Here is a 60948-nt window from a genome sequence, read left to right on the forward strand (position 1 = left end):
TGTGACTGTGACACCTGGTAAGAGATAGGTAAGAACGCCCGCCATTTTGTTTGCCAGTTAACGTGTCATATGATGAGATATTCTTTTTTACTAGAGGAGGAGACCTGCTGGATGTTGTGAATGTATTATGTGACTTATGTTATATAATATTATACTGTTTACTTTGTTGTTCCATCCAGGTGGTTGCCAGTTGGTTGGTAACATGGAGCGCCCTGTTGCTCTGGATATGAGTAGGGGGCTAAGCTGTGAGGTCCCTTGGATCTTCAGGCAGATAGCAATTGGTGCGTGCCATCACGTGAAAGGAAGGAGCTCGTAAGTCTATAAAAACAGACGGGTTTACCGCCCAGGGTTGTTGAACTCTAGTGTTGCAGAGACTACTGTCAGAGGTGGAGGCGTAACCTGCCCTGTTGGGAAACTCTAGGTGGGCCACGACTCCAAGATGGGCACCATGTGTTCCCAAGGCAAAACGGACTGCTGGAGGGTCTGAGACTGCAAGTGAGGCAGTGACCGGAGAGCAGAGAAAGTGATATATCCCCGACAGCAGAAACACACACAAAGAGAAAGAGAGCAGGAAGTCTAGCAAGGTAAAGCATAAGCCGCAACTGCGAGAACAAATCAACCGTATTGTGCCTCTGTGTGTGAACTGTATACACTGGAAACAACAAGCTCATTGCCTCCAAAGGAAGTAAACAGTTACGTTTTAGTAAAGGACTGTGCCTGTCTTTCATATGTGATTCTTCTTGCGTGGTTACCATCAGACCACCTTGTCTGGCAAGGGGTCTGCAGGCTCCTTGTCCTACAGGCTCAATCAAATTCTTATGGGACGATTACCCTTAAGATACAACGGGTCTTAAAATGGCAGAAATATTGTTGTATTCCCGCAGCATTTGGTCTTGCACAGAGCACAGTAGATTTACCTGATTTTGCTGACATATCTTCTAAAATTGAAGGAAAATTTCCAGCTCTGTCTAATATCTCCCACTGAGACTCTCTGGCGGACACCACTGGGAGATTAGATATTTTTCCTTTCCTGCTAAGAGATTGACAATACCAGCAAGTGTTACTTACCCTTTTTTCAGTGTCTGAGCCAACCAAGTGTCCTTTTCATTGAAATCAATCCGTACAACATATTTTGGGATTAGGGTATTGATTTTTGTATATGCAGGTTGTAGTTTAAGCCCTGCCGGCCCCACGATTCACATACATAAATAGGGTCTCCAGCTGTTTCTAGTGTTCATGTTTAATGTATGTAGCTGTCCATCAGGAGGATTTCTTAGGCTATCTTACATAAGGTGTGAAAAATGAGTGCATTTCGTTTTAAAGGTACAGTTATATTTTCTTTTTAACCTTATATATATAAAAAAATACTTTTCAAGTTAAGGTCTAGTTAAAGGAGTTATTCCAACTGGACAATCCCATTGCATATGCTCAGTTAGGGCATATGGATATCAGAAAGAGAGATCCCCACTCAGCATACCCTCTGTAAACCAGATTGGAGAGCTGCTGAAAAAAATATTCCTGCTCTAGTGGACTCAGCATGGCTGTTAATAATTATTTAGAAATCGATGAGAAGAATCAACCTTTCTTGTTTAGGTGGCTTAAAGTGGGTCAGGTATTTGTTCTCAGCCAAGAGGGATGCTCTGTTTTAGATATAGCTAGTTCTGTTTTGCATCCCCAGTTGCGAATTCTGAGTGTTGTCACACTGACTAGACCAGGGTTATTAGGGCATGATAGAAATGCCATAATTTAACCCCTTGGAGAAACAGCCCATTTTTTCAAATCTGCCATGTGTCACTTTTTTTTTTTAACACAATTTTTATTAAAGGTTTTTCAAAGTTATACAAAAATAAACAAGACATTAACATTGGAAATATTGAAATGTTTTTTTCCAAATTTATGAAATCGCAAAAAGCATAAAGATTTAAAGTTAATCTAATAGTCAGTATACACATACATGTATTAGAAACATACTGGGTACATAATAAGATAATCATAGTGTCGTTAATTAATAATGTAACCAGAGTTGAACTTCCATAAGTTTAATTTTTACTGGGGAGGGAACCTCCAGCTCACCTCAACACTCCAGTGTGGTGTAGATTGTAGGCTGCGCTCGGGTCCTCGTGTCGGCACAACGGCAGGTTAACGAGCAAGGGAGAAGGTAGGATCCAGCGCTGGGTGTAATTAAAATGGATTTTCTTTTCCAAGTTTATTTGGAATGAATTAAAAGGAAGTCCAGTTGCTTGTAGTCCTGGGTGTGTGAAATGTGGAGGTGCGTGTCCTCGGGGGCCTACGCGTTTCGGACGACTGCCGCGTCCTTAAACTTGGCTGTAGTGATTTTAAATGTAGCGCGCTGTCAGTTTTATACTCAGTCCTTCCTGCACTTTCCCCACTTGATCCTCATTCATATACAGAGCGCGCTGTAATATAGTACTACAATAACAGGTTTTAAATATACTTCAATATCTAACGGAATATACCAGTCATGATTCAACTTTTATGGCCATCTCCATACGTCAAAATAATCCATCATAGCCATCTTTCTCGGGCATCCAATTAGAATCGACAACTTTACTTAAGGTCAATAAGAATGTTAATGATAGTCTTTGGAAGACATAACAGGCCCGGATATACATTTTGAGCCGGACATAGTCAGCGTCATAAACCTACATAGACTCCAAAATGTTATAATCAAACCAAAACACAATCACTGCTAATTTACAGTACTTATCATAAATAAGATCAAACACATTATACTAATCAATTTTTCAAAGTCAAAATTCAAGAATAACACCAGTACTCACAGATGAGGTCCGACAGAAAATAATTACAGGACGTAATGACCATTTCCGGTTTGCGTTCCAACACAACATTAGTGTTGACACGCATAAACAATCAGCTGACTGAATACAAAACTGATCATTTCCGGTTTGCGGTCCAACTTATCCTAGACGACGATACGCAAAGACAATCACCTGACTGAGTATAAAACTGACAGCGCGCTACATTTAAAATCACTACAGCCAAGTTTAAGGACGCGGCAGTCGTCCGAAACGCGTAGGCCCCCGAGGACACGCACCTCCACATTTCACACACCCAGGACTACAAGCAACTGGACTTCCTTTTAATTCATTCCAAATAAACTTGGAAAAGAAAATCCATTTTAATTACACCCAGCGCTGGATCCTACCTTCTCCCTTGCTCGTTAACCTGCCGTTGTGCCGACACGAGGACCCGAGCGCAGCCTACAATCTACACCACACTGGAGTGTTGAGGTGAGCTGGAGGTTCCCTCCCCAGTTTCTATCTGTTTGCAAGTTCGGTTACGTATGCCTCACGAGCTCCCTTAACACGAGTTGTTCAAACTAGAACAACAGTAAGTCCGGACAGTCGTCCTAAATACAAGTCCCAACTCATGTGGGTGTTGTGTTAAGTGAAGTGGAAAACAGCAGCTACTCAGACGAAGTGGCCACAACTATTCAATAAGTAAATATCATTACTATCAATGTATACAAACATCATGTTATAACAAGCTGGTTGATCTACAAAGTAAAACTTTGAGTTTTTGATTTTAACTCACTGGCACATTGCACTCTACCTTGATCAACATAAGCCTAATTTGACTTACTCTCAAAGAACTATGACTCATGACACTCAAACTTCTCGCATAGAACTGGCGGAAAAAGTTTTCGGTAACCATGACTACCATACGGAAGAAAACCAAGATATGGAAGACCTATTCCACAAACTGGAAAAAAACTTAGCCCAACAAGCAAAAATCTGGTGGGATCTCACCACGCTTAAAAATTATATCGCAAAGGACATGATACCTAGAGGGCTACGGCTACGAAAAACACCCAGTTTCATCTACACAGAGGACTTTCAAAAGGATTGGAATGAAATTTTGTCTACATGCTCGATAAATTTAATGAAACTAATTACGAAACAGGAGGAACTCAAATTAAAAGAATTAGACACCAACATTTCGGACATTAAAAAATCACTAGAAGTTTTTTCAGACTCACCTTCTTTCACTCTCCTTCATACCAGGACGTCATCTGCTACTGACAAACTTGATCATGCTATTGCAGACATAAAGAAAAATAAATTTCAAAGAGATATCAAAGATTACTCATGCAACGAGGTCTACAACTGGAGCCAAAAAACTAGGAACTATAATAGACCAAGACCTATTCTGAAAAGAAGAACCCAGACTTACAAACATTTTAGGGACCTACCGAACAGGGTCAGTTTCAGTTCCACTGAACCAGAATCTGCTGATGGTATCTCAGAGGATGAAAACATCCGAATACGTCCCCACGCAAATTTCAGATCAGACAACACTTTGTTCCAGTCAAAAAACGGGGAAGGAGGGGCGGCAGAAAACATAAGTCGATCAAACACAGAACAAAACCGCCGCCTCCGCTCAAGGAAATTTCAGCAACATTAACAACAAATGTCACCAATCTTTCCTCCACACCCCTAACTGCTGAACAAAATGAGGTCTTGTCCCTAGGCCTCAATTATGCCCCCAAAAAAAATTTCAATCTTTTTAATACTATACTTGATATTAACAAATTCATTCGAAATTTGACAGTAAAAAAGCATTTCTTTCTTCTTCAAAATGAAGCAAAACTAAGAGATCCTAGGACATTGTTATCATCCTCAACTACAGACACCGAAGGACATGCAAAATCGTCACCTGAAATGGTGTCTCAGTTGTCTAATTTGTCATTTGAAGAACTCACCACGATAGTAAGCCTTGATCATATGCGAATTGAAACACCAAATCAAACAGTGACCACAGCTCTCAACTTCAAAACATCGAACCCCAAATTTTACCCTACCGGCTCACGCACAGATTCCATGGATCGGTTTCAAATGGTCATTGAAAAAGAACTTCACCACCTCGCTGACAACCTCAAAGGCCAGCGTCCTATTAACAATATGCCAACCAAACTCAAAGAAGCAGCGAAATCATTGCAAGAAAATAAAGAATTAATCATAAAAATGTCTGATAAAGGGGGCAATGTCACAGTATTAAACAAAGAAGATTACCAACATTCCATTTTAAATATGCTGTCAGATGAAACCACCTACAAAAAATTGGACAAAAATCCAACAGAAATAATTAAATTGTCAATGAAAAAATTACTCAACGATGGCCTTCAAGGAGGTTTCATCAACCAAAAACAAATGGATTTTATTTACATCGACCAACCCATTACCCCAATCATTCACGCACTTCCAAAAATTCACAAACAGATATTCCCTCCACCAATGAGACCGATCGTCTCAGGTATTGGATCGATCCTAGAGAGACTCTCAGAATGGTTAGATACGCTGTTACAACCATTGGCACAAACAACACCTGGCTTTCTTAGAGACACCAAACATGTCCTGAATTTATTAGACAACAAACGTTGGGATAAAAGTTACAGCTGGCTCACATGTGACGTCGTGTCACTATACACATCAATCCCACACCGAATTGCCCATGCTGCCCTTGAATATCACCTTACTAAACACAGCACATATGACATAAACTTCCAATTGTACATATTGGAGGTACTCAATTTTCTCCTAACGCATAATTACTTCCAATTTGATTCCAAATACTATTTACAACTGAAAGGAGTATCCATGGGGGCAAAATTCTCCCCCTCAGTAGCAAACTTGGTCATGGCATGGTGGGAACAATTTTACATTTTTTCGACAGAAAATACTTATAGCCACTGCATAGAATGGTACGGTAGATATATTGACGATATATTGATTATATGGAAAGAAGACATTAATATCATCCCCAAGTTCGTGCAATTCATTAATAACAATGATTGCAACCTTAAATTTACGTACCATTTTGATGTCACCAACATCATCTTTCTGGATCTGGAGCTTAAAGGTGTCAATGGCCAAAAAATCTCGAGCAAAACACACCGGAAACTCACGGCCACCAACAACTTATTACATGCAAACAGCAGTCATACCAAGCACACCATCAAAGCCATACCGGTGGGTGAAATGCACCGTGCTAAGAGGAACTGTACATCTCAAAGTCAATTCGAAATAGAACAAGATCTTATTAAAACAAGACTCCAAGAAAGAGGCTATCCAAAATGGTCACTCAATCGGGCCAGTAACATCATGACCAAAAAAACCAGATCTCAACTTCTAAGTCACCATAGTAAAACAGCTAACCCCATACACAGTACCCAATCTGTGGACAATCAACCAACGTTGATCTTACAACAGAGCAATCAGTTCATGCAAATTAAAAAAATAGTAACTGATTACTTACCGATTCTCATGGAGGATGATACTCTGCGCACGGTGTTATCCGGAGGATGTAGAATAGTAGCAAGGAAAGCCTCCACGCTAGGTAGTGCCTTGTCTCCATCTCTTTTTTCTGCCAATGAAAAAACAAAAACAACATGGTTAGAGACTACGGGCTTCTACAAATGCGGGCAGCACCCATGCAAAGTGTGCTCCCATGTCCAGATAACCAAAACTTTCAGCGACTCTACACAAACTGACAAGTTCAACATTCAAAATTATATCAACTGCAATTCTGAGTCTGTTATTTACATCATAGAGTGCATTGAATGTAACCTGAAATACGTAGGTTGTACAAATAGAAAATTTAAAATAAGAATTCTGGAACATCTTAGCTATATCAGAAACGAGAATATTTTAAACATATCCAATGCTTCTAAGCATTTCATCTCCCAACATCATAGATCCACCAAATCTTTCTGCTGCTATGCTATTGAAAAAATTCATCCCTGCAAACGGGGAGGTGACATTAAACACAAAACCCACCTCAGGGAAGCATACTGGATATATAGACTCAATACAAGGTACCCAAATGGCTTAAATCTAAGGAAAGAACTAATGTATCTATACTAGATTACTGAACAGTCACTATACATATAAGCATTACCAGTTATTTAATAATTTAACAATTTATAACATATAGAAGTAACATCAGCTATATAAGAGTACAACTCAGAACCAAGTCAAGGCTCACAAAACTCAAATTTAATTAATCATATATTGTCACCCAAGGTATCTGACACACTTAAGCGGTGCATGCATAACATATGCTTTTTGTCATGCACACTTTTTTACTCACACACCACCCAGTCTTGTTGTTCCATTCTATGTTTCCAAATCCCCACTAATACCAGTTGTGTCCTTCCTGCACTTTCCCCACTTGATCCTCATTCATATACAGAGCGCGCTGTAATATAGTACTACAATAACAGGTTTTAAATATACTTCAATATCTAACGGAATATACCAATCATGATTCAACTTTTATGGCCATCTCCATACGTCAAAATAATCCATCATAGCCATCTTTCTCGGGCATCCAATTAGAATCGACAACTTTACTTAAGGTCAATAAGAATGTTAATGATAGTCTTTGGAAGACATAACAGGCCCGGATATACATTTTGAGCCGGACATAGTCAGCGTCATAAACCTACATAGACTCCAAAATGTTATAATCAAACCAAAACACAATCACTGCTAATTTACAGTACTTATCATAAATAAGATCAAACACATTATACTAATCAATTTTTCAAAGTCAAAATTCAAGAATAACACCAGTACTCACAGATGAGGTCCGACAGAAAATAATTACAGGACGTAATGACCATTTCCGGTTTGCGTTCCAACACAACATTAGTGTTGACACGCATAAACAATCAGCTGACTGAATACAAAACTGATCATTTCCGGTTTGCGGTCCAACTTATCCTAGACGACGATACGCAAAGACAATCACCTGACTGAGTATAAAACTGACAGCGCGCTACATTTAAAATCACTACAGCCAAGTTTAAGGACGCGGCAGTCGTCCGAAACGCGTAGGCCCCCGAGGACACGCACCTCCACATTTCACACACCCAGGACTACAAGCAACTGGACTTCCTTTTAATTCATTCCAAATAAACTTGGAAAAGAAAATCCATTTTAATTACACCCAGCGCTGGATCCTACCTTCTCCCTTGCTCTTTAATTTTTACTATTTTACACCTTTCCAATGTAAAAAAAACAAAACACAAAAAACATAAAAACATACAGACAAACATAAAGTCCCTGCCCTAGGATTTAGAATATACATAAGGACCCTAATACACTTTTATGAGGTCTTTCTATAAAGGAAGCTGTGAGCCATTAACCCCTTCCCCATGCTGGCATTCTGGGCCCTAATGTCCAAGCCATTTTTTAGATTTTTCCATTGTCACATTCGAAGAGCTGTAACTTTTTTATTTTTGCGTCGGCATAGCTGTATAAGGTCTTGTTTTTTGCGGGACGACTTGCAGTTTTTATTTGTACCATTTGAGAGTAGATGCGACTTTTTGATCACTTTCTATCACATTTTTTTTAAGTCAGGATTAACAGAAAACAGCAATTTTTCCATTGTTTTTTATTTTATTTTTTACGGCGTTCACAGTGCGGGTTAAATAATGTAACAGCTTTATAGTCGGGGTCGTTACGGACGCGGCGATACCAAATATGTGTAACTTTTTTGCTTTATTGTAGTTTTTTTTAATAGTAAAGCAGTTTGTAAGGGGAAAAGCTGGGTTTTTCATTTTTTTTTTTTCACTTTTTTTTTTTATTAACTTTATTAAACTTTTTTTACTTTTTTACTAGTCCCACTAGGGGACTTCCCTATCCTCCGATCGCTATTATAATACACTGCAATACTTTTGTATTGCAGTGTATTACTGCCTGTCCGTTTAAAACGGACAGGCATCTGCTAGGTCATGCCTGCGGCATGATCTAGCAGGCATTCGCTGCAGGCAGACCTGGGGGTCTTTATTAGACCCCCGGCTGCCATAGAAGACACAGACACTCGGCGATTTTATCGCCGGGTGTCAGTGAGATGAGAGGGAGCTCCCTCCCTCTCTCCAAAACCATTCAGATGCGGTGCACGCTATTGTGCACCGCATCTGAAGGGTTAAACAGGTGAGATCGATACTAATATCGATCTCACCCGGCAGAGCAGCTACGCCCCCAGCCCTCAGCTGCTTCTGGCAGCTGAGAGCAGGGAGATTTCACGGCTCCCTGCTCTGTTTACTTTATTCTACAGCAGCGACGTAGTTTGTCGGCGCTCTAGAATAAAGCCCACTAATGACCGCCGTAAAAAGACGTATCGGCGGTCATTAAGGGGTTAAAAGCAAGCCATTTAGACCATTTGTAAACAAATTCCTGTGTCTTATGTAGTCTTGTGGAAATTAAATGTTCCATTTCTACCTTAGACGGAATAGAAGCGCTTTTCCATCTCTGAGCAATACTTGTTCTCGCTACAGTTAGCACATGTACCATAACCGTACTATTCTCAATGCCTATATCCTCTAATTTCAAAGAAAGCAGTGCTACTTCTGGTCCCCAAGGAACCGGAAAACCGATTATGCTGGTTAACATTCATTGTATCTCTACCCAAAACGGAGCGATGACATCACAACTCCACCAAATATGTAATAATGAGCCAACAGAAGCGTTGCATCGCCAACAGATATAGGACACCATAGGAAACATTTTGGATAGGCGGTATGGAGTCATGCACCATCTATAAAGCAATTTTCGAGAGGCTTCCAGATGATTTACACAGTGGGAAGACTTAGAACAGATTTTAAAAGCCGCCTCCCACTGTTCAATACTATATGTACCTCCCAACTCCAATTCCCATTTTTGTATAAAATTAAGGGTAGGCAAAGAAGATTCATCCTGATGAATTGCCCCATAGGCTTTAGATATTCCTTTAGTTATCAACTTGGGGTTATAAAAATATTTTTCATAATTAGAAGTGGGGGCATTGACTGTAAACTTAACAGTGGAAACAAAATGTCTCAACTGAAAATATTTATAAAAATCCTTAGGGTTTAGATCATATTTAGAAGAGATTATAGAATAGGGTAACAATAAATTGTTATCGTATAATAATTCCAATGAACTAATACCTTTAGTAGTCCATTCTGAAAAATTTGAATTAGGTATGCAACGTTGCACCATAGCTAAGGAAACCATACTATGTCTAAGAGGAAGGATAGAGGCATTATCAGACACACCCTTCCAAATCTGAATAGATGCTTCAATTGTAGGGGATAATTTACCCAATATGTGTTCCCCCATCCTCACAGAGCCCAACACATCCTTTAAGTCTGAACTATGTAATATATGCGCTTCTAACTCCACCCAGCGCTTATTTTTATCATATAACCACCAGCCATGTGTCACTTTAAGTGTAAATAACTTTGCAATGATTTTACTTATCCAAGCGATACTGAGACTATTTTCTCGTGACATATTGTACTTTATGTTAGTGGAAAAATTTGGTTGATAAATTCAGTATTTATTTGTAAAAAAAAAAAACAACACCAAAATCTAGAGAAAATTTGCAAAAATTTGCATTTTTATTAATGTAAATGTATCTAATTGTAAGACAGATAGTAATACCACACAAAATAGTTACTAGTTAACATTTCCCATATGTCTACTTTATGTTTGCATTGGTTTTTGAACATCCTTTTATTTTTCTAGGATGTTAGGAGGCTTAGAACTTTAGCAGCAATTTCTCACATTTTCAAGAAAATTTCTAAAACCAATTTTTTCAGGGACTAGTTCAGTTCTGAAGTGGTTTTGAGTGCCTTATATATTAGAAACCCCCCATAAGTTACCCCATTTTAAAAACTGTACCCCTCAAACTATTCAAAACAGCATTTAGAAAGATTCTTAACCCTTTAGGTGTTTCACAGGAATTACAGCAAAGTGGAGGCCAAATTTACAAAGTTCATTTTTTCTTTAAGAAAATAAAAAAAAATCTGTAACACGGAAGGTATTACCAGAGAAACGCAACTCAATATTTATTGCCCAGGTTCTGCAGTTTTTGGAACTATCCCCATGTGGCCCTAGTGTGCTACATGACTGAAATACTGGCCTCAGAAGCGCCTTGTTGATTTTGTGGCCCCCCTTTTCTTAGAATATATTTTAGGCATCATGTCAGGTTTGAAGAGGTCTTGTGATGCCAAAACATAGGAAACACCCCCAAAAAGAGACCATTTTGGAAACTACACCCCCCCAGGGAATTTATCTAAGGGTATAGTAAGCAATTTTACCTCACAGGTTTTTTGCTAAATATATTGAAATTAGGCCGTAAAAATCAAATTTACTATTTTTTTCTCATAAAATGACGTTTTAGCTCCGATTTTTTTCATTTCAATAATGAATAAAGGAGAAAAAGCACCCCAACATTTGTAAAGGCAATACCACATATGTTCTCATTAACTGCTCCTTGGACGCAGGGCAGAGCTCAAATTTTGCTGTAATGGTTTTCGGGTGTCATGTCGCATTTGCAAAGCCCCTGAGGGGCCAAAATAGTGGAAACACCTGAAAAGTGACTCCATTTGGAAAACTAAACCACTTAAAGAATTCATCTATGGGTATTGTGAGCATTTTCACCCAACAGGTTTGTTGTTTTTTGTTTGTTTTTTTGCTGAATTCATTTGAATTAGGCAGTGAAAACAGTTTTTTCCATAAAATTTGTAAAGCAATTTCTCCAGAGTATGGCAATACCCCAAATGTGGTCGTAAACTGTTGTTTGGGCACATGGCAGGGCGCAGAAAGGAAGGAGCACCATTTTGCTTTTGGAGCTCAAATGTTGCTGGGGTGTTTTTCGGGTGCAAAGTCCCTGATGGACCAAAACAGTGAAAACCCCCAAAAAGTGACCCCCATCTGGCAAACTACACCCCTCAAGGAATCTATCTAGGGGTATAGTGAACATTTAGACCCACAGGTCTTTTGCAGAATTTGTTGGAATTAGGCCAATAATTAGGCCCCTTTTTCCCATCCCTTGGTTGAACTTGATGGACATATGTCTTTTTTCAACCGTACTATTTAACTATTTAAAATGAAAGGCTATATTTTTTTCCACTAAATTGTAGAACTTTTTCATTTTTACAAGCGATAAAGGAGAAAAAGAATCCCAACATTTGTAAAGCAATCTCTCCCGAGTATGGCAATACCCCATATGTGGTTTTAAACTGCTGTTTGGGCCCACGGCAGGGCTCAGACAGGCAGGAGCGCTACTTGGCATGCACATTTTGCAGGACTGTTTTTTAGGCACCTTGTCGCATTTGCAGAACCCATGAAGTACGAGTGCAGTAGAAACCCCGGAGAAGTGACTCCATTTTGGAAACTATACCCCTCAGGGCATTCATCTAGGAGTCTAGTAAGCATTTAGATTTTTCAAAATATCTAGATTTAGCTCCCAATTTTTCCTTTTCACAAGGCGTAATATGAGTATGGCAATACCCTAAATATGGACGTAAACGGCTGTTTTGGCACATGGCAGGGCTTAGAAAGGAAGGAGCGCCATTTGGCATTTGGAGCTCAGATTTTACTGGATTGCTGTTTGAGCGCCATGCTACATTTGCAAAGCACGTGAGCCAGTGGCGTAGCTATAGTGGTCGCAGCGGGCGCAATCGCGACTGGGCCCCAAAGCTAGGGGGCCCGCGGCCCCCCGCACCACATCAATAAAAAGTTACTATAGTGACTTGGGTCGCGGGCCCCTGTTACTATAGTAACTGACAGTACTTACCTTCCTGGTTCCGGAGCGCAGCGGAGGTTCTGATGTCACATCGCTGTGCGCAGTGCATGACGTCACAACGCTATGCGCCGCGCACAACATCGTTATCCTGGATAGAGTCAGGACAGAACTTCCGCCGCGGCTGAAGAGGAGTGTAAGATAAATATCCCTGTCTGCTGAAGCTGATTGGCGGAGTCCGACTCCCGGGAGCCGGCCAATCAGCTGTTTTGAAGGGGCCGCAGCACTCATACGAGAGCTGCTTCTCCTTCATTCCGGTCACTTGCACACACTGTGAATCCGTGTCGGCGATTCTCAGTGTGAGCGAGTAAGGGAAATTAAGGGGAAGCAGCTGTCGTACGAGTGCTGCGGCCACTTCAAAACAGCTGATTGTCCGGCTCCCGGGAGTCGGACCCCAACACATCAGCTATTGGTGGCCTATCCTGAGGATAGGCCATCAATCTTTAGGGACTGGACAACCCCTTTAAGCCTACGATGTAGCAGGTTTAGAGGGCCCATGAGACAGGATCACAGATTGTGTGATGCTGTCTGCTGGGCCCTGTATCTAAGCCAATCACATGGTAGGCTTAGATACATGGCCCATGTGTGATCTTGTCTGATGGGCCCTGTATTTAAGCCTACCACACAGTAAGTTTAGATACAGGGCCCCAGCACACAGTAATCTTATACTGTATAAGATTACGGTCTGCTGGACTCTGTATCTAAGCCTACCTTATGGTAGGCTTAGATACAGGGTCCCACAGACAGTATCACACATGGGCCCTGTATCTAAGCCTAACACGTGTTACTAATTGTTTTTTGTGTGTTTTCTTACTGGTTCGGTCGATGAACTACGTCAGATTCGAGGACTACTTCGATGACGGCTTTTTTTATTATCAATAAAATCGTTAATGAGGGTTGTGTGTTTTTTTTTATTTCAATAAAATATTTTTTCTATGTCTGTTTTTTTTTTTTTTTAAACTATATTACTACCGCCTTAGTAATGGCTGCCGGCTGATTGACAGCGTACATTGCTAAGGTGGGGCTTAGTGTTAGCTGGTGCAGAGATTAACACTAACCCCCTTTATTACCCCGGTACCCACCGCCAGGGGTGCTGGAAAGAGCCGGGTACGATCCAGTACCTGACCATCTGTAGTGATTGTCGGGCAATGGGGCGGCCGCAGGCTGGTATTATTAGGCAGGGACAGGCCAGAAACAGTGGCCTTTCCCATCCTGGTTATGCTAGGCTGCTGCTGCTTTATTGTATCTAGCTGGTTATGAAAAATGGGAAGGGCGCAACGTCATTTAAAAAAATAAAATAATTGGAAAGAACGATGCGGGGTCCCCCCAATTTTCATAACCAGCCAGATACAACACAGCAGCAGCAGGCAGCATTACCAGGGTGGGAAGGGCCACTGTTTTCGGCCTATCCCAGCCTAATACTACCAACCTGCGGCTGCCCCGGTGCCTGACCGTCACTACAGATGGTCGGGTACTGGTTTGTACCTGGCTCTTCCCGGTATCCCTAGTGGCAGTGGATACCGGGGTAATAATAGGGGTTAGTGTTAGCCTCTGCACCTGCTAATATTAAGCCCCGCCTCAGTAATGGAGGTTGTCAATGAGCCAGCGCCAATTACTAAGGCGGTAATAATAAAGTTTAAAAAAATACAAGCACATAGAAAAAATATTTTATTGAAATAAAAAAACACAACCCCCATTAACGATTTTATTGAGAATAAAAAAACGCTGTAATTGAAGTAGTCCTCGAATCCGAAGTAGTCCAACAAACGAACTTATAAAATAACACAAACACACAAAAATAATTAGTAACAAATAAAGAAGCAAAACAATTATTATTCTTACCTTTCCTGGGTCCAGCGCTGGAGCCGCAATGTCAGCGAGCTGGGCCCTATATCTAATCCAATCATGTGTGATACTGTCGGCTGGGCCCTATCTCTAATCCTATCATGTGTAATACTGTCTGCTGAGCCACTGTATCTAATCCTATAATGTGTGATACTGTCTGCTGAGCTGTGTATCTAATCCCATCATGTGTGAAACTGTCTGCTGGGCCTTATATCTAATCCTATCCTGTGTGATACTGTCTGCTGAGCCACTGTATCTAATCCTATCATGTATGATACTGTCTGCTGGGCCACTGTATCTAATCCTATCATGTGTGATGCTGTCTGCTGAGCCAATGTATCTAATCCTATCCATAGTTTATAGGGTCGTAGTGCTATAGATATGCTATGCTGTCTCCTATACACACACACACACATTTTTTTGGGCGGACACATATGTATTGGAGCTATTTCCGCTGACATGTTAAGACCTTAGTGACGCCCCTGGCTGCTAATGCTGCATTGTTGGGTCACTTAGGAGACCCAGCGATGCAGCTGAAAGCTGTGGACCGTCAGCCATGAGAAGTTTGCGGGGGGGGGGGCAATAAGACCTTTTGCATCTGGGTCCATGAGCCTTTAGCTACGCCTCTGACCTGAGGTACCAGAGTACAGTGGAAACCCCCAAAAAGTGACCCCGTTTTGGAAACTACATCCCTCAAGGCATTTATCATTTGCCTGAATATATAACAGGGCTCAGAAGCGAAAACTCACCATGCACTTTTCACAGCATTGGCCCACAATTGCAGGGCTCTGTCAAATATTGTCAAATAGTGAGACAAACCCCCCAGAAGTGATGCCATTTTGGAGACTACACCCCTCAAGGCATTTTTTAAGGGGTGTGGTGAGCATTTTCACCCCACAGGTCTTTTCCATAGGTGTTTTTTTTTATTAGACATGAATACACAGTGGATTGTGCAAAGCGAAAATTTATTTTTATCCACAGATATGTAATTTCAATGCCCGATATGTGGTGCCCAGCTTTTGCCACTATGAAAAGACAGCTCTCTAAATATTTAAATTTTATGTCGTGTTTCCTGGCTTTAGATACACCCTACATTTTGCCCTAATCTTTTGCCTGGACATATGACAGGGTTCAGGAGTGAAAAAGCACCGTGTGCATTTGAAGTCATTTGGCGATTTATGCAGCATTCGCCAACAATTGAAGGGCTCTGAGGTCAAATCATAAAAATAAACCCCCAAGAAGTGACCCCATTTTGGAAACTACACCCCTCAAGGTATTTACCAAGAAAGAAATCATGCGCAGCGGATAGTGCAAAGTGAAAATTGCAATTTTCCACTGATATGCCATTTTAGTGCACAATATTTTGTGCTCAGTTTGTGCCACTGAAATCAAATATCACATAAACTGTTAAACGGGTTCTCCTGGGTATGGCAATGCCATATATGTGGACATAAACTGCTGTATGGGTACGCTGTAGGGTTCAGAAGGGAGGGAGCACCATTTGGCTTTTAGAGTGCAGATTTTGCTTTATAGTTGTTCTATTTGGTATTTTGCTGGTTTTTCAGTTTATAATGTGGGGGCATATGTGGGCTGTGCGGAGAACATCAGGGCATAATAAGAGGGTATAATAATGCGGTAAATAAATAATAATTCATAGATGTTTGGCCAGTGTCGCACTGATAAATGGAGCCCAATCTTATTCGCTTTTGGAACGCTCTGCACATTTTATGCCTTCATATTCTGAGAGCCAGAACTTTTTTAATTTTTCCTCCACCGGAGCTGTGTGAGGGCTTATTTCTTGTGGGACAATCTGTAGCTTACATTGGTACCATTTTGGAGTACGTGAGACTTTTTGATCACTTTTCTTAAATTTTTTGCGAAGCAAGCTGACCAAAAACCAACAATTCTGTTATTATTATTTTTTTATTTTTTTTTACGGCGTTCACAAATCGCTATAAATGACATATTGACTTTATTCTGCGGGTCGATACGCTTACGGCGATACCATATGTATATAGTTTGTTCATGTTTCACAGCGTGACCACAATAAAATCCCTTTTTTTTTTTTTTTTTAAATAGTTTATTTTTGTGTCACCATATTCCAAGAGCCATAACTTTTTTTATTTTTGAGTTGCTAAGGCTGTGTAAGGGCTTGTTTTTTTGCGGGACAAGCTGTAGTTTTTATTCTTACTATTTTGGGCTACATGTGACTTTTTGATCACTTTATGTTATATTTTTTGGGAGACGAGGTAACCAAAAAAAAGTCATTCCGGCATTGTTTTTTATTTTATTTTTTACGGCGTTCACCGTGCAGGGAAAATAATATGATAGTTTTATAGTTGAGGTCGTTACGGACACGGCGATACCAAATATGTGTAATTTTTTTAATGTTTTTTTCCTATTATAAAAGTTTTATTATGGGGAAAAAAAGGTGTTTTTTTGTTTATGTAACTTAAAACTTTTATTTTTATTCAACATTTTTATTAACTTTTTTAACTTTTGTTTTTGCCCCACTAGGGGACTTGAAGACCTGAAGCCCTGATCGCTATTCTAATACACTGCACTACATACATACATAGCGCAGTGTATTAGTGCATACACTGACTGCAATCCTGTTAGATCCTGCATCTGGGCGGAGCCTAATAGACTTCCATACTTGGCAGCCAGGAGGCCATTGTTAGGCCTCCGGTTGCCATAGCAACCATCGGCACCCCCACAATTGCGTCACAGGGGTGCATATGACGTACAAGCCAACTAAATGCTGTGGTCCCAATTGGCCGCAGCATTTAGGGGGTTAATTGGCGGGTATCGGACCTCAGTCCGGTCCCTGCCGTTACGGCAGAGTGTCAGCTGTGATATACCGCTGACACCTGCTGGTGATGAAGCAGGCTCAGCTTCTGAGCCTGCGCCATCACTGTCACGTACAGTTACATGACAATGCACTAAACCCTTGGTGATAGCAACGTAATAGTATGTGACATGTCGCCAAAGGGTTTAAGAGATGTCTTGGCTACAGACTGTCTTTAAAGTAAACCTATCACATTGGAAAGGCTGTCTAATCTGCGGGCAGCAGGTTATGGAGGATGAGGAGGAGATGAGTAGATTGATATATAGTTTTGATAAAAAAATATTTATTACAACTTGTATTCTAGTCATTTAAAAGGATTTTCTGATATCTTAAAATTCAGCAGCAGGGGATGGTATAAAATAATAAATTAGTAGATAATCACCCCCTGAAGACCCCCCTGCTCCAGCGCCCATTCCCCTGTTCTCCGCTGCTCTGGTATCGAAAGCGCCAACAGCAGTCACGTGGTGTTCATCCGTCACGTGGCGCTGCAGCCAATTGCTGGCCCTTGGTGGTGATGTTGCCATGAACAAGACGTGATTTCTCTTTCTATGCTTAGGAGTCCAGTAATCCATCCTACTCAATTATTTACAGTCTTCCCCTTAGATGTTTTGTATACGCAGATCACTCTCATCACTGATTAGAACTACCCACTGAACTCCTATGGACAGGATGAGCAGGAAATTAAATTGTAAAATACAAGTTATACTGAATATTTTCTCACAAATCTATATATTAATCTGATCAGCTAATCCACTTTATAACATGGGACATGTTCCCTTTTACCCTGTATTTAAAGGGGCATTCCCATCTTCAACATTTATGGCATATCCACAGGATATGCCCTAATGGGTTCCAAGGTGCATGTCCCACATATGGTGAGAACTGGGGTCCTGTGACCTCGTTTACCAATTCATGGCAGCCACTCTCACTATAGAGGTAAATGGAGGGATGATTATTTCAGCTCAGTGTAACAATATTGAATCACATGTAACAACAATGGCTGGCCGCAAAATGGCAGAACTAGGCTTCACCTAAAGCAAGCCCCAGGACTGACAGTAGGTCCAAATTGTGAACCAACCAGACGGTCTAAGCCAGGGAAGGGAATTTTGGAGCCTGTATGACATCAGTGACAGGCAAAAGGAATACAAGAAACAGGAACTTACCGATTGAAGACAGGGATGGTAACAAGATAATGACGTCAGATGGATCATAGGAACAAACAGATGATGATAACAGTCGGGTGATGGTAGACATGGACAATGGGCGATGAAAACAAGCTAACCTTTACTTGCTCTCGCTATATCTATCACTGGATTTGTCCCTAAGCACTGACTCTAACACCACACCACTAATCCTCACTGTCCCAAACATTGTCCCTAATAGAGTCCCTAATCTGCAGACACTGTCCCTAACACAGCCCCAGGAAAAACACAAGGAACCTGAGGCAATAAAAACAAACCTAATAGATCTAAAGCTCAGTGTAACAAGGCAAACAGAACTGGAAACAATTGACACAGGATAAAACTGAATAACTAAACAAGACCAAACACAAGCAAACAAGGACTGATGAAATACAAGACAGAGCTGAAAAAAATACAATACGTTGATGACCAGAGTAGTACATGCAAAAATCCTGTTAAAAAAAAAGTGAAATCTCCGCTACATGTGCAGCAAAATACCGAAAATTCTGGCGAAATGCAAACTTGGGAGAAGATATATTTTTCAGTCCAAAACTCAATCCAATTGAGAGTTTATGGTTGGACTTGACAGAGCTTGAACAGGTTTGACAGAGCTTGAACAGGTTTGCAAAGAAACGAGTGATAATCCGCAGTGTCAACATGTGTAAAACCCATCGCTGCAGTCTAAAGTCTGTAATGGCTGCCAAAATGAGCCTCTATTTAAAGGGGGTGTTTGTGAATACTTCCCCTGTCAATATGCCCTACTGAGGTATATATGGATGTCATAGGCTCAGCACCCCCTCTATGAGCTAGATCAGGGAGCTGGTCGGTAGTAGCGGCTCCTGCTCAGGCAGACTCAAGCCTTCCATGTATTTAAAGTAACACTACGGTGAATTTTTTATCGTGGCCCCCATTTGCAAAGTACACTTGGTAAAAGGTATTCCTACAGCTTCTGCTGTGTGGACCAGAAATCTCTTTTACTATGCATTTCTATAAGCCTCACATTGAGCATCTCATAGGAATACATAGTGAAAGAGACTTCCACGCTGTAGGAATCAGGCAGTCACATTGCGGTCACGTGACATAACGGTGGCCTGAGAATGGAGCATATAGTTAGACAAAAAAAGCGCCCGGTAAGAGGATGACCTGCCCTAGTGTACCTCCCAAACGGGGACCACGATAAAAAAAATTAATTGGAGTGTTCCTTTAATAACTTAATGAATCATGAATGAATTGACGTTAAATAGTCTTTTCCTATTGACATGAATGAACATTGAATGGTGGTGTCAAAAAAACTTAGAAAATGCATTAGTGTCTTGTATTGAAGTCTACATCATCACATCATTTAGATTTTGTCTAGTGAAAACACGTACACTACCGTTCAAAAGTTTGGGGTCACCCAGACAATTTTGTGTTTTCCATGAAAACTCACACTTATATTTATCAAATGAGTTGCAAAATGACTAGAAAATATAGTTAAGACATTGACAAGGTTAGAAATAATGATTTTTATTTGAAATAATAATTTTCTCCTTCAAACTTTGCTTTCGTCAAAAAATGCTCCATTTGCAGCAATTACAGCATTGCAGACCTTTGGCATTCTAGCTGTTAATTTGCTGAGATAATCGGGAGAAATTTCACCCCATGCTTCTAGAAGCCCCTCCCACAAGTTGGATTGTCTTGATGGGCACTTCTTGCGTACCATATGGTCAAGCTGCTCCCACAACAGCTCTATGGGGTTGAGATCTGGTGACTTCGCTGGCCACTCCATTAGAGATAGAATACCAGCTGCCTGCTTCTTCCCTAAATAGTTCTTGCATAATTTGGAGGTGTGCTTTGGGTCATTGTCCTGTTGTAGGATGAAATTGGCTCCAATCAAGCACTGTCCACAGGGTATGGCATTGCGTTGCAAAATGGAGTGATAGCCTTCCTTATTTAAAATCCCTTTTACCTTGTACAAATCTTGCACTTTACCAGCACCAAAGCAATCCCAGACCATCACATTACCCCCACCATGCTTGACAGATGGCCTCAGGCACTCTTCCAGCATCTTTTCAGTTGTTCTGCGTCTCACAAATGTTCTTCTGTGTGATCCAAACACCTCAAACTTCGATTCGTCTGTCCATAACACTTTTTTCCAATCTTCCTCTGTCCAATGTCTGTGTGCTTTTGCCCATATTAATATTTTCCTTTTATTAGCCAGTCTCAGATATGGCTTTTTCTTTGCCACTCTGCCCTGAAGGCCAGCATCCCAGAGTCGCCTCTTCACTGTAGACGTTGACACTGGCGTTTTGCGGCTACTATTTAATGAAGCTGCTAGTTGAGGACCTGTGAGGCGTCTATTTCTCAAACTAGAGACTCTAATGTACTTGTCTTGTTGCTCAGTTGTGCAGCGGAGCCTCCTACTTGTCTTTCTACTCTGGTTAGAGCCTGTTTGTGCTGTCCTCTGAAGGGAGTAGTACACACCGTTGTAGGAAATCTTCAGTTTCTTGGCAATTTCTCGCATGGAATAGCCTTCATTTCTAAGAACAAGAATAGACTGTCGAGTTTCACATGAAAGCTCTCTTTTTCTAGCCATTTTGAGAGTTTAATCGAACCCACAAATGTAATGCTCCAGATTCTCAACTAGCTCAAAGGAAGGTCAGTTTTATAGCTCCTCTAAACAGCAAAACTGTTTACAGCGGTGCTAGCATAATTGCACAAGGGTTTCGATTCGTCTGTCCATAACACTTTTTTCCAATCTTCCTCTGTCCAATGTCTGTGTGCTTTTGCCCATATTAATATTTTCCTTTTATTAGCCAGTCTCAGATATGGATTTTTCTTTGCCACTCTGCCCTGAAGGCCAGCATCCCAGAGTCGCCTCTTCACTGTAGACGTTGACACTGGCGTTTTGCGGCTACTATTTAATGAAGCTGCTAGTTGAGGACCTGTGAGGCGTCTATTTCTCAAACTAGAGACTCTAATGTACTTGTCTTGTTGCTCAGTTGTGCAGCGGAGCCTCCTACTTGTCTTTCTACTCTGGTTAGAGCCTGTTTGTGCTGTCCTCTGAAGGGAGTAGTACACACCGTTGTAGGAAATCTTCAGTTTCTTGGCAATTTCTCGCATGGAATAGCCTTCATTTCTAAGAACAAGAATAGACTGTCGAGTTTCACATGAAAGCTCTCTTTTTCTAGCCATTTTGAGAGTTTAATCGAACCCACAAATGTAATGCTCCAGATTCTCAACTAGCTCAAAGGAAGGTCAGTTTTATAGCTCCTCTAAACAGCAAAACTGTTTACAGCGGTGCTAACATAATTGCACAAGGGTTTTCAAGTGTTTTCTAATCATCCATTAGCCTTCTAACACAGTTAGCAAACACAATGTACCATTAGAACACTGGAGTGATGGTTGCTGGAAATGGGCCTCTATACACCTATGTAGATATTGCATTAAAAAACAGACGTTTGCAGCTAGAATAGTCATTTAGCACATTAACAATGTATAGAGTGTATTTCTGATTAATTTAATGTTATCTTCATTGAAAAAAACTGTGCTTTTCTTTCAAAAATAAGGAAATTTCTAAGTGACCCTAAACTTTTGAACGGTAGTGTACATTTAACCTAAACATAAAGTGGAATTCAGTTCACATAAATTATAAATTGAGTTTCTTTAAAAATTGACAGTTTGTTAAATAAGGGAGTAAAATAAGAGTCTGCTGAAAATATATGTAAATAGTATTACAGACGTGGTCTGAGGAGAAAGTTGTCTGGGGGAAAAAGAACATTACAAATATTTCTAATTTTGGGAACATGGTAGTGTAACGCTATTGCCATCTGGTGGTGTTTATGAGAAATGTATTTAATCACTGGACTACAGCAATGAGGTATAATAAGAATATTAAAAACCAACAGTGCCTTATTTGATTTGCTGATTCATTGGTCAAGAGAAATATATTTGGAGAATTCTATGTAATAATGTAACCATGATATTTTGTCATAAGACAATGTACAGTTTTGACACTGTAGACCACTAACTCCTTCTTAACATGCTCCACTGTATTGACCTTAAAGACACTTCTCTCTCTTGGTTTTCTTCCTATCTCTCTGAACGCTCGTGACTCAAATAAGTCGAGTCGCTTCTCCCCTTATGGAAATCTACCCTTTCCCAAAGCAGACACTGAAACAGAGTTGGATTTTAATGGCCACAGCAGCCGTTTATTATTTAAATAACAAGGAATTTTAAATACCATAACTTTTTGAATCCCCAAAAAGGAATTCATCATAACATTAAATAACCCACTGCGACCCTATCAGGGTCATAACATTATTAAACAACCAGAATGACAGGGGCAAGTTCTTGAAGCCACCGATATTTAATTTTGGCCATCTGCCCACCAATACCTTACCCCCAGCCGTAACCCGGCCCGGGGGCACCAATTACCATTTGCAGATGACCACCATATATATAACCCAGCTTTCAAAAGGGGTAACACCCTAAGTTGCCGACTAATTGGGGGTGCATCCCGTGATGCATTCCCCCCCACCACTTTTTACGACCTACTTCAAGGACTCCCCCCCGCCAAAGCGAAATAGGCCTTGACCACCTCAAGCCTGCGAGCTCCTCCACACACCCACCGCTCGCTCAATTCCATCAGTCAATGCCAGACTCCACATATCCATTCCAACGTCATTGAGGTGCACGCCATCCTCTCTCCAATACCTGCCTGTCCCAGCCTCCAGATCCCAGTGGCGCACCGCAACCCCACCATTACGCGCCACGAAGCTTGATATAGCCCTGTTAGCCTTAATGCGGGCCTTGTTAATTTTCGCCACAGAACGAGCCATGCGCCAGCTCTTCCTAGGGACCATCTCAGACCACAAAGTCACCAACTTAGGATAAGTTGCCCATAAGCAAAGCAAATCATGCTTGACATCCCGCACAAACTCCCGAAAAGGGCGTAGGCCCAAATCGTTGCCTCCCACATGCAACACCAGCACCTCAGGTGCCCTGTCCAGCAGTACAAAGTTATGAAACTCAGGCAACACCCTGTTCCATGTCATTCCCCGTATACCCATCCACCGCAGGACCGCCACGTCTCGCGGAATCCTGAGCTGTCGACCGTCCGGCCGTACGTCTGCGCGAAGGGCACCCCAGTACACAAAGGAGTGTCCCATAATCCACGCCATGCATGAGTCACGGCCTGTAAAACAAAGGGAAAACATACACGCACCTCCACTCACTGCCTCACACAAATATTACTCAGGCGGAACGCACACACCCGGAACATGTTACACATTACCATATCACATGTGCAAGCGGACATAAGAACGGAAACGCGCAGACTCCCAACGCCCTATCCGCCGCACACCTGCATCATCCAAACCCCATCTCACCGCCTCCGTCGCTGCCCCAATGCGGAATGAATGAGACGAGTATTGATCCGCCTGCACCCTACTAGCCACCAGACGTTTTCTGAATACCGAAATGAACTGATAACGCGACAAAAACTTGCCATCTGCATGCCGTAGCAACGGAGCATCCAAAAAGTCTAAACCCTCTAAATACTCCTTGAGACACAACACTGGACAAACCGGATTTCCTGGGACCGCAAACAACACCACCCGACGTCCCACCCCCGCCTGATCAGTTTTCGACCGTCGCAACACTATCTCCACCCTATCCTCGTACACATCAACATTATCCTGTAGCAAGCCCCCTAGTTTAACCGAACTAGACGAAACCAATTCCCCTACCCGAATAGCTCCAAAAAAGGCTAACGCAAAAGCCAACCGAAAAAGCTTGCTCTCATACACTGAACGACACACCTGCCACACGACCACCTCCAGCGACCACAACAATTGAAATGACACGGGGCGCCTCTTATCTCTCACCACTACACCCCGTCTCAAACCCCTCAATGCCTGGCCCACCAAGAAACGCTTTGTGATGTCCACTAACCCACGTAATTTAAAACCAAAAGCAATGGCCGCCACGAAGCACATGGAAACCGCACTGACGTAACAAGCGAACCACTGGAGGGGATGACGCCGAAGTATTATTTATAGCCATCACCACCCCCAGATTATCGCAATGAAAGCACACTTTCTTATCCCGGAACCTGTCTCCCCAAATGGTGACTGCCACCACGATGGGAAACAGTTCGAGCAGGGCCAAGTTACGCGTCAAGCCCGCCTCCACCCACGAAACCGGCCATTGCCCTGCGCACCATTGCCCTTTGAAGAACGCCCCGAACCCCACTGCACCGGACGCATCAGTGAACAATTCCAAATCGAAGCTATCTAACGCCCAGGACATCCAAAGAGAGCGACCATTATACTGTGCCAAAAATTGGAGCCCTACCTGCAAATCCTCCCTGTGCTCCGCCGCCAAACGAATGAAATGATAGGGCTCCCGAACACCCGCCGTCACCGCTGCCAACCGCCGACAAAACACCCTGCCCATCGGCATGATGCGGCAAGCAAAATTTAACTTCCCTAATAAGGACTGCAATTCACGTAGTGTAATCTTCTTAATCCGACACGCTCTTTCCACTTCCAACCGCAAATCCCCCAGCTTATCCTCCGGCAATCTGTACTCCATTGCCATAGAATCGATTGTAATTCCCAAAAAACAAATGGTCGTAACCGGACCCTCTGTTTTTTCCACAGCCAAGGGGACCCCAAACTCCCGCGACACCCAGTTGACTGTCTCCAGCAAATTTGCGCAAACCCCCGAACGCACAACACACAAGAAATCGTCGAGATAGTGAATAACCGACTCCACCCCGGCGACCTCCCTAACTACCCATTCCAAAAAAGAACTAAAAACCTCAAAGTACGCACAGGACAACGAACAACCCATGGGAAGGCACCGATCAATGTAATAACCCCCTTCCCAATAACATCCCAACAACCGCTGGCTGTCCGGATGGACCGGCAATAAACGGAACGCCGCTTGAATATCTGTTTTTGCCATCAGAGCTCCTCTTCCGTAACCTCGCACCAATGCTACCGCCGCATCAAACGACGTATATACCACGGAACATAGATCCGGGTCAATGCCATCATTAACCGTCGCCCCTTTTGGGAAGGACAAATGCTGAATAAGCCGGAACTTGTTACATTCCCGTTTCGGGACCACCCCTAACGGCGACACCACCAAACCCGGAACTGGGATCGTGCTAAAAGGGCCCGCCATTCTGCCAAGATCAATCTCCTTCCTAAGTTTCTCCGAGACTACCCCCGCATGCTGATATGCTGACTTAACCCCTTAGTGACCAGCCCATTTTAGGCCCTAATGACCAAGCTATTTTATTTGTTTTTCTATAGTTGCATTCAAAGAGCTATAACTTTTTTATTTTTCCGTCTACATAGCTGTATGAGGACTTGTTTGTTGCGGGATTAGTTGTACTTTTTAATAGCACCATTTTTGGGTACATATAATTTTTTTATTAACTTTTATTAGCTTTTTTGGGGGGATTATAAAAAAAAACTGAAATTCCGCCATTGTTCTATGCGTTTTTAAATTGACGCCGTTCACTGTGCGGCGTAAATAACATGTTACCTTTATTCTATGGGTCGATACGATAACGGCGATACCACATATGTAGAGGTTTTTTTATGTTTTACGACTTTTGCACAATAAAAACACTTTTGAACTAAAATTATTTGTTTTTGCATCGTTGCTTTCCAAGAGACGTAACTTTTTTATTTTTCCATCAATGTAGTGATTTTTTGGGCTTGTTTTCTGTGGGACGAGACATAGTTTTGATTGGTACTGTTTTGGGGTGCATGGGACTTATTGATTCATTTTTATTATAACTTTTTTGGGGGGCAATGGAAAAAAATTGCAATTTTGCCATAGTTTTTTGCGTTTTTTTTTTTACGGTGTTCACCTTGCGGTTTAAATTACATATTAACTTTATTAATGGAGTCATTACGGTCGCGGCGATACCATATATGTGTACTTTTATTTATTTTTTACACTTTTATGGAAAAAAATGTTTTTATTTATTTTTTTACTGTAACTTTTATTATTAATCTTTATTTCACATTTATTCTTTATTTCACTAGTCCCACTAGGGGACTTTACTGTGCGATCTTCAGACCGCTGATATAATGCTTTGGTATACTTCGTATACCAGAGCATTATTGCCTGTCAGTGTAAATCTGACAGGCAATCTGTTAGGACGTGCCTCCGGCGCGTCCTAACAGGCATATGTCCAGGGCAGACCTGGGGGCTTTTATCAAGCCCCCGGCTGCCATGACACCCCATCGGAGACCCGCGATTGCATTCGCGGGCCGCCGATGGGTGACAGAGGGAGCGCACTCCCTCTGTAAACAAAGTTAAATGCCGCGGTCGCTATTGACGGCGGCATTTAACGGGTTAAATGGCCGCGATCTAAGTAAACTTCGATCGCGGGCGTTGGAGCAGGAGCTCAGCTGTCATCAGACAGCAGAGCCCCGGCTCCAGCCTGCACGGGAGACCCGTGCAGGACTTAGACTAGGCGAACGTGAAAAGGCGTCAGCCTAGCCTAAGGCCCCTTAGTGACCAACGTAAAAAGGCGTATTGGTGGTCACTAAGGGGTTAAGGTTGCGCTGCGTGAAAGGGACCTCGTGTGAAGGAGGCGGAATAACAAAACCAGAACCAAAACCCGAACTAATCAACCGCGCCCCTTCCTTGTTTGGGTATTTACTTAGAAAGGGGCCATCTTTATGAGCTTCACCGGAGTCTCCCCCAGTACCAGACGCACCGCTGGCTCCCCCTTGTCGTTTACCCTTTTTAAAACATTTCGATGCTCCATGCGACTGCCCGCTGCAGTGTGAACACACATGTTTGAATTTACACGCTGCTCCAAATTTACACTGCCCCTCGTTGAAATGCCAAGTTTGGAACCCGAGGCCTGACTAGTCCCGCTGGAAGTTCCTGCTGTATTCCCGCTCCAGGAAAGGACTGCCCCTGTTTATAAAGCGCCGTCACTTTCAACCATAAGGCTATGTCCTTATGATCCCACCGTATATTTGGCAGCACCGCTTTCCGTTGCCGAAACTGTTCGTCGTAACGAAGCCAAGCCTGGCCCCCATAAACCCGATGCGCCTCCCCCACCGTGTCCAAATAACAAAGTAAGCCAGAACAATTATCCGGCGCCTTTTCTCCAATAACACTCGCCAAAATTGCAAAAGCCTGCATCCAATTGACGAATGTTTTGGGAATCAACCTGTACCGTCTCTTTTCCTCCTCGTCTTTTTTAGTTTCATCCCGCCTAACCTTATCCAAGTTAAACTTCTCGAGCGGAAGCAGGGAAAAGATCTCCACGTACTCATCTTTCCAAATCCTTTCTTTAACCTCCTGCTTCAAATGCGCCCCTAACGGGCCCTCGTAACATACGTAAACCTCTCTGCGCGTGCGATCATCCAAACGCACCCTATCCACCTCCTTTGGTGAGTCTGTTTGAACCGCCGCCGCCACTGCAACCACTGCCCCCGCGGTTATCCCCGCCCCGGTTTGAAGAACCGGAATGCTACCAATATTGCCCCCCCAAACCGTGACCGGCGCCGCGACCGCCTGTTCTTGCGAAGGGACACCGCCCAGCCGCCCCACCAACGCCTTTAAACAACGCACTAACTCCGCCAAGCTATCCCCCCCCCCGCACTCGCCTGTAACCCCGGGGCCCCCGACTCCGCAGCGACGCTAGCCGACACGACACATCTACACCGATACCCGACATCAATAACGCTGGAAAAGGTAACGTAGATGTCAACTCACCAGGCTACCCAGGGGCTGTGAACCCATCAGCCGGACCCCCATGTCCACGTGCAGAGGCCCGCCGCTCACCGTCCTCCAATGCTCCGGACTCCCTCTGGCGCTGTCCGCATTGGCAGTGTGTGCACGGGGAATTCCAACATCCGTCCGGGAAAAGGGGAGGCGACATCGCATCATCCAGTTGGCCGAGCTCCAGGTCCTGCATCATCCGGCCTGCTGAACCAGCCCCACGCTGTTCAGTACCTGGCACTCCAACCACCGACCTCATCCTGCGTCCTTTGCTCCTGTCCTCCTCCACCGACCGCTCGTTGTCGCAATTAGCCGACCCTCTGGCTGGCACATCGCCATGCAGGGTCGCCGTTGCCCCTCCGCCACGCACAGAAGAGGGAGGGGGTGGCCGGAAGTGAAGGCCGCGTCCTCCTCGTCGTTGCCGCCGGGCGCTGCCGCGTTCTGGGATTCCTCCCAGGGCCAGACGAGAGAGCAGCGGCAGGCCGCCCTGTAGTCTGGCCTGAAGGGTCCACCGAGGGGCTCTTCTTGCGCCGCCGCACCCGCGGGATGTCTTCAGGACTCAGCCGGGCGGGCGCGAGCGCCTCATGCTGCCCGTCACGCCGGAAGTGCCGGCCCCGGCCTGAGTCACGGGGGAGACGGGCTCTCCTCGCCTCCTGCCTGTCCCCCTGGAACGCCGGTCCCGTACCTCCGCCTGCTCCAGCAGTAACGAGTCCGGCGGCATGGTGGAGCGCTCCGTGCCCGTTCCCGACGTCTCCGCCAGCTCCTGGTCCGGAGCGCCCGCTTGGCCCTGCAGCAGTGCCGCTACTCGTGCTCCCAGCCATCCAGGACCTTGAGAGGCTGCCACGGCCCGCAGCAGCTCCATCGCCTCCTCGTCAGACGCAGCAGGGATGCAAGACATGTTCTTGCTTTTGTGTCCTGGCGAAGAGAGGGAAGAGCACAACAGGAATCAGGTACATCCCCCTCAATCCCCACCCCTAATCCCACAAGCCCTCCTCCTATCTCTATCCTTAACTTCTCGTAGGCCAACCAACTCCATGTCCCTCGCATCTATTTTAGTCATGGAGGCCTCCCCTTATTTCCTTTCTTGTCTGCAGTACGGCCTCTTCTTTCAGTGTGTCATTTGCTGGTTCTACTTCTTCTCCTCTTCCCCTTGCTATCGGGGTTTCTCAGAGATCAGTCCTAGGTCCGCTTCTCTTTTCACTCTACACAGCCATTATATTGGACAAACTATCAGCAGATTTGGCTTCCAGTACCATCTCTACGCTGATGACACCCAATTATATGCCTCTTCCCGTGACATCACCCCTGCTCTAATACAAAACACCAGTGATTGTCTGTCCGCTGTCTCTAACATCATGTCCTCTCTCTATCTGAAACTGAATATTTCTAAAACTGGGCTCCTTTGTTTTCCCACCATCTACTAACCTCCTTAAGTAACTCATTAGCATAAAGCTAATATAGGTCATAACTCCGTCAAAAATAATAGTTTTTCTAAATAAAAAACACTGCAGTAATCTACATTACAGCGCCAATCATATTATGTACAAGATAGGCCACTTGACAGAGCTTCTTTAATGGACACTTTGTGTTCCATTTGTGATGTGTTAGCATATTCATTGCTGCCTAGGCAACCGGTTCTCTGTTGACGAGCGTGATGTCCATTAACAGGCACTATCGCGTATGTGCACATGCGCGGTCCGCACTGAGATTGCGATGCGCAACCATGGAGACGGCAGACGCCGGATATTGATGACAAGGAGTTCCTGTCATGCACAATAGAGAACTGCAGACGCTGTTAGTACAATGAGCCCGAACCGACTGATATACAGGTACTTTCTTGGCGATCTATATATATTTGGTGATTATATTACATTAGGATAATATGGGGGATATTTATTCATATTATGCATTTTTTATGGGTATATATTTATTGTTGATATTAAACGTGTTCAGCAAGTGATGTCATTTGACATGTGCTATATACAGTGTGCACTGATTCACTATCATTATGCTTGACAAAGAACCAACAGAGGTTGAAACGTTGCAGTTTTTATTGCTTGGTGAATAAAGACCAATACCTTTTGGATATTTGAGTGCTGCAGTCTTTCTTCTATCTTCACTATTTTAATAACTACCCCGACAGCTTCATAGTCCATAATGTACGCACTGCCATTAAACTGGCTCAGCGATTGTGCGGAGTGTGTCTGCTCTCTTGCTCTACAGCTTTTGTGCTCCTTCACCATTTGTTTCTTTTACTGATTTATAATAAGTACAAGACTGATAAACAGACAAAAAGCTCTATGAATGGTTGGCATGGTTAGTACAATTATTAATGGCATGTAGTTTCAGCTCTGGGCACAATAGCTGTATAATGTGGAGGACGGAGCTCATTCAGAACATTCTGGACCTCATTCCGGAAACACTATGATGTGTACTGGTATATCTGGTTTTATTTGCCAGAATTATACAATTAGGCCCTCTTCACCATTGAAAAACCACTTACATATTTTGCTCTTTCTTTCTATATTCCTCTTTTTTTAAATGGCGGAAACAAGCAATGGCTACTGCTGCCATTTCTGGAATTAAATGGGCTTCCTGAAAACAATCCCTGTTCACAGGGCCGCCATTAGGAATTTCTGGGTCCCATACAGGTAGAGGCTGTACGGGGTGGGTGGATAAACAACACAAGATGGCAGAGGCTCTGACGGGGAGCAGTGGGGAGGCACTAATGAGGCAGTGTTCTATTCAGGGGTATGTAGGGGGACAGGGATGAAATGAAACCTGGCAGGGGCTCTGTGGTGCGACAGAGGGAGACAGAAGGTGGGCAGAGGCTCTGTCAGGGGATAAGTGAGAAGTACTAGGTAGCAAGAGGAGAGGAGGCAGTGGGGTATATGCAACCTGGCAGGGGCTCTGTGGAGGGGCAGGGGGAGACCGTAAGTGAGCAGAGGCTCTGGTGGGGGTAAAGGACAGAGCTCTGTGAAGAAAGGTGTAGGGGGACACCTAAGGTAGTGGCAAGGGCTCTGTGGGGTGAGAAGGGGGTAGGGAAAGTTGCATTATCAGGATAGGGTCAAGAAGGAGATAACCTAGCAAGTGGAGGGCCAGGGGGAGAGAGTGGGTGGCAGGGTCTCTGTGGAGGGGCAGGGGGGAGAGAGTGAGTGACAGGGTCTCTGTGGGGGAGGCACATAAAGCAATCATTGCACTGAAGATACTGCTGGCTGTACACAATACAGACAGGCAATAGCTTCAGTACCTTCCTAACCTCCTTCTCACAGTCACTCAACACCCAGGGATTCTGGTGACGCGATCGAAGAGGGGAGTCCCATTTGACTTGCTTAGAGAATGAGCGCTTACTGCCGCGCTTGTAAGCCTTCCCTACCACGACGCAAAAAGATGTTGCTGTAAATTCTGGACCTGCACCGCCTGGCGTCGAAAGACAGTGGCGGTCCAAAGGATTTAACAGCGCTCAGTTATTTCTGTCAATCTTAGGCTTTATTCAGACGAACGGGAATTACGTCCGTGCAACGCGCGTGATTTTCACGCGCGTTGCACGGACCTATATTAGTCTATGGGGCCGTGCGGACATATGCGTGATTTTTACTCAGCTTGAGTCCGCTGAAAAAAGTCACGACATGTCCGTTCTTTGGGCGTTTTGCGCGAATCACGCACCCATTGAAGACAATGGGTGCGTGAAAACCACGCATGTCGCACTTCTGTGCGAACAGCGTGATTCGCACAACAGCTGTCAAAAGGATGAATGAAAACAGAAAAGCTCCATCCAAATGGAGTGTCATAATGATGGCGGCTGCGCGAAAACCACGCTGCCGTGCATCATATGCTGCTGCCCCACGGAGCTGTTAAGTGGCTTTTGCGCACGCAAAACGCCACGCTCGTATGATTCCAGCCTTATAGACCTTGAATGGATAGGTGATAATTGTCCATTCTGGGAAAACTGCTTTACGTTTTGTGATTGATTTAGACATTACTATTTGTTATAATAAGGCATTGAGCGTTATACATTTTGAAGAAGGCGGCATGGGTTCATCAGATCCAGAGAATGTTTCTGACTGATTGAACCGGGTAGATTTGTGTTTTTCCATCTATGCACTGGGAATTGTTTTTTTTTAGCAATTTTTTTTAAAGAGAGGAGTCCTTTTGTTTACAAACAAGTGTATTGTGAACAAATTATTGTCAGTCTGATAAATTATCTTTACATTTATTTCCCTTTATTTGAAATAGTAAAATAAAAGTTAAAGGGAAGGTACACAATTGCAACTGTTTTATTGCCCTAAAGCAAGAAAATAGTCTTGATTAAACATATCCTACCGTTTTATTTCTGCTGTAACTATGGAGACCTACATGTCTCCATGGTTACAGACTACAAACAAACGCAGTTGTCTGATTTTGCAGCCATACGCCCTTTCATTAGTCAGAAGTAGTAGATAGTTGGAAGGGAATATGAGGTCTTGTTTTTTGCATTTCGTTGTATTCTTTTATATATTATTTTTTGGTACATAAAAAAAATTGTGTTTAGTTTATATAAAAGTTTTCTTAGACTGACTGACTGCAAAAAAAAATCAATTGTGCCATTGTTTTTTGTGTTTTTTTATTTTGCGTTGTTCTCCAAACTCCTAAAATTATGTTTTAAATGTATGGTATGGGATGTAATGATTAAGGGGATAAATAATTTATGTATTTTCTTATGTTTGATGATTTTCTTTTAATAGAATTGTCAAGTATTTTTGAGAAATGGTGTGTTAGTCCATCAAATATAATTTTACAGGACCAGTTACACCCATGTCATGGTCTGTTTGAATTGCTACCATCAAACCGTAGATATCAAGTGATCAAGGTACATGCATGTAGATTGCAAGAAGGTTTTTTTTTTTATCTTACTGCAGTTTGTCTTTTACATTTGTACAGATGATTTATTGTGTTGTATGTAAAGCGTTAATTCCATTGTCTTTTTACATTTTTCAATATGTGAATTTCTGTTTTCTGTGATTTTCATACTTGCTAATAAAGTTTATATTCTTTGTTAGACCCAGGCCTGTATCTTAAAACAGCCATCCCCTGCGAACGCTATCCCTGGTGCTGTCGACCAGGGGGCACAGGGAGTCCCTTTTCCTTTGTGATGCCCCTGTGATCACAGTGTCATAAATGTGCGGCGCTGAAAGCTAGGTGCTGTCTACCAGCACCGTACTTTTACAGCACAGGCGGGAAGGGGTTAAAGGAATTGTATCATAAGGACAACCCCTTTTCAAATGGAACCTGGCTTCTCCATCCCACAGTGATTATTGCTGGGGGAAACCAAGTCTGGCAAGATATTTCCCCTGCAGCGCCAAGGTTGCATTAGATGGCGGTTATTAAAATGAATGGCCGTACTTTTAATATGTGGAGACCACATCTGCCAGTGCAAGAGTGGCATTCCATTATGGCTAATAAATAGCGCCCCCCCCCCCCCCTCTATGACATCCATGTTCACTATTATAAGTCCTCAGTTTTACCTATAAATGCAACAGTATGTATTTATGTTCATATACAGTATTGAAGATAAGTATTACAAAGATCAGCTAAGTGCAAGTATCACCCACATTATATTCCTGATATGATAGGCATTACTGTGGATAGCTGTGTCCAAATGATATATCTGCTACGTTTTATTAAAGACAGGCATTACAGCAGAAAGCTATGTCCAAGTGGTGTATTAGCTACATTATAGTCCAGACAGGCATTAATTCAGACAGCTATGTGCAAGTGGTGTATCAGCTACATTATACTCCAGACAGGAATTATTACAGACAGCTATATGCAAGTGGTGTATCTGCCACATAATAATCCTGTCAGGCATAACTACGGGCAGCTATGTGCAAGTGCTGTATTACTTGCAGTGTAACCAGAATATGGCGCAGCCAATGGGCGGCCGTTGGGTCCTCGTTATTCAGAAAGCTCCTGCAGTTCCCCGTTGTCAGATCCGCGGCTTGTTCGCTCCACGTCACGGGCTCCAGGAGGAGGTCTCGTTTCCTGGGACCCCGGCATGTCCGCTCCACTAGACTCGGACGATGCTTATGATTTTCTGTTCAAGATCGTACTGATCGGAGATGCCGGGGTGGGAAAGACGTGTGTGGTGCAGCGGTTCAAAAGCGGGGTGTTCGTGGAGAGACAGGGGAACACTATCGGTGTGGACTTCACTATGAAGACTTTGGACATTCAAGGGAAACGGATCAAGGTAAGACGTAATAGACCTGGGAGGGCAAGCAACAGGTGTGTGTCAAGTTCATGTGGAATTAAGTTGCAGTAGAACCACAAGTCCCAGCTGTCTCCTCTGCATAGTTCAGTGTCTTGTAAACGAAGTGATTCATTGTAACGATACAAATAATCGTATATGATTGCTGAGTATTTCTTTTTTTACTGAATTGTTGGCCCTTTGGATTGACAGATCCATGTCATGATTCCTATTGGCAGCCAATCGGAACACGTCCAGTACATTTTACTGATGACCTCATTGATTGTTTTGGTGACATTATGATGACTCATTCCTAACAATATCTTCTGACCTGTCATAGAGAGATATAACATGGAGCCGTGGACTGTTTTGTGACACTTATGTTCTGGTGGTGGAAATCTTGGAGTACAGTATCCCAAATATTGTGCCCCTTTTACTTTGGAAAGCAGCAGCACGCTACTACACTAGGTCTGTGGGCTGAACGTATTCCACGTCTGTGGGCTGTCCGTTTAAATAACTGACCGCACACTGACCAATGCAATTTTATAGGGCTATTGATACATCAGTGTTTTTTCACCTAGCGTGTGTCCATTGCGTAAAACTCCCCGCGTGTCCTATACTAATCCGTTTTTGTGGATCAGACTCGCCCATTGAAGTCTATGGGTGCATGAAAACAACAGACGACATCCGTGTGCAAATGCAGAGAAAAAAGCATAACCAGGAAGTGCATGCCGAGGAGAAACCCGGACGAGAAAAGCGGATGGCACATGGAAACCGCACTGACGTAACATGGACAGTCATATGGATGAAAAATTACCTGTTTTTTGCGGACACGCTCATGTGAACAAGGCCTTACTGACCGCTCCGCTTCCCCCTGACCACATTTTCTACGTAGATGTCAGATGATACATTAAAGGGGTTGTCCACTTTCTGAAAACTGATGATCTATCCGCCGGATAGGTCTTTAGTATATGATCGGTGTGCGTCCGACATCCGGACCCCGCACCGATCCGCAACTCCGGCTGCCTCCGTGCACTGGATGTTTGGAATGGGATGCAGTAGTTGGAGCCGGAAGCAGTACTGCAGCTCGGCCGCTATTCTTTGACCAGAGGCAGCCAGAGTGGTTGATCGGTCATCAGCATCATGTACTTATGACCTATCCAGTGGATAGGTCATCAGTTTTCAGAACGTGGACAACCCCTTTAAGGTGGAATTCCCCTTTAACAAATGATGGGTAAGCCTAAAGCTAGCCATAGACCTTAGATATGAAGTGGCTGACCAATAGATGCCAGAGCGGTCATCCGAATGTAGTTTTGGTCAACATCACCAGAACATTTATGACCCTAAGGGTATGTTCACACAGAGTTTTTTTTGCAGGCAGAAAATTCTGCATCAAAATTCCATCTGGAATTTTGAGGCAGACTTTGATCTGCCTGCACGCCGTTTACCACGTTTTTTGCTGCGTTTTTCTCCCATTGAGCGCCGCGGGCAAAAAACAGTGCGAAATACGCTTTCTCTGCCTCCAATTTATGTCAATGGTAGGTCAGAGACGTAAACGCCCGAAGATAGGGCATGTCGCTTCTTTTTCCCACGAGACTGTTTTCCGTTCGCAGGAAAAAACGCCTCCACCTCCCATTGAAATCAATGGGAGGCATTTTTGGCGCATTTTCTGACGCCGCTTCCACGTTAAACGTGTCAAAAAACTCTGTGTGAACTGGCCCTAAATATTTAAAGGGAACTAAACTTTCAACAAACTTCTGACATGTCATAATGACATGTCAGAAGTTTTGATTGGTGGGGGTCCGAGCACTGATACCCCCCACCAATCACTAAAATAAAGCGACAGAAGCGCTCGGGTGATCGCTGAGCTGCTTCGTTTGTGATTGGCTGTTCTCGGAAAGCCGATGTAACGTGACTTTCTGTTTAGTCCGTACACCACTACATCGGCTTTCTGAGAAAGCCGCTTAGAAACCAATCGGCTCAGCGCTCGGGTTTGTTTTAGCGATTGGTGGGGGTCTCGGTGCTCGGACCCCCACCGATCAAACCGTCTGACATGTCACTACAACATGTCAGAAGTTTGTTGAAAGTTTAGTTACCCTTTAAGTTTCTCTAGATGCAGGTGAGCTGTGGAGCCATAATACGGCCGTGTGCATGAGACTGAGTGTGTCAGCGGGTGTCTGGGGTTTTATAGAGGCTTTGTATAGTTTCACAACATGTTCTGTGTGTGTTTAGATACTTTATCTTACTGAATGTGACGTTCACAGATCTGCTGTGTAATGACAACACAACTAACGTTCTGATAATAACTACATAATGGAAAGCTCATCTTAAAACTTTGCTTTAGTGGCAGCTTAAGGGCTCATTTACCCAGGCGTGAATCTTGTCCGTGTGACCGCCGTTACAACAATGGCCTTCACACAGACCCGTTTATTTCAATGGGGTCGTTCACACGACGATTGTTTGAACAGAGCGCATGAACGATCAGTGAAAAAATAGGACATGTTCTATTTTACTGCGTCACGCATCCATCCATAGACTGTAGTCTGTGGGGGAACCGCGACAACACGTCCCGCACATGTCCACCTCGGGCTTGGAAAATGGCAGTTTTTCACTTCTGAGGTGGGCTATGTTCGTGTGAATTCAGCCTTAAGGGGTTTTCCGGGACTTTCATATGGATGACCTATCCTTAGGAAGGGTCTTCAATATCAGATTGGTGGTGGTCCAACTCCCGGCACCCCCAGCAATCAGCTGATTGAAAGGCTGTGGCGCTCCGGCCTCTTCATTGCTTAGTGGGCACTTCTCCGTACATTAGAGGTGGAGACTAGTACTGCGAAGAGCTGCAGTACCAGGCACCGCCACTACCGAATGTACGGAGCTGTGCCTGGTAAGCAATAAAGAGGCCACAGGGCCCATCAGAGCGCCATTGCCCCTGCAATCAGTTGATCTATGGGCGTGCCGTTAGTTGCCCCCCCCCCCCTCACCGATCTGATATTGATGACCTATATTAAATTTTTTTGCTAGACTATTCAATAAATATCCAGACTGATGGAACATGCGTCTAGGTGACAACCAATATTGCTGCTCTCACGGGGTCGTCCTCCAACTATTCCAGACTCTTGAGTGGTTTATCTGCCTAGTTCTTCAGCATAGGCGATAAGATGTATGGCTAGGCAGGTTTGTCTCCCTGGAGTTAAGGTCCTCTAAGGCCCCATACACATGGCCGTGCCCAAAATCACGGGCCTGCGATTGCGGTCACAGTCGGACGCGGACAGCCTCCCACATTTTTAGCCCGTGCTCCCATACGAAGTAGTTGGGAGCACGGCCCGTAAAAGGCAAAAGATTGGAAATGTCCTATCTTTTGAAGTACACTTCTACGGCCTGGACACCTTCCCGTAAATAAACGGGAAGGTGTCTGTGGACAATAGAAGTGAATGGGTCCGTAAAAGCGGACCGTAATTGCGGTCCGCAATTTAGGACGATTTTTACGGTCATGTGCATGGGGCCTTACACAGCCCGTCATGGGCAGTATAAACGAGCGCCCATCAACATGACCACTTGTTGATCGACGCTCGTTACTCCGATCGCTCGACCTCCTACATGATCATCATGTCGGCAGCGCAGGGAGATGTGCTGTCGACAACGATAATATTTTACTTTTTTTTTTAAAACTATACGATCAGCAGATATGGTTGACCAATGGCATTTGCTCGTTCATCTGCTGATCGCTGCCTTGTTTACACTGGGCAATTATCTGTAACGAGCGCTATATGAACGATCGTTGGCCTGTGTAAAACGACCTTAAGAGATGCATTTCTTACAGGGGCTATTGAGGATTTTGTCATGATTTTTTTGAAGCGGATTCAGCCCCAAAATTCTTACATTGCTAGTGGAATCCTAGCGGATTTTGTATGTGAGTGGGATATTTTATTCAGATTCTCTGGAAAAAAAATCAGGTTGCAATAATGAACGTGCCGCAGATTTTTCGCTGTTACTTGCCCGTAGTCGCAGGATGCCGCAAAAAACGTGGCCAGGATGTGCAGGCAGGTCAAAATCTGGAGCTTCAGGAATTTTGAGGCAGATTTTTTTCTGCCTGCAAATTCTTCAGTGTGAACTAGGCCTAAATATACTTTTGTTTCGTATCTGCAGCTCTAACAGTATATAAACGTATAGACTACAAACAAACCCTGTGTACTGTCGTCTGATCCTGAAGTCATACTCTTTATTTCCCCGACTTTGTGTTAACCTACCGAATTAGCAGGAAGTAGGACTGAAAGGAAGTAGGACTGCAGAGTTTGTAGTCTATAACAGGGGAGACTCGTAGCTTTTCATAGGAGTTGTAGATGTAAAACGTTTTTCAAAAAGCTGTACATAGCCTTTAACCCCTTAATGACCAGCATATTTTAGACGTTAATGATCAAGCCATTTTATTTTGTACGTTTTTCCATCGTCTCATTCAAAGAGCTATACACTTTTTTTTTTTTTTTTTTTGCGTCGACATAGCTGTATATAGTCTTTGTTTTTTGCGGGACAAGTTGTAATTTTTAATAGCACCATTTTGGGGTACATATTATTTATTGATTAACTTTTAACTTTTTTTTGGGTGGGGAATAGAAAAAACCCAGAAATTTCGCCACATTTTTTTGCATCCTAAATTTACGCCGTTTACCGTGTGGTATAAATAACACAATAACTTTATTCAGTGGGTTGCTGTGATTGCAACGATACCAAATTTGTATAGTTTTTATGTTTTACTACTTTTACACAGTGAAAACACTTTTTTTTTTCAAAATTATTTGTTTTTGTGTCTCCATATTTGAAGAGCCGTAACGGTTTTATTTTTTCGCCGATGCAATTGTATGAGGGCTTTTTTTTTGCGGGACGACTTGTAGTTTTTATCGGTACCATTTTGGAATAGATGCGACTTTTTGATCACTTTTTATCACATATTTTTTTTAAGGCTGGATTCAAAGAAAACAGCAATTTTTTTAATGTTTTTTTTTTATTTTATTTTTTACGACATTCACCGTGCGGGTTAAATGATGTAATAAGTTTTATAGTTGGGGTCGTTACGGACGCGGCGATACCAAATATGTGTCACTTTTTTACTTTATTTTGTTTGTTACTAATAAAGCAGTTTGTAATGGGGAGAAAGTGGGTTTTTCATTTTATTTATTTTTTTTGCACTTTTTATGAAACTTTTTTTTTACTTTTTTACTAGTCCGACTAGGGGACTTCACTATGCGATAATCCGATCGCATTTATAATACACTGCAATACTTCTGTATTGCAGTGTATTATGCCTGTCCGTGTAAAACGGACAGGCATCTGCTAGGTCATGCCAGAGGCATGACCTAGCAGGCATTCACCACAGGCAGACCTGGGGGGCCTTTATTAGGCCCCGGCTGCCATCAGAGAAACACACTCGGCGATCTTATCGCCGGTTGTCAGTTGGATGAGAGGGAGCTCCCTCCCTCTCTCCAAAACCACTCCGATGCGGTGCACGCTATTCAGCACCGCATCTGAGGGGTTAAACGGGTGAGATCGATACTAATATCGATCTCACCTGGCAGAGCAGGGACGCCCCCAGCCCTCAGCTACCTCTGGTAGCTGAGAGCAGGGAGATTTGACAGCTCTGTTTACTTATTCCGATGCCGCGACGTAAAAAGTCTATTGCATCGGAATAAGGCCCGTTAGTGACCGACGTAGAAACACTATGGGCCGGTCACTAACGGGTTAAGCAGGCCTATTTACTGGTGATTTTCTTATTTTAAAGAGTCCGTCACCAGATTATAAGTGCCCTATCTCCTACATAGTCTGATCGGCGCTGTAATGTAGATAACAGTGGTTTTTATTTTGAAAAACGATAATTTTTGAGCAAGTTATGAGCAATTTCAGACTTATGCTAATTCGTTTCTTAAAGACCAACTGGGTGTTTTTACTTTTGACCAAGTGGGTGTTGTAAAGAAGTGTATGAGGCTGACCAATCAGCCTCATGCACTTCTCATTGTTCCAGCCCAGCATGATCCACAGCACAGTGTGATTGTGCAGTGAAAGAATCTGGGCTGGAACAATAAGAAGTGCATGAGGCTGATTGGTCAGCGTCATACTCTTCTCTTTACAACACCCACTTGGGTCAAAAGTAAAAACACGCCCAGTTGGTCCTTAAGAAACTAATTAGCATAAATCTAAAATTGCTCATAACTTGCTAAAAAATTATAGTTTTTCAAAATAAAAACCACTGTTATCTACATTACAGCGCCGATCAGATTATGTAGGAGATAGGGCACTTATAATCTGGTGACAGAGCCTCTTTAAAGAGAAACGCTCCTTAAATTCTATGTACACCTTTTGAAATTTGTTTTTGTTTTTAGATAAACATATCTATCAGTGTGATCGGTACAACTTATAAATTATTTTTACGTCTTGAGATACAGCTGCTTTGTATACCGTATACAGAGTAGCTGTGTAGTGCGGTGAAACCTGTATCGGTCAGGTCCGCGGGATGGACAGGTTCAGTGAAAGCAGACACGCAGGATTGAGCTGTTACCGATCATATCTAAGTTTATAACTTAGATGTGATCGATTACAGGTGTCAGAGACACGCAGCACCCGCCAACACTGAACCTGTCAGTCCTGCGGACCTGACGGATACAGTTCTTAGCGCACGATACAGCTGCTCTGTATACAGGATACAAAGCAGCTGTGTCTCAAAAAGTTAAAATAATTTTTAATAAAATGTATTTAGAAAGTTGCACCAATCACACTGACTAAGGCCCCCTGCACACATCCATGTCCGTAATCATGGGGCTAAGATTACGGGCACGGCCGGCTTATGACGGTCGCAGACAGCTTGGCGCACTTTCGGCCCATGCTGCTATACAAAGTATGGGATCACGGCCCATAAAAAGCAAAAAAAGGGACATGTCCTATCTTTTGCGGAGGCTTTCTACGGCGTGGACACCATCTCGTAAATATACGGGAAGGTGTCCACGGTCAATAGAAGTGAATGGGGCTGTAATTACGGCCGAATTCTACGGCTCTGTGCATGGGGCCTGACTTTTTTTTATTATAGAAAAACAAACTATTTCATAGGTGTACATAGCCTCTAAGGAGAGTTTCTCTTGAAAATAAGAAAATCACCAGTAAATATACCTGCTTAAGGCCCCATGCACACGACCGTAAAAAAAAATGTCGGAATTGCGGTCCGCAATTACGGACCCGCCCGGTTCTATTGGCCGCTAACACCTTTCCGTACCACTACGGATAGGTGTCCGTGACGTAGAACCGTGCCGGGAATTATGGAGCATATCCTACTTTTTGTTTGTTAAGGGCCGTGCCCCCAGACTTTATATGGGAGCATGGCACAAAAATGCAGCCGGCCGCGCCCGCAGTCACGGGCCGTGATTACGCGCACGGCCGTGTGCATGAGTCCTAAAGGCTATGTACACCTTTTTGCATCTACAACTCCTATGAAAAGTCTGTTGGGCCCCATGCACACGACCGTAAAAAACCTCCGTTTTTGCGGACCGCAATTGCGGTCCGCAAAAACGGAGCCATTCACTTTCATTGAACACTGACACCTTTCCGTAGCACTACGGAAGGGTGTCCATGCCGTGGAAATGTTCCGGGAATTATGGAACACGTCTGTTCTTTCGCATTTTGCGGGCCGTGCTCCCATACTTTGTATGGGAGCACGGCCCGAAAATGCGGCTGTCAGTCAGCGGCCGGCCGTGCCCGCAATCGCGGGCCGTGATTGCGGGCACGGTCGTGTGCATGGGGCCTTACAGACTACAAACTTTGTTGTAAGGGTAAGTTCACACGTAACGTAAATACTGCGGATTTTCCGCAACAAATTTTGTTGGGGAAAATCCGCAGCATAATACAGTAGCAGCAGAGTGAATGAGATGTGAACAAATCTCATCCGCACGCTGCGTAAATGCAGAGCGGAAAAAAGAAATTGACCTGCGATGCATTTTTATAAACCGCAGCATGTCAATTTTATTTGCGTAATCGCTGCATATATGTTGTGGGTTTTCCCCATATTAATTCAATGGGAAGGTAAAACCTGCAACAAATAGCAGCTGTTGTTTTTTTTTTTTTTTGTGGCGGAAAAGCAGTGTGGCCGTCGCAAAAACTGCAATTCAGAAAAAAATAAAATCTACTTACCCAGAATTCTGTGTCTTTTCAGCCAGGCCGGCCTCCTGGGATGACGTTTCATCACATGTGACCGCTGCAGCCAATCACGGGTTGCAGTGGTCACATGGGATGACCCACTATCCCAGGAGGCCGGGCTGTAGGATGGCAGAGGGACGCGCCATGGCTGCGTAAATTTGAATATTTTTTTTTTTTATGTGCAGTTTTCCACAGCGGACATTGCGACCGAAAAACTGTACCACAATTTGGTGTGGTTTTTTTTCAGCCGGAATTCCCTGCTGCCACCAGGGCGGATACGCCGTGTGCTTTTAAGCAGCGTATCTGCCCTGTGTGAACATACACATACACATTTTAAAAAAAAACAACAAACTATTTCAAAGGTTTCAAACTATTTCATAGCCTTTAATTCTGCCCTGATTGAATATCCAGAATGTAACTCATGTGATGCAATATTTTAGATAATTCAATTGACTTAACGATGTTCTTTTTGGGAAGTTGTGAAACACTTGTGTGTTTTGAAACCTCTAACTTTTTTTCTGAAATAGTACTGCGACTTCATCCTTTCCTAGGCAGGGAGTAATATAGTATGACACACATAATAGCTTCCTTAACCCAGAGGCGTAGCCAGGTTCTCCAACACCTGAGGCAAAGATTGTTTGGGTCCCCCCCCCCCCCAACCTCTTTCCCGACATCTCCTTCCCCCTCGCCATGTTTGTTTTCTCTACCAATCAATGACGTGTAATTTCTTTTTCACATTTTTTTTTTTATGTAACTCGAGCATAAAAACATTTGTACATTTTACAAGCCATATAGTTCTATACACGACACCAGAACCAAGCTCATTACATATATATACAGCACTAGAACAAAGCTCAGCACATAAATACAGCTCCAGTAGCAAGCTCTGTACATATATATATATATATATATATAATATATATATATACAGCATTAGAACCCAGCTCATTACATATATACAGCACCAGAACAAGCTCATCACATATATACAGTACCAGAACCAAGCTCAGTACATAAATACAGCTCCAGAACCAAGATCATTGCATTTCTACAGCACCAGAACAAAGCTCAGTACAAAAGTACAGCTCCAGAACAAAGCTCAGTGTATGTCAGAGGCGTAGATAGGTTCTCCAGCACCCGGGGCAAAGATTCAGTTTGGCTCCCCCCCCCAACCTCATTCCCGACATCTCCTTCCCCCTCGCCGTGTTTGTTTTCTCTACCAATCAATGACGTGTCATTTCTTTTCCACATTTCTTTTTATGTAACTCGAGCATATTTTTTTTTTTACATTTTACAAGCAATATAGTTCTATACACAACCCCAGAACCAAGCTCAATACATATATACAGCACCAGCACAAATGCAGCTCAATTTAGTGCAACCCCTGCTGTACAGGTTTGTACGGCGTAAAACTACAACTCCCAGCATGGCCCGAACAATGGTAAGGATATGCTGGGAGTTGTTGTTTCACAAAAAATAAATCCAATCATAATCATACCACCCATCATCTCGCTGCAGATCATACAGTGACTACAATACTGATTAGAGGCAGAATAAACATGTACATTAAGTGACTCACCGGTGACGTCTCAGATTCTAGTTCTTTTTCTCCATCCGGTCCAGACCTCTATGATGAATTCTCCCGGTCACAGCCCATTTCTGCAGTTTGCCACTCAGATGTCTTCAGCTTCTCACGTTTCCAATATTTCTACACCTATAAATAAAGATATTAGTTATCATTATACCACACACTACGCCCCTAAATATAATGGCGCCATACACTGCACCTCTAATTATAATAGCACCATACACCGTCACACACACACACACACACACACACACACACACACACACACACACACACACACACACACACACACACACACACACACACTGTGCCCCCTGTAGATAGTCTGTCATAGAGCCCCCTGTATAGTGTCCCACAAATAGCTCCCCCTATAGTGCTCTACAGATAGCCCAGCCCTGTATATTGTGCTCCACGTATAGCCCACCCCTGTATATAGCCCCCTGTAGATATAGCCCAGCCCTGTAGATAGTCCCCCTGTAGATCTAGCCGACCCCTGTATATAGTTTCCCACAAATAGCTCCCCCTATAGTGCTCCACAGAAAGCCCACCCCTGTATATAGCCCCCCTGTACATATAGTCCACCCCTGTATATAGTGCTCCACAGATAGCCCACCCCTGTATACAGATAATGCCAAACACATTTTTTATTAGGATAAAAAAACAAACTATGCAAACTCACCTTAATCCCGTTCCTGCGCTGTCTGGCGGCAATGGAGACCTGCTCTCTTCTGCACAGGTCCCCTGGGGTTGAATGACACAAGCAGCGCGATGATATGATCGCGCCGCTTGCATCTATGAAAGGTGCTGATTGGCAGGGCCGAATGACTTTCCCTGTCGATCGGTGCCTTTCAACGACGCAAGCGGCGTAAAGTATCGCGCCGCTTCACTCCTAGAAAGGAGCTGAATGGCCGGGCACGGAATGTACCCAGCCATTCATCGCTTCTAATTGTATCTGTGTCCATTAGACGCAGGTACAATTATAGTGCAGGAGGGGGTGGCCGTGGCTGGTTTCAGTGGCGCCGCCGACCCCTCAGAGAGGCAACAGGCTGCTGTCATTGATGGTGCGGCCCTGGCGCCCCCCTCTAAGTTGCGCCCGGGTCACATGCCCCACCTGCCCCCCCCCCTAGCTACGCCCCCTGCCTTACCTTTTGTAGGGACATAACTGTTATTACCAGGTTTATCTGATGTTCTCAACTTTTGGCTGAAGAACCAACCTCCAAACCCCTTTTGCTCATAATGGGTCCCCAATTAGAGGATTGCTGGTTTTGGGTTCGCTCATGTATGAAGACTATGGTTTTCTACTATAGAAGATCATTACTGTATCCACTACTCCTGCCAATCAATGACCACAATCGTTTTAGTTCAGCTTTGACTAACATGGGCAATAGTCTGTACAGGGGGACAGATGACCATGCTCTCACTTGTAACTCCCCCCCTCCCCTTCACAGAACCAGGAAGAGAAACTTTTCATACTGCTCCCCAGCTATATACGAGCGCCGCTCCTCGACTCTTGCACCTAGTGCTTTAATCCTGGTTTAATTGAAAGCTTCAATTCTGGCAGTGAAAGGGTTAAATGTTCACCACTATGGGGCCCCATTTTGCATTTAATCCCATTAATTAGTTGTAACTTCATTTTAAAGATTATTTCCCATATAATGAAAGAGTTGCGTGCAAATATAACGTTGAGTTTCCCGCTTAATTTGTTAAAATTCTGTTCAGCTGTAACAACTACCACAGCAGTCGTCACCCAACTTTTCTAGAATCCCCTGAATGACAAATCCACTTAGTTATACAACAATATGGTAGTCATATCCCTGAATATCTGAGCAGACTTGCCATTAAAGTGGCTGTAGAGAAATATAAAAAGAGGACTGCTTTCTTCCCAAAACAGCGCCACACCCGTCCATGGGTTGTGCCTGGTATTGCAGCTCATCTCCATTGAAGTGAATGAAGCTGAGCTGCAATACCTCACACTACCTGTAGGACAGGTGTTGCACTGTAGCCATGTTTTTCTAATCCTGTACAACCACTTTAAGAAGTCTGGCAGACTTGGATTGCAACCCCTATGGGAGCTGTGATAAAGATCATATTGGTTATCATCCAGCTTTCCTAGAGAACTGAATTAATCTACCTTTGCAATTAAATTTGACGGGGGGGGGGGGGCATTGTGTAACTGGTAGGTTTTGCCATTCAGTAATGTAGAAAAGCTTCTTGAAATCCCCTTTGTGAACTGTAGTGACAGGCATGTTGGTTGTCTCATAGTTGGGTCACACATGGCATACAGACATAGCAAATTTTAACTTGACTTTTAACGCGTTAAATACACCGTGGCAAGAAACTTTTTTTTCATTTTAAAACTTTAACTTTTTCAATGGCTTAAGTCCGGGGTGGAGAACGTCCTGCCCGCGGGCCGTATAGGGCCAGTGAAATCATTTGGCCGACTGCACTGCCGCTGCGTCATTCACTACTTGGCACCGTCCGCCCTACTCGCTCGCATTTATGAGCAGGAGAAGGGCGGATGGAGCCAAGTATGGTGGTGGTCTGTGCAAGCTGGTCCAAGAGTGGATCAGTGCTGTCACCTGACCTGAGTCAGGTGACCAGACTGGTCCACTCCTGGGTCGGCACAGTCCAGTCACCTGACATCACGTCAGTGTGGTCAAGTGACTGGACTGGTCCACTCCTTTCACAGCACACCCCAACCTCACTCTGATGGCTTCTGCCGCCGAGTCATTCCCTCCTTGGCTCCGTCCGCTGCCCTACTTTCTCAAAGTGAGGTGAGGGGACCGAAAGGGTTTTTTTTTTTTCCATCAAGGGCATTTATGATATATTCACAGGATATGTAATTAATAAATGTCTGATAGATGCGGGTCCCGCCTCTGGGTCCAGATCTATCTTTAGAACGGGGTCTCCCCTAAACACCGTTCTACCTCTTTGTGTTGTGGCTGAAGCTTGGGATTTTTTCCGACCATGAAGAAGAAAACGCGTAGCTTGCTGAGCTACGCTGCTTCTGTAAGTCCCATAGAACTGAATAGTAGTTACGGAAACAGCGTAACTCGCATGCTACGCTGCTTCCGTAACTGTCATTCACTACTATGGGAGTTACGGAAATGGCGTAGCTCAGCGAGCTATGCTGTTTTCTTCTTCGTGGTTGGAAATCGGCCAGAACACAGAGGTAGAACGGGGTTTAGGGGGCCCCGTTCTAGAGATAGGTGGGACCTGCATCTATCTGACATATTCAGTGGCTATGTCCCTGATGGGAAAACCCCTTTAAGGAAGACGGAACAACTTACTGCTGCGAGCACTTCGACTGCGCTCCAGACTGAACGACGCAGGAGCAACATCATCAATACCGGCTAACCTCACACGCCTCACCAAAGAGAAGTAGCTCCAGCCACCACATTAGTGGTGAGTTAATTAAATGTTTGACCAAATATATATTCATTGTGTGACTCATCTCTTTTTTTATTCTGTTATGTCTAAATGTAATAAAGTTTATATTTTTATATTCCAATCATTGTTGTGCTGAAGTTGATCATTTTTCCTCTCGAGTATTTCTTTGACCAAATATAGCAGACTAATTTTCAAGTTGATAATTTTGTATGTTATAAATATCCAAATGGCCATTGACAGAAAAAAAGGTTCCCAACCCTGGCTTAAATGATAAGTTATCACGCTGCCGCAAGTTATCTGCCGATATAAGGATTACTACATCTGTACTTCTGCAGCGTAAAAATACGCTGTGGAAAACTACAATATATGCCTGTGGGAAAAAATATTCTGCAACGTAAGAACTAGAGGAATCTGAGTTGCAGAATATTTTTCCTTAGGCATACAATGTAAGTATGCCACGTGTAAGCGCACCCTAACAGGTAAAACTTTGAAAGAACTGAATGCAATTATTAAAGGGTAACTAAACGTTCAAACTTCTGACCTGTTATAGTGACATGTCCAGAAGTCTTGATTGGTGGGGGTCCGAGCACTAAGACCCTCACCAATCGCTAAAACGAAGCGGCAGAACCCGCTTAGTTTCTGTTCGTCTTTTTCCGGAAAGGCGGTGTACGGGCTCATAGATTTTCTATTGAGTCCGTACACTGCTATATTGTGCGCTTCTGTCGCTTTGTGTTAGCGATTGGTGGGAGTCTCCGTGCTCGGACCCCCACCAATCAAAACTTCTGACATGTCACTATAACATGTCAGAAGTTTGAACGTTTAGTTACCCTTTAACAACTGGACTACAACTCCAGGTGAAGTTCATTGTATTTGTTGCAGATTTTTGCTTCAGATTCTGCAGTTTATATCCTGATGTAAATATAGATTTGGGTGTTGGCACATGCCGTGGTTCTGGCACTTTTTTTTTTTTTCAATGTAATTTGACAATGATGTGTGAACAGACCTTTTTACCAGGGAATGTTTTGTTTCTCTGCAGCGTATAAACTTATTTCTCATATTCATAGGTGGCTATTTGTGAACCGTAGATCCATTAATATAAGTACAGTACTTTCTTATGTACTAATTCACCCATCAGTCCTGTAGTTTTGATTGGTTGCTGTGAGTTTCAGCTCTGCAGCTGTGTTTCCGTTTGAGTCCTTTGTTTCTGCTCAGCGGTGTGTGGTCTGACCTGCTCGTGGTGCTGATTTCCCGTTGTGACGGTGCAGTTTTCCCGGTGACTGGGCCCTTATGAAGGGTATTATAGGGTTACCATTCTTTTTACATAATGTCACTATAGCAATTTTTATATTTATTACTAAACTTTTTCCCGATGTGAAACAATATTCATGAACAGATCCCTTCAAGTGAAGCTCCACCATCAATGAACTTTTGTCTCCATAGTCATGCCTCATGCACACGACCGTAATTTTTATCCACGATTACAGATCCATAATTGCGGATAAAATACTGACCCATTTATTTCTATTCGACTTGGATAACCTTCTTGTATATTTACCGTTGTGTGTGTCCGTGACATACTAACTATTTTCAAAAAATAGGACATGTCCTATTTTTTGCATTTAGGGACCATGCTCCTATACTTTTCAATGTGAGCACAGCCGGCAAATGTGGCTGACCCTCCGCGGCCCGTTCGTGCAGTATTTACTGACTGTAAATACTGCACGGTCGTGTGCGTGAGGCCTCCTCAAAGCTAAATGTAGCATCTTTGTAATATATCTGAAATACATTATTACTGAGTGAAGTAAAAAAAAATAAAAATATCCAATAGCTAACCAGTGAGTGTGAACAAGCTGCTGTTGATGGACCTGTCATCCTTTATTTTATGATTCTATGTACAGTGCTGTGAAAAAGTTTTTGCCCCTTTCCCGAGTTTTTGCCCCTTTTTGACTTTTATGGATCAGTGACTATTTACAGCAATTTACCTCCATTTAATCACGGTCTAGTCCCAGCATTTTTTGGTACCTTGGCATCTGACTAAATTTGGACACTCTGACAAAAGATTCACCAGGCCTGCTCTACAGGATTCGGTAACATGGGCACTGGCATACTTATAATATGATTTATTTTTCTTGTCTACCAGCTGCAGATCTGGGATACTGCTGGACAGGAGCGATTTCGGACCATAACACAGAGTTATTACAGAAGCGCCAATGGTGCCATCATCGCTTATGACATAACCAAGAGGAAGTCGTTTGAATCGGTTCCTCGCTGGATTGAAGATGTCAGGAAGTATGCTGGCTCCAACATTGTGCAGCTGCTTATTGGTGCGTTATATATATTTACAAAGAGTCATCAGTTGCTTTATACAAACCGTATATGATGTAACGGTGTACAGCGCCGTGTGCACTCCCAGACAGTTCCTTGTTTCTCTTGTCATTGTATAACACCCTTCCAGAGTACAAATAAACACCCTCCCTTATACAAATATGTGGCTGTCATGCAGAGGAGGCGGCAGCCAAAGCGGAAAAAGAAGAACGTGTTTGCGTTAAAGGGGTTGTAAATGGTGCATTTTTTTTTTTTTTTTTTTTTTTTCATTTGCTTTTTTTTCCCCAGAAACAGCACCACACCTGTTCACAGGTTGTGTGTGGTATTGCAACTCAGCCCCATTCACTACAATGGAGCTGGGCTGCAAAACCAGACACAACGCATGGAAACCAGCCATGTTTTTCTTATCCTGTATAAGCCCTTCAACTCCTTACCAACCGCCGTAAAGGGTTTTTACGGCGGATGTTCAGGGGACTTATTCTGAAGCGCCGCCTTTCTACGACGGTGCTTCAGAAGAAGATTGCAGCGCTATGCACTATGCAATCCCAGTGCTCAGGCTGTTGCTAACAGCCTTGGGCACAGGACACCGATTAAAGACCAATAAAGTTGGTCTACAATTGTTCAATTCTTCTTTTTAAATATTGCAGTCAACAGAGACTGCGGAATCGAAGGTGTTTGACGGAGGGAGGGGCTCCCTCTTTCAGGGCTTCAGCGCCCCGGTCCAATGCTTTACTATAGAAACAGGAGGTCTAACAAAAGTCACCAGGTCTGCCATAAGCATCTGCCTATTAGGTATGGTCTAAGGGTATGTTCACACGGTTACTAAAAAACGTCTGAAAATACGGAGCTGTTTTCCCTTGAAAACAGCTCCGTATTTTCAGACGTTTTTTGAGGCACTCGTGATTTGTGACGTGCACTTCTTTTTCGCGGCCGTTTATTTTACGCGACCGTTTTGAAAAACGGCCGCGCCAAAAAACGGCCCGTCGGAAGAGCACACCGTTTTTCCCATTAAAATCAATGGGCAGATGATTGGAGGCGTTCTGCTTCTGATTTTTCCGCCGTTTACGGAGTCCCTAGCATCGTACATAACTATGATGCTAGGAGCCCGGCTCCCTGCAGTGTGTTCGGCCCGGGATTTGCGGCCGAAATACGTTCCGTCCTTTATGGACCGAACATGCTCATGTGAATCCAGCCTAAGACATAACTGCATGAAATGAAAGGTAAGACATGAGATTTTTTTTTTTTTTTTTTTAAAACCCCCGCAAACTACTCTGTTTCATTGTACATCCGAAGACTCTTCCCCTGAACAGTTTTTCTTTAAATCTCTGGAAATATGCTTTAACACCAAACTCCTCTTTTTGGGTCCATAAGCAGAAACTTCCCAGTTTAACCAAAGCAATATACTACGCCAATGTAAATTCAGATCGTGCAAACCTCCAGTATGGCGGTGCTAAAGACAGAATAAACAGAAACTGTCCTCAATTTCCTGTAAATGAAGAATATGCAAAAAACAATTTCTGTAGCGACATAAAAAGAATGATCTAAAAGTCCACTTCAAGGATCTCTATTCCCCTCAAAATGCGTAATGCATTTTGTATAAAGCTTTATACTTTTTTTTCTTCTGGTGTTTGAGGGAACATGAGATCTTTGAGCTGGACTTTTATATTTATTTTTTTCTTCATATAGCGTCGATACAGAATTTTTTTTTTTGTTTTTTTTTGCTAAGCAATATTGTAGACTGGATTTCATAAATGTAAGCAACCTACAGAAACTAGATTGTGGTTCACGTATTGCACCCAATATTTGTTTAGTTAGTGTTGTGGTAAGTTACCACAATGGGCAGATGTTAAATTCTAGTGGATAATCCGTATAGACAATATTCTTTGTTTTTCTGATTTTTACATGTGGTAGCCGTCATGTCACACGACCATCACTCTGCCGGGGTTTCAGGATAAGTTTTACACTTTTGACGTCCAGAAATAAAATTCAAATTATAAAATAAAAATTGAATATGATACTCATATTTTTCTTTTAATGTAGACACCTAGCACACTATGAAAATGCCACCTTGTGTTTTTTTGTTTTGTTTTTTTCAAAATATTGCACTTTGGTGCAAAACTGTATGATGGCGCTGTTGATTGTATCATCGCCGTCATGCAATTTTGCATCAAAGCGTAACATTTTGAAGAAAAAAAAAAGACCTTAAAATTCATATTTTGTGGCTAAAAGTATGACCCAAGCAGAGCCTTATACACCCAACACCCCCTGAAAATAAAAGTTCAACATACACATATCTTCACAAAATTACAGAAAAACTCTGCGATTCAGATGCCAGTACACGTTTTAATCACGGAGTTGACAAAGTACCTGATTTAGGTACAGGAGGTGTTTAGATGTGAAACTATCCTCTTACCCTGTAATAGAAAAAAAATAACAAATGTGAGGTGAAGAAAAGTACTGATATCACCCCCTGGGGTCACTGGGGGCTGCACAGGAGGATAGATGATCGTAACCGTTTGTGATGTTTCTTCCTGCTGTCACTTGCAGCTTCCCTCCTACCTTACAGAGATACAAAACCAGCAAGTAATACTTTTTTTTCGGCTCCCCAACTACAAACAAGTGCTGTACCCCAAATATTGCGCTAGATTCTTAGCTTTAGCCCTGATATTCTGGTTGCGGGAAGCGTCCAAATCATGACGTGTTGTGTAAACTGCAGCGGTAATTTTCACAAAAACCATTCTGTGCTCTGTGGGAGTAGTGTGACTGCAAGTACATGTGAATGCACCCTAGTGAACATTAAGGAGGCTCTGTCACTAGTTTAGTAATGCCCCGTCTCCTAGCTAATCTAATAGGCGCTGTCACACCGATAATAAAAGTCTTGGGACAATTTTCACTAGTCTAATAAAGGCTCATTTACATATTTAGAAAAATGCTCATAATTTAATTGATTATACAAGTGGGAAGTAACCCCACCGATTCTCCTGAGGTGGAGCCTCCTCACAGCCTCTGACCTATCAGCATGAAGCTGCTTCGCACCGTGTGAGAGACTGAGGCTGGAGGGAAGGGGGATCACTTCAAATATCCATATTTCGGGCTTTCACGTGACGCCAGGATCGCAGTTCTTGCTGGAGATATCACCAGTTGAATGGAAGCTGTATACTATATGATCACGCTGTGTTGCTGGGCAGGGAAGGGGGAGAAGCTGTATGCTGATTGGACAGCGTCATACAGAAAACATTACACCGCCCACCTCCTATTTGGCTATTAGAGCCACATTATCATATTTAGAAAAATGCTCATAACTTTCCAAATAATAAACATTTTTTTAAAACCAATCACAGTGTAGTTATCAGCAGCAAAGCGCCTATTAGATTAGTTAGGAGATCGGGAATTAATAATCCGGTGAAAGATCCTCTTTAAAGACTGACAAGATTTCAGTCTGTTCCATGTACAACCGGCTACACAACTGCCAAAATTCAGCGGAAAGTGCGCTCCGAGCTACTAGACTGAAATACTACTGGATGGATCTGTAGCCCATACTCAAGTGTGTGCAAATAAAAGGTGTATTGTCTATGAATTATTTTTTTTGTATCATCTAGTCCTTACTGCTACTAGATACAGGAACACCTGTTCTACCTGGACTGTGGAGTGGCTGGGAGCGATCACCTTCATCACCCAGCTGTCACCAGTAAGATCTCCATCTGCTCTACGCCATCTTCAGTACCTAGAGATTTCTCTGTCAATACCGCTGACGATGCCTTGTTATGTAGCAGGTTGTTTAAGAAAAGAAGACCAGTCTGGTCGGCTCCTTCTTCTCATGTTTATTTATGCATTTTAAAAAAGTTGTCCAGGGTTAGATTTTTATTTTTCCCCAGAAACTGTCACTCTTGTCCATGGGTTGTATCTAGTATTGCAGATCAATCCCTTTCACTACTGAGGATTAGCTGCAATACCAGACACAGCCTTAGATAGATGTGGTGCTGTTTCTTGAAAAACAAGAGCAGATGTTTTTTATTTTTTTATATATCCTGTACAATCCCTTTAAATAGTATCTGTTACCAGACAGACCTGCTAATTTTAGGAAGACCGACTAAATAGAAGTGTGGGTGTATCTGTACCCCAATCCTCCATTTGCCAATGTGCTTGATCCCTGTATTTGTATCATAAACTCAAAAAGGGATTACATGTTGGCTCCTTCTGGCTGTCCAGACGCTCACTTTTGAGCCCACGTACGGGTCATTTGGGCAGTTCTGATCAGGCTAAAGCATGCTATTTTATATACTTTGGATGTAGTTTTCATAGGCACTGAGAGGGGCATTTAATGGGTGTTTAAGCACCCAATAGCTTCTATAATGTCAACTCATAAATACTCTAATTTAAAATGTATTTCTTGTAACAGATGTGATCTAATATACCTGGATAAGCTGCTATATATTAACTAGTCTTGCTTGGCAGCATTGTGTTTAATAGTTTTATTGACCAGAGAATTCTGATGTGATCTACGAACCGTTCTCCCACCATATGGATTTTCTTAATGACCTCATTGGTTTAGGCTTCGTTCACATCTGTGTTGTGGCATCTGTTTTTAGCAGATCAGTTGAAATTTAACAAAAATTAACAGACTTACGGATGCCAGACTGAAGGTAAAAGGTTTTTTTCTTTTTTTTTTTTGACTGATCAGTTTACTGGATCGAGCAAAAAAAACGACACTTTTTTATTTCCGTTATCAGATATACTCAGTTTTTAACCGGTTCACGACCGCTAGCTGTGTATTCACGGCCAGCGGTCAGGGTCCTTAAAACCTGCGCCATAGACTATTAACGGCGCGGGTTTTAGCTTGCTGCCTGAGCGATTGGCAAGCTGAATGTCGGGTCTCCAGGAGTCAGTGACTGCTGGAGACACTGAGGAGAGGATAGAAACAGATATCGCTGCTTCTATCTTCTCTGATCTCTTCTACACAGCACTCAATGAGCGCTGTGTACATGAATAGAGGCAGGGCCGCTGTCTCTATTGGTCCCGGCGATCATGTGACTGGTCACATGATCGCTGGGTGCCGTTAGTGACAGACTGCTGTTGGGTCTTATTAGACCCAGCACAGCCCTATTAGTGACAATAGTCACTATGCTAATTTCCCCTGTAATTGGGGCTGCTGTGCTTTTTGTCAGGTTTCCATAATTTTTGACTGAAATAATAGCGCAGCAGACTACACTATTGCTTCAGTCAAAAAAAAACGTAAACCTGACGGATCGGAGCCTAAGGGTATGTTCACACGCAGTGTTTTCAGACGTAATTCGGGCGTTTTACACCTCGAATTACGCCTGAAAAAAAACTGCTCCATTACGCTTACAAACATCTGCCCATTGCTTTCAATGGGTTTTACGGTGCTCTGTTCCCACGAGGTGTAATTTTTAATTTTATGCGTCGGTCAAAATACGGCGTGTAAAAAGACGCCCGCGAAAAAGAAGGGCATGTCACTTCTTGGGATGTTTTTGGAGCCGTTTTTCATTGACCCCATTGAAAAACAGCTCCGATAACAGGCGTAATTTACGCCGCGAAAAACGCGAGTTGTTAAAAAAAACTTCTGAAAATCAGGAGCTGTTTTCACTTGAAAACAGCTCCGTAATTTCAGACGTATTTTGGTCACTGCGTGTAAACATACCCTAACTGAGCACAACTGTTGCAAAAACAACCCATTGAAAGCAATGGGTTTCTTGACTGAAACGTTTACTTCCGTTCTTGTGGTCCTCTGATGGATCCGCTAGAACGGAAGGCACGATGCAGGTGTGAACGAAGCCTTAGGCCTTATTCACACGATCGTGTCCATTTTGCGCGCACAAAAAACGCTGCGTTTTGCGTGCGCAAAAGTTCAGTGTGGCATCTGTATATGGTGCGTGGCTGCATGATTTTCGCGCAGCCGGCATCATTATGACACTCTGTTTTTATGTTACGAAACATTAAAGTGGTGAAGGGAAACCTAAAAGCCCCTCCTTCTTTACTAACTGTAGCGCGAATCACGCACGTCACCCGGAAGTCCTTCCTTCCTTCCTTCTTCCTTTACTATGATCGTGAGAAGATGGTGATTAGGACAGGAACATAATATTTTGGCTGCAGACCCTTTGTGACAAGTGTCAGATCCATGAACAGCAGAGCTCAAGGACCGTTACAGGTCAATACAACTGAAGGCAATGCTTTGTTGAACTACTAAAACTGGTCAATAAATGGTTAACCAGAATCCAGTCCTGTATTTCCTCCTTATCTCTGTGGTCTTTCATGTTCTAGATAAATGGGTTGTTAAGCAGGAGCTTCTGCATAGTTGTCTGAAAAGAATTACCTGCCTGATCCCTTATGGTTTCTACATCCTATTTCATCACAATGTGATTACACAAGTTCTTTGTGGCCCCTAGACAGAGGCCTGGAGCCATGCTGAGCAGAACACTGATGTAGTAGAGCAGCGCTGCTGTCCTGTATAATAAATCCAGTGTCTGTAGAGCAAAGTTAATGAGCCATAGAGGTAAAAAAAAAAAAGTTTTATGTTTTGTTCACAAATGACGATAATCAGGACATCTTTGTAAGTGCTTTTTATATCCAGGTAATGTTCCAAAAGCTGCTCTCTAGAAAGCCGCGTGTCCGGTATTTTATCATAATTAAAAAAACAAAACACATTTGGGTTACTTGCATGAAGTTATTCCTATTGTGGCTTTCTCCACTAAAGAAGTTAATGGGGGTCAGGAGTCAATGAAAAAATGCTCCAAAAAAACGTCTCAAGAAGTGATATTCACGTAAAAAAATGTCCCTTCGGAACTCTGAACAGAACGCCGGTTTTCCCATTGAAATCAATGGGCAGATGTTTGGAGGCGTGCTGTACCGACTTTTCGGCCGTTTACGGGTCAAAAATAAGCCATGTGACCATACCCTTAGACTGGCGTCTAAGTAAATCCCCCGCTCCCTAATAAAAATGTAGAGAATGCCGCAGGTTAGGCTTGCACAATTTCGTCTCGTACCTCATATGCTGCTGGACAGCTACATGAAATAGAAGATCTCACAGAAAGAAAGGAGAATGATTAATTTTCCAGTTCTCTTATTCGCAGGAATAACTTGTGAAGCATGAAGGCAGGAGGCACTAAAATATAATTACATTTAAGATGCCCAAAGATTATTATCATTAAAGGGTTTGTCTTCTCTAAACATTTCCTTTTTTTTTTTTTTTTTAGTAGGGTCCCCTAATTCTAAGCTGATCACCGCAGCAATACGCTGTAAAATGGGCTGTCCGTGTAAGGCTTCGTTCACATCTGTGCCAGGGCTCCGTTCCGACAGAGCTTTCTGTTGGAACGGAGCTCTGATAGACACAAACGGAAACCGTAGGTTTCCATTTACATCACCATTGCTTTCAATGGTGACAGATCCGGTACCAATGGTTTCCGTTTGTCTCTGTTGTGCAAGGGTTCCGTTGTTTTGACTGAATCAATACCGTAGTCGACTACGCTATTGATGGTTTCTTGGTTGTTCGAGGTAAACGCTACAATCGTAGTCTCAATTTTAGAATGGTGAATAGTAGAATACAAATAGTCTTCCATGGGAAAATAGTTCATATTATGGGAGATATCTATTCGTGTATAACCCTTTTAAGAAAAGTAATCTGAAACTTTAAGTCTATAGTCAACTTCAGACTAGGGCTACACCTAAACATTTTATTTCTAACGAAAAAAAAAAAAAAAAGTAACTTTGAAATCACTGTGCATAGAAGTGCAGTGGGTTGCTTCTAAATTTCTTCAAAATTGCTCTAGTCAAGTAAGTCACGAGCAATTTTTGTTGGGATTTCTGTTCAATTTTGAGAGGTTGTAGCTACTTTTTTTTAAAAAAATGTTATTTTTTCCCCATAGAGTAATCTGAAAATCTCTTGTAAAATTTTTGTTCAGGTTTTGATTGCTCTATAGGGAAAAAGTCTTGCTGCAAGAAGTCTTGGTGTAGACCTAGCCTATAGGCCGGTCCAGTCACACCAGATAATTTATGTAACTGGTGGATGTGCTGCGATCTTCACCCGATGCATTGCAAAGGGTGAAATCCGTGGTGAAAATCTGTAGCGTGCTCTGATTTCCATGCAGAACTTTCCAGGTACATGTGGATTGGGTTTTCAAAACCTAATCCACATCGACTTGTATCGCACTGTAAACTGCTGAGGATTTATGGTGCGGTATCCAACCCGGCCTAACTCTCCAGTTTACTATCTGCTAGTCATGGTTTTTCTGTGTAGTATATTAATAATAGTTCTCATTAGTTATTCAGTTCATTTGAATAAGACTTGTGTATAAATTGCAAGTACTGAGCTGCTGCCACGTAGGTCTAAGCCCTTTATGTACTATCCTATGGGAAGATGGTAGAACAATGCAAATCTAATAATGTGCACCAAGCCTACATACATATTGAACTTGTATCTTTTCTAATTTTAAACTTAAATAAAAAAAATCAGGAATATATGGTTAGGCCTGAGTAAAAATATTTTTTTCATTAATTATATATTATATAGTATTCTATTCCACGTATGCCATCCTCCGTCGGCCACAACATAAATAAATGATACTAGAAACGCCCAGTGAAAAATGGCAAACCATCCTTTCCTAACAGAAAATGCCAGACTCTACCAGTTCCAATGATTTTTTAAGTGTTGCCCCTTTATTGGGTGAAAGGTAAAACTGATGCATGAAATGTAATAAGGCAATGCACAACCACTAAAATGGCACATGCAGTACGGCTAGAGAGCGGCGCGGCACATGCAGTACGGCTAGAGAGCGGCGCGGCACATGCAGTACGGCTAGAGAGCGGCGCGGCACATGCAGTACGGCTAGAGAGCGGCGCGGCACATGCAGTACGGCTAGAGAGCGGCGCAACATATGTACCTGGTCTCTTTTGGATGTGTCCTGCACAGGTATGGTCGTATGTTTATAAGGAATATAATAATACAGTTGTGTCTACCCTTACCTTTGCTTGAACTTAGTTAAGGGCTCCATTTTCTCAGGAAACCAACTCCATACAATATTGTGACACGCTAGCAAAGCCCTTGACCGGCTGACGTTCACATCACGACCACCACCAGTGCGTTTCCTGTGATTATTTACATACTTGTGACTGAAGAAAACTCCTTGGATGCATCAGTCATAGTAGGAGGAGCTAAAACCTCTACATTATAAAATGTAATGCCGTAGGACCTGTTTACACAACCATATTGGGGTCTGGGTCCCCTCTGGATATGATCATGTACACAAGCTCTGAGGATGGCCTAGATGTTTTTGAACTCAAGTCTTCAATTTCCTCCAACAAGTCATGTTTTAAGGATTAACTTGCACAGAGAATTTGATTGTCAGGAATTGAACACGGGTATTCTCTCTCTCTCTCTGGGATATCCTCAAATCATGACATTTTGGGGGTGCTTGAGGACTTGAATTGAGAAACACTGGTCCAGCTATTTAACCCTACATGGCCTGATTGTCAGATAAGACTATTTGTGAGCAGCATATGACTAACCAGTACATCATTGAACGTGGCATAAGACCCTCAGTAACTCCATTGTCTCCCCCCTACCCCCACAGGAAACAAGTCGGACATGCATGAGCATCGAGAAGTCCAGCTTGGAGAAGCTGAAACCATGGCCAAACATTATGACATCATCACCGCTTTTGAAACCTCTGCCAAGGATTCCAGTAATGTGGAAGAAGCTTTTGTAAAGATGGCCACTGAGCTGATGATGAGGCATGGTGGGCCAGTCTTCAGTGAAAAATCCACAGACAGCATAAAACTTGACAGCAAAGACATGGCTGGAGACTCCTGGAATTGTGCTTGTTGATGATTGCTTAATTTTTTTTTCTTCTATTAGGTAGTAAATTCATTGAAATTGCCTGCAATTAGTATGACCATAGAGTACATGAGCTGCACGTGGCTATGCCAGTTGGTAAGGAGCTACTACTCCATTTTTTGCCTATAGCATTAGTTCAATATACGATTGGCACCACTGGCTTCATAACTCTGCCATATATTTGTTTTAGTTAAAAATTCTTTAACTTTTTTTCCCCGAGCAGTCTGCTACCTGAAACTTTAAGTTATGCAAATGACAATGGAGGGGAGCAACAGCTGAAAAAGTTGTGGAACTGGTTTCCATAAGTGAATCGTGCAGATTCTGTTGGTCCCAAGACCTTGTGCACTGTGACTTTGTATATGAACCACACCAAATGCCTTGTAGTCTATGGGCTGCTCTTAAAGTTCAGAACCCTAGATGATTCTTTAACATGATACCATGTTTTAATACTTTGTAGAATGACTTAATAGTAATGTGGCACTTTGCCACAAAACCTATATGTAGGACCGCCTGCATTTTTGCAGATGGTTTTTCTAAAATTTTTAAAACTTGAAAAAAAAAATCTATTTTATTCTTTCTTGCCGGACAGACAACTGGTTTATTATCACTTGGAGTCATTCCTGAATTTTTATAATCTTTGGTTGGTTGACCAACAGAACATTTGAACTGGGAACAATGTGCAATGTTTCAATCACTTAAACATTTCAGATTTTTGACTTGTTTTGTAGGAAGTTTTTCCTTATTTTCATAAATAGATATAAATATATTTATCACCAGCAAATGAATTTGAAATAAATAATTTTAAATGTATGTGTTTGATTCAGATATCCGATTTAATTTGCATCAAAATGGCACAGTTTGGTGCATCTTGCCCATGAGGTGAAAACATTCCAATGGCTGCAACGGACCAGAATTTAAAAAACAAGCAATACTCCCCTATACTGCCCTCAGAGATCCAGCGAGGACACTCCTGTGGCCCTACCGGTGATTGTTTACATGCAGCCAGCATATCCCCACCACAGTCAGAGCGCTCAGCGGTCATGTGTTGTATTTCTGACATTAAGCCAGAAATATTTATCACCTCTGAGCCCTCTGATTGCCGCCTGCATGTAAACAATTGACCAGGAGGGCCGCCGGAGCGTCTGCACTCTATTGCCGGTGGAA

The 60948-nt window shown here is 43.0% G+C and overlaps 1 protein-coding gene across 1 annotated transcript; it reads left to right on the forward strand.

The window, feature by feature from the left end:
- The first annotated feature begins 34138 nt into the window (after positions 1–34138).
- RAB43 (RAB43, member RAS oncogene family) lies at positions 34139–60594 on the forward strand. The gene is made up of 3 exons (XM_075833829.1): positions 34139–34465; positions 49753–49936; positions 59522–60594. Exons 1-3 carry the CDS (start codon positions 34274–34276, stop codon positions 59773–59775), a joined length of 630 nt encoding a protein of 209 aa, XP_075689944.1. The 5' UTR covers positions 34139–34273; the 3' UTR covers positions 59776–60594.
- The last annotated feature ends 354 nt before the right edge of the window (positions 60595–60948 follow it).

This window comes from Rhinoderma darwinii, chromosome 7 (genome assembly GCF_050947455.1).
Source record: "Rhinoderma darwinii isolate aRhiDar2 chromosome 7, aRhiDar2.hap1, whole genome shotgun sequence".
NCBI classification, from domain to species: Eukaryota; Metazoa; Chordata; class Amphibia; order Anura; family Rhinodermatidae; genus Rhinoderma; species Rhinoderma darwinii.

Excerpts from the sequence above, each read along its gene's own strand:
- RAB43 (XM_075833829.1), top strand. The coding sequence starts at position 34,274 with ATGTCCGCTCCACTAGACTCGGACGATGCTTATGATTTTCTGTTCAAG. Across the intron at positions 34,466-49,752 it reads TTCAAGGGAAACGGATCAAG|CTGCAGATCTGGGATACTGC; the intron begins GTAAGACGTAAT and ends CTTGTCTACCAG. Across the intron at positions 49,937-59,521 it reads CATTGTGCAGCTGCTTATTG|GAAACAAGTCGGACATGCAT; the intron begins GTGCGTTATATA and ends CTACCCCCACAG.